The 55,179-nt window shown below is 41.6% G+C and overlaps 1 protein-coding gene across 1 annotated transcript; it reads right to left on the bottom strand.

Annotated features, from left to right (window-relative positions):
* Positions 1-1,413: 1,413 nt before the first annotated feature.
* On the bottom strand, positions 1,414-45,412 carry nras (NRAS proto-oncogene, GTPase). The gene is made up of 6 exons (XM_078546792.1): positions 45,392-45,412; positions 35,294-35,428; positions 33,016-33,194; positions 29,569-29,728; positions 15,550-15,673; positions 1,414-6,719 (listed from the first exon to the last, which is right to left on the bottom strand). The coding sequence occupies exons 2-5, from the start codon at positions 35,402-35,404 to the stop codon at positions 15,554-15,556; spliced, it is 570 nt and encodes a 189-aa protein (XP_078402918.1). The 5' UTR covers positions 35,405-35,428; positions 45,392-45,412; the 3' UTR covers positions 1,414-6,719; positions 15,550-15,553.
* Positions 45,413-55,179: the final 9,767 nt, after the last annotated feature.

Raw genomic sequence — 55,179 nt, forward strand, 5'->3', positions numbered from 1 at the left:
ATAGGATAAAAAAGGTACTTAAAAGGTAGTAGGGAGAACTCATGGTAGAACAGTCACCCAGTATGGAAGGATGCATCCCAATTTGTTGAAAGCAAGAGCAGATAGCGAGGTTCTGGCATGATCTTTCAATCCTCTACTGGAGCAGTGCCAGAACACTGACAAATTGAAATCATTGTAACCCTATTCAGGAAAAGGAAGCAGGATAAAACTTGTAACTACATTTCAGAATTACATATGTTATAGCATTTCAAAGTCCCAAGGGATCCCTAGCTTGGAGCAACTATTGTAGAGAGAAATACCTGTACACTTGGGTGTCTGGCTCTTGCAATGTTTCTTTGTTTTTATGCCTTTGAGTTCTGGTTGCAGGCACTTGGAAGCAGATATTGCATTGAATCTGATCTCCAACACTACCAAGGTAAGAAAGGACAATGATCTGTGGGAAACAGGTTCTTGTTTATATCATGACAAGTTGGTTTTATACAAAATGGCTGCTCACTTTGGCAATCATCAGTAATGGAATAAAATATGTACCTTGCTGGCCCTTTGTGTGCATGTGAGATCTAATTGGACAAATCAACTGAAGTAGAATACTACTGTCCACAATTATTTCAGAGAGATACAAACCTAAAGTTAATTTCAATAACAAAAGATGATTCTTTTATTTGCTCCACAATGTGGATGTTTATAATGAATTATCAGAAAACCTGCTGAAAATACAAATTACAGACTTGCATTTCTATAGCACCTTTTGTCCCAAAATGCTTTACGACCAATGGGGTACTTTTGAAATATAGTCACTTATTAGAGTAAGGAACGTAGCAGCTAGTTCCCACAATAGCTATGTGATGATGACAGATAACCTGCTTTTGTGATGTTGATTGACGGATAAATATTGGTGCAGATACTGGGGCCAACTACTCGCTGGCTCTTCTTCAAAATAGTGCCAGGATCTTTTATACCCAGCTGAGAGGGCAGACAAGATCCCAGATTAACATCTCATCTTTAAGGCAGCACCTCCAACATTGCAGCACATCCTCAATACTGCACTAGTGTCAGCTTTGACTTTTGTGGTCAAGTCCTGGAGTGGGACTTGAACCCACGACCTTCTGACTCAGAGGCAAAAGTGCTACCAACTGGTAGCACTGGCTAACTCAACAACTTAAGCTATGATTACCCATCTCCCTGCTCCCAATTAGATGTGTGTCTTGGTAAAGTTAGTAGTCCTAGAAGAGAAGCAAGCAGCTTGTAAATGGAATTGCATAACTAGGAATGATTCAGTAAGCTGAAAACAAATTACAAGTGGAGAAGTTGTCAGGAATTTACAAAGTATGTTGCCTTTTTATAATCTGGTTTCTCTTTGCCATTACTGAAATAAATCAACATATAGTGGCAAAAACCCAGACGATTGTCATCTACAGAATAAGTTCTCTTTTATTGTCTCACTGCATTGAATACACAAAATGGCTCATGGTGAATGTTCCTGCACGCAGGACAAACATGACCGTGGAAATCAAAGGTCACCAGTGCTTTGTATATTTTCTTTTCCTTTTGTCCCAGAGCTCAGTCAGAGAAATTCCTTTCATCCATAGAAAGTTTCCCAGTTTAAAAGACAATCTTATTTACAAAAAAGGTCAATGTCTTCATAGGGAAAAAAAGCAGTTGTATCATGCAAAAATATACTTTCAGCCAGCCATTTTCACAATCATAAATGCAAACCAGCACTTGAATTAACAAGACACACTTTGGAGTTACCAAAAAGGAAGAAATCGCAGTATGTACATAATTGAGGGAACACTCAAATATTTCCTTTCATCATTCAGAATATTGCCAAGTTTTAAAAACCACGATGTGTGAAACAACAACAACAAAATCGGGAAACATTTCAATTTGGCCCGGTTTATCAGAAACTCCAACTCTCAATTACTGTCGAAGTTTTTTTGCATGGTGTGGGGGTGGGCGGAGAAGAAAATGTCAAAATCTAGTGCACTATCTGTGCAGTTATTATAAAGACACAAATTAAATAACTCTGACTCCAATATAATGAGTGTACGATCTGGGTTATAAGCAATATGCTAGCTTAATACAATCCTGATTTTAATGGCATACATGCAGTGGACACTAAGAAAATTAATAAAAGGTCAATTCTGCAGTTTGCGAGATGTTTTCTAACATTACAATTAGAACTAGACTGAATCATCAATTAATTTTGTCCAGCCTAAATGACCACAGTCATTGCTGTTTTAGGTTAACTCCTATAGGAGAAGAAATAATCAGTGCAATATTAGTTCACGGTTTTACAAAACAAAAGAGAGTCTTATTAACCTGCATGTTATATGTATCCAAACATTACACAATGCTCTACTTTTAGTATTGGTTTGTTAATACAGGAAAATGGTACACCAACTACTGCGTATATCAGAACATAAATCTGCAGTAAAGGTTAAGAGTTTGGTCTGTTTGCAAGTTATACTCCAAATGCATTTGGAAAGTGTGTTAGATTCAAGCAATACACGTCTCCAGAATTACATTATGCACTCCACAACCTCACAGGTTCACAATTCAAAGATTTTTTAAAAGTTACAATATGTGCAATTTGAGTGTTCCCAAATAAGCAATGACTTTCTGCAAAAACCACAGAAACATTTTATGTTACAGTCTGTTTTCATCATTCAATTCGTTATACTAGCGTTTACCTGAATTTCTTCAATACACTGAGCATGCTCATTTGGTGCAGTGCATCACAGAAATGTATTCCCCCACAGAGAAAATCCTATGATAAACTGAGCCTTCTGGACATGCTCATCAGAACTGAGAAAAGTTCCATTCCACTATGTATTAGTCTGAGGGAGACAGCAGCTTTTTTGGGGGTGGGGGAGGGAGGGGTGGTTTCAAACAGATCCTATTTTACCTAAAAACTTAATACATTAACATAAAATAATGGCATCAAATTGCCTAGTACAACACCGCTAGATTATCAAAACATATTAAAATCTTAAGCCTAAAAAGGAATCAAGAGAATAGCACGACTCTGGCAGTATTGAACAACGATTGCAAATACAATATCAAAACAGGGTAAAACATACAACTTTTCAATGATACTAATTTACCGTACATTTTTAATACATAACATTTGTTATATGAACTTTGAATACAAAGAGATAGGTTTGTCAGAAATTCGACCATGCAAGGGACAGAAAACATTGCTTGCATCTGCAAAGAGCATTCAACACTGAAAATGTTAAATCTCAACTCCTGAAAACTGAGATGCAAAAAAGATGCTGTCTCTCAGAATCTTAATACAATTGTAATCAATGGTTATACATCAGTCTAAAACCATAGTGAATGCTTTAATAAATGCAAAAAACCCCTGCCATTGTACATACGCTAATACTTTAATTACATCAGAACATGTCAGCAGCCTCAACAGATCGATTTGGACAACTGAAAGCTGGAATCGCATGTCAACATTAAATAGAATCATTCTCACAACTGCATATATTACCAATACGTTTACACAGTGAAAAGTTCAGCATAACTTTCAAGTAAACCTATGGAGTTTAAAAAGGTAACATCTGATTCACTAGTGTCCTGGTGGAGAGGGTTACATCACATATAGCACTTTATGCGCACTACTATTTGTAGGACTTTATGGAACATACAATTTTGAACCTGACTGTAGGAGGTCTTGAGCAGACATATAGTTGTTTCAGTACTTCAGCATCTCGATTCTGCTAGAGTCTACCAGTGACATTGGGTGGGAATAATTCATGCCTGCCATGCAATAACAGTAGAGAAGCAAAACTAATCTGGAACTTCTGATCCATTGCGCTTGCAAACTGTTGTCAGCCTATTAACAATGATTTTGACACTGGCCACACATCTTGTGTTTACTGCTTCCAACTCCAGTGCTCTCTCAATCTATAATGTATAACTGAGGAGGCTGTGCTCTTCAACTTAACAGCTCTTTGGGCTAGGAAAGTCATCCTACTACAACTGGGCTTTCAGAGGAAGGGAGGAAAAAAACAGTTGGAAAAAATGCCCAATCTGTTAACAGAAAACTATAGTGATGAGCATTATGTGGAACAGTTCACCGAATTCCTGAATATCCTGGAAGAGGGCGCAGGCTGTGGCCAGAGTTCCTGGAGGTGGTGGGGGAGGGGGGTGGTGCTGGTGGTGGTCAGATTGAAGAGCAAATTAATACTGCACACATATATCTTGGAGGTGCCACATTTAAAGTATAAATGGATGGAAAGTAGTGATCAAATTCAAACTCCAAATCAGCAGAAACACAGCTAGAACTTTCAGTAAATCAAACATTTTCTTCTTAAGCCTGTGTTAAGACTTTGTATCATGTGGAGAAATTTTATGAAACAAAGAAAAAAAATTTAAGTCCCAGGTCAAGATGTGATCAACATGCAATCACACCTCAGCAAAACAAAATCTGAGTGAAGTCTTTTTCAGGTGAAAGGCTAACAGTGGTTATCAATATGTGCAAGAATGTCAGGTTCAATTTGTCAATATCTAATTACCAAAGTATGCCAGATCAGTCATGATCTAATTGACTGGCAGAACAGGCTTGAGGTGTAGAGTAGTTGACTCCCGTTCCTTTGCTGCAAGTTATGAAGTATTTAGGGGCAAATGAGCTCAATACTGAAAAACAAGGTACAGGTACCTGTACAGTATTTAAACTTCCCAATTCCTGGAGTTTCCAAAAGCTGAACAGCATAACCCTTCTGTAGGTCTTGCTGCCCCCAAAAAACACCTGCCACACTGAGTTGTGCTGACATGAGCTGGTAACATGGACACTACACTAAAGAAACAGAACAGGCTATAAACAAAACATCACAATGTCATGAATGACTTAAAATTTTTATTTTTAAAAATGAAAGGTTAATCATTTTAAATGTGGCAAATGTATTATAGGCTGCAAGTGCAGTGAAGACTGCACAGTATGACAGAACAGTAAGCCCAAGGATATTAAAAAATATGTTCTTATTGGCACGTCTTATGCTCGTCATTGCACAATATATTAGTTTGGGGTTTGCTCATTGCTATCAGCCTCTTGGGAGGGTCAATTTGATCTGACCTCACGCAGCAGTTTGAGCTGTTATGGAGTTAGTCAGTTAGATAAATCAGCAATTTTTAAAACTAATTTGCAACATCTTTCCCAAACCATCATATATTATAATGGTTTATTAAAAGATACAAACTCTGTCAACTGCTAAATCGGATTTTCAATTAAGCAAAGAAGAGTTTCCAACCAAATACTATTTTAAATATTGATTTTTTGACTGCAAAGCAGAGTTCAGGAAATGTGCTAAATCTAAAATATGGTTCATTGTTTACTTTTAAAAATAGCATTGAGGATCCTTCCTCCCAAGACTCATTCTTTAAAAAAGTTGCTGTAACGCTTCTGCATAAGGATAGTGATTGACTAGTGCTTCCGCTAAGTCTGTTTTAAGGTTTTCAATTGCTGTACATCGGACATCAAACCATACCACCAGAACAGTAATCTACATGCCCAAAATGTCCCATGTTCTTCTGCTTGGCAATGTAAGGAATTGCTTCACTGTAAACTGAAAACAACCACTCCCAGATCAGGTAAGGCACAAGGGAAAATAAAGCACATAGGTCCCCCTCCTTCCTTGCCTATTAATGTTCATAAGCAATCTTAGCCTTATGCCTTGTAGTGAAAATGGGCATTAAAACTGTATACCGAACTTATTTGAGCTAAAGGCTGGTCACAGTCACTACAGTTAGGAACCAGTCACAAAGATACTCTACAACAGTGATCAGATTGTTTTCTTTTTAAAACTCATATCCTAAAAACAACTCAAGAACCATGCTGCACTGATTGAGAGACTGCTAAGTTTCCTATTTATTCCGAATGAATAAAAATGTGTCCACTGTTATTTGCCCAATAGGTGACACTCATTGCTCATTGACAGCAGGAAAGTTTACAAGAAAAGAAACTCTGTAGAAACACTATCTAATTTAGCAAGGGAGGTAACACATTCAGAACATGCCCTTCATATCATGCATGGTGCAAACACTTTGTAACTTCCCAGCACAGGTTGATGTGTCATCTATCCATTGATCTGCTGCAGTAGGTAACCGTGGCTACATTTTGACAAGATTGCACTTGCTGGTTTCACAGCTGCATTCTTTCACTAATTTGGTATCCCTTCTTAATGCTTGGTGTGAATGCCCACATGAATTGTCACTATGAATTGCCATGCAGATCTCTACATGCCTACAATACTCTTAAGCTTCCAGGCTAAATAAAAGAATTTTTTTAAATTGTTTACACATTTGAAATCTGTTTGGCAGAAGTAGACAGTTCAAGTTAGCTCAAAGGTTCAAAGCAACTAGAATGTTTGTTGTTGCAGTAAACAGGCACTTTATATTTTAAAAAAAAGTTTTATCAGACTAGTACGTACTACCGTCTGATCGCTACTCCCAACATAATTTGGTTAGTGTACTATAAAAATGAAATCTAGTAAATTTAGTGTAATGTACAGAAAGAGAATGAGCAAGTGCATCTGTACCTAGTAAACCTATTCTATATCTCAACACATTTTTATAAAAAGAGAAAAGGGGCAGGTGTGGTCTGCAATTTCACACTGAAGGACATTTACTCTTTATTTTCCCATCTTTGCTCAGATTTTGTTTGCGTATTTTTCACAGACTGCTATGTGGAAGAAGGTATCCAATATATCCTGCAAGAAATAACAAAAGAGGCATTTTAAACAGTGATCCATACATTACAATAAGCTGATTGCAGCTTGACACCTCTTCAATTTTGCTGTCATGAGACACATTGAAAGAAATCCTTAGAATCAGAGTCATTTATGGCACAGAACGTGGCGGGGGAGGGGGGGGCATTCAGCCCATTGAGTCCATGCCAGTTCCTCATGGAGCAATCCAGTCAGCCCCACTCCCCTGCTCCGTCCCTGTAGCCCTGCAAATTTATTTTCTTCAAGTACCCATCCAATTTCCTTTTGAAATCGTTGTTTCCACATCGACCATCCCCAGTTCCAGGTCATTACCATTCAATGTGCAAAAAAAGTTCTTCCTCACGTTCCCCCTGCACCTCTTGCCCAAAATCTTAAATGTGCCCCTAGACCTTGTACAATCAGCCAACGCGAAGAGTTTTTCCTTGTTGATCTTATCCACACCTTTAATAATCTTGTACACCTCTCTCAAATCTCCCCTCAATCTCCTTTGCTCCAAGGAGAACCCCAACCAAATCTAACCTTGTAACAAAAACCCTCAACCCTGGAACCATGCTGGCAAATTGCCTCTGCACCCTCTCAAGGACCTTAAAATCTTTCCTAAAGTGTGACCACCAGAACTGGATGCAATACTTTAGTTAGGGCCTAACCAGAGCTTTATATAAATTCAGCACAACTTCCCTGCTTTTGTACTCAATGCCTATATTTGTGAAGCCTAGGATCCCACATGCTGACTATTGTCTCACCATGTTCTGTCACCCGCAAAGACTGATGCCCAAGCACCCACAGGTCCTTCAGTTCCTGCACATTTTATTTTTAAGAATTGTGCCATGAAATCTATGTTGCCTCTTTCCAAACTTCTGTCAAAATGCATCACTTTTCTGTCACACTTCTCCCTATTAAATTTCATCTGCCACTTGTATGCCCGTTCTGCTAGCCTACCCATATCCTGTTGCAGGCAATTTGCATCACCCTCATTGTTTGCCACTCTTCCAAGTTTGGTATCTTCAACAAATTTTGAAATTTTGCTCCGTATTCCAAGATTCAAGTCATTTATATATAGCAAAAAAAACAGTGGTCTGAGCATTGACCTTGGGGAACACCACTGTTGAGCACCTTGCAGTCCAAAAAACAATCATCTACCACAACTCGTTGCCTTCTGTCCTTAAGCCAATTTTTCATCGAATTGCCCACTCTCCCTCCTATTCCACAAGCCTCAAATTTTATTAACTAGCCTTTTATGCAGTACCTTGTCAAACTCTTTCTTAAAATTCATAGAGACAACATTTATGGCATTTACAAATTTACAAATCTGTTCTGGCCTTCCCTAATTAATTCAAACCTCTCCTTTACCTCGGCACCAGAAAAGCAACACAACATGTGGGACTCACGATGACTGTTACAGAAATGCCTGTCTGTCCCTCTATGGAATTTCCTATAACAAATGCATTTCTATGCTTTGCTGTTCCCTCCTGTACAGTCCCTTGTCCATTGGTTCCATGGTCTGGGCTGCATTACTTCAGGGTTTCATCGCTCCCAGCAATCTCTAATGTAGAGTACCTATTTCAGAGTGGCACAACCCTAAAGATTCCTGCACTTCCTGCCTCTTCCTACTCTTCTGGATGGCCATCCACCTAGAATACTGACCTCTCACTGCATGTGGGGTGACTATCACCTGGATCATACGATCCAGGAAATTCTCATCCTCCCCGATGCTACAGGAAACACTCATCCTCCCTGATGCTCTGCAGTGACACCAGCTGGCCGTCAAGCTCGGAAATCCTGAACTTGAGCAGCTGGAGACACTTCCCAAACATGGTCACCAAGACATGCAAAGTGCCCTGAAAGTCCCACATGTCTTGCTTACATATTGTTCACAAGTATTTCAAGTCCAATGCACATTCTGCACCTTCATGCAGGCATAACAAAAACAATTTAAGGGTATGAGCCTTTCCATTTTCTCACAGATTCATGACAAGCCCACAAGACTTTGCTCCACCATATCTTACAGGCTCACTTTGATTTCCTTTTTCCTTCATAAGGTGGCTTGTGGCCTGTATCCAGCGCCTCCCTAAAGTAATGAGACTGAATTCAGCCGAACCCAGTCACACTGAAAGGGCGCCCCAAACAACTACAGTCAGTAAAAACCCAATCGTGAATTCAAATAGCCTCTGCTCACTGCTTGCTTTCAAAATGGGCCCAACAGCTAGGAATTCAAACCTCAATTCAGCAATTTTTTTTTAACTGCAATCCACCTGGTGTGATATTTACCAGATTTAATGCTGTTACAGTGCACTAAAAATAATAAACTGTACAATGATCATCAACTTCAATATTGAAAATATACGTAAGCAAATGGGATTCCCCTATTTAAAAAGGGAGACAGAACAAGTCGGGGGAACTACAGACCAATTAGCTTAACATCAGTAGTAGGAAAGGTAAGAGAATCTATACTCTTAAGATGTCATACATGTTTCACAAGGGTTGGTGCTGGGATCACTATTGTTCACAATTTACACAAATGATTTGGACTCAGAAATCAGAGTACAATTTCAAATTTCGCAAATGACACCAACTTGGGGTATGATTAATACAGAGAAGGACTTATACAAAATTCAGGTAGACATTTAATAAACTTGCAGAATGGACATGTAATTGGTAAATTAACCTCTATATAATAAGTATGAAGTGATTTTGATAGAAAGAATATGGCAGCCACATACTCCCTGGAAAATGTGTCAAATGGAATAGATCAGCATGGGGGTCTGGGGATGCACTTAGACAAATCACAAAGCAACAAAATAATTAGGTCATCAGCAAATTGGCATGGGGTAAATAAGATTGGCAAGGCTCAAAAATTGGTGTGGAAGAAATGGGTTTCAATTCATGGGGCACTGGCACCAGCACTGGGAAAAGTGAGAGCTGCACCGTTGCTATGACCTTCACCTGAACTTCACTGGGACTAGGGCTATAGAGAGGGCTTTACACTAAATGGTGGGGTGGGGTGAAAAGTTCACGAGAGATTTGAAAATTGATTTGAGAAAGGACAAGGCGATAGCGCAGGATAATGATACAGGTAATAACAATCAGAGCGTGACAAGAAGGGACAGAGTGTACAGGCTTAAGAGTGGACCAGCAAACAAGGTCAGATTAGGGAAAAATGGTAATGACAGAATTCAAGGCTCTTCATCTGAATGCTCATGGCATTCATAACAAGATGGATGAATTGATGGTACAAATAGAAATAAAATGAGTATATATGATAATCATTACAGAGACATGGTTGCAAGGTGACTACGGTTGGGGCCTGAATATTCAAGGGTATTTGACATTTCAGAATAGGAAAAGGATGTGGGGTAGCTGTTAATAAAGGATGAGATCAATACAATAGTGAGAAATGATCTTGGTTCAGAAGATCGGGACATAGAATGATGCCACCACCAAACACATCTTCCCTTCACCCCCCCTGGTGGCATTCCGGAGGGATCGTTCCCTCAGTGACACCCTGGTCCACTCCTCCATCACCCCCTACTCCTCAACCCCTACCTACGGCACCTCCCCATGCATATGCAAAATATGCAACACCTGCCCCTTCACTTCCTCTCTCCTCACCGTCCAAGGGCCCAAACACTCCTTTCAAGTGAAGCAGCATTTCACTTGCATTTCCCCCAACTTAGTCTACTGCATTCGTTGCTCCCAATGCGGTTTCCTCTACATTGGAGAGACCAAACGCAGACTGGGCGACCGCTTTGCAGAACACCTTCGGTCTGTCCGCAAGAATGACCCAGACCTCCCTGTCGCTTGCCATTTTAACACTCCACCCTGCTCTCTTGCCCACATGTCTGTCCTTGGCTTGCTGCATTGTTCCAATGAAGCTCAACGCAAACTGGAGGAACAGCACCTCATCTTCCGACTAGGCACTTTACAGCCTTCCGGACTGAATATTGAGTTCAACAACTTTAAATCTTGAACTCCCTCCTCCATCCCCACCCCCTTTCCGTTTCTTCCCCCTCCCTTTTGTTTTTTTCCAATAATTTATAGATTTTTCTTTTCCTACCTACTTCCATTATTTTTAAATCTATACCTTTTATGCCCTTTTAGTCTTATTTCACCCCACCCCCACTAGAGCTATCTGTACCTTGCTATCCATTCTTAATTAGCACATTCTTTTAGATAATATCACCACCTTCAACACCTCTTTGTTCTTTCGTCTGTGACATCTTTTAGTTATCCGCTCCTATCACTGCTTGCTTGTCCCTACAACTACCACCCCCCCCAACTTCTCCCCCCACCTCCCCACCCCCACCTTAAACCAGCTTATATTTCACCCCTCTCCTATTTTTACTTAGTTTTGTTGAAGGGTCATGAGGACTTGAAACGTCAACTTTGTTCTTCTCCGCCGATGCTGCCAGACCTGCTGAGTTTTTCCAGGTATTTCTGTTTTTGTTTTTTATTATTATTATAGGGATATAGAATCAGTTTGGGTGGAGATAAGAAATAGCAAAGTAAAGAAGTAACTGATGAGGGTAGTTTACATGCATGCATACATACAATTTAGGAATAGTTGATTTGGCCCTTCGAGCCTGCTCCACCATTTGATAAGCTGATCTGATTGTGGCCTCTACTTTCCTGTCCACCCCCTATATTCTCTGACTCCCTTGTCAATGGAGAACCTATCTAACGCAGCCTTAAAAATATTCAATGACCCTGCCTTAACTGTTCTCTGGGAAAGAGTTTCACAGACTAACGGCACTCAAAAAAATTCCTCCTCATTTCCGTCTTTAACGGAAGACCCCTTATTTTGAAATCCTGCCCCCTAGTTCTATGCTCTCTCATAAGGGGAGATATCCTTTCAGCATCCGCCCTATCAAGTCCCCTCAGGACCTTATATGCTTCAACAAGATCACCTCTCATTGTTCTAAACTCCAGTGGATACAGGCCCAACTTGTCCAAACTTTCCTCACAAGACAACCCCTTAAGTGAATCTTCTTTGCACTGCTTCTAATGCAATATATCCTTTCGTAAATAAGGAGACCAAAACTCTACACAGTACTCTAGATGTGGTTTAATCAATGCTCTGTGCAATTTTGTAAAACTTCCCTGCTTTTATATTCTATTCCCTTTGCATTAAACAACATACCATTTGCCTTCCTAATCACTTGCTGTACGTTTTGCGGTTATGTACAAGGACACCCAGGTCCCTGTGTACCTCAGAATTGTGTGACTGCTTTCCATTTAAATAATATGCTGCTTTTCTTGTCTGCTTCCCAAAGTTCATAGGCCCCCTAGCAGCAGTTATATAGTAGGACAGAGTATACATCAAGAAATGATGGGAGTTTGTAAGAAAAGTGCTCCAATAATCATGGGTGACTTTAATCTTCACATCGATTGAACAATCAAATTGTCAAAGGAAGCCTGGAGGATGCGTTCGTAGAGTGCAGCAGGCAGTTTTTTTTTTAAGAACAAATCACTTTGGAACCTACCAGGGAACAGGCTATTTTTGACTTGGTAATGTGTAATGAGACAGGATTAAAGGCCTCTTAGTAAAGGATTCTCTAGGTAAGGCCAATATAACATGATAGAATTTTATGCTCCTTTTGACAGTAAATGTGGGTCCATTACTAGTGTCTGAAACCTAAACAAAGGCAATTACAAGGGTATGAAGTCAGTGTCGGCTAAAGGGGGCTGGGGATAAATAAGTTAAAAGGAAAGACAGTAGAGAAGCAGCGGCAAACATTTAAGGAGATATTTCATAACTGTCAACAAAGAAATATTCCATTGAAAAAGACAGACTCCAAATGCTGCAAAGCTTAGTGGTAGGTCAGATTAGGCAAGCTTCAGTAACTGGCAAAGCATGACTAAAAAATAAAGAGGGAGAAATTGAAGTATGAGGGAAAACTAGCAAAATACATATACAGTAAAAGCTTTTACAAGTATCTAAAAAGGATAAGAGTAGGAGCAGAGAGTATTGGTCCCTTAGAGGTTGAGACTGGGGAATTAATAATGGAAATATGGAAATGGCAGAGACTTCCAACAAGTATTTTGTATCTGTCTTCACAGCAGAAGACTCAGAGCATTTCAAGAATAGTAGAAAATCAAGAAACAAATGAGAGGAAGTAGCTTAAAACGATCACTATTACTAGAGAAAAAGTAATAGGAAAATTAATAAAATTTAAGGCTCATGAGTCCCCTGGACCTGATGACCTGCATCCTTGGCTCTTAAGTAGCTGCAGATATGACGGATGCCTTGGTTGTAATCTTCCAAAATTCCCTAGATTCTGGAAAGGTCCTAGCATATTGGAAAAGCACAAATGTAATTCAAGAAAGGAGGGAGACAGAAATCAGGAAACTTAGCCTAATGTCTGTCATTGGGAAAATGCTAGAATCCATTATTAAAGAGGTAGCAGCAGGGTATATGGAAAATCATAATACTATCAGGCAGTGTCAACATGCTTTAGTGAAAGGGAAATTGTGTTTGACAATTTATTAGAGTTCTTTGAGGATGTAACAAGCAGAGTGGATAAAGGGGAACTAGTAGATGTAGTGTATTTGGATTTCCAAAAGGCATTCAGTAAGGTGCCACATAAAAGGTTACTACACAAGGTAAGAGCTTATGGTGTTTGGGGTGATATATGAGCATGGAAAGATGATTGACTAATGAACAGGAGAGAGAGTCAGCATCAATGGGTCATTTTCAGGATGGCAAACTGTATCTAGTGGAGTACCACAGTTATGGGTCCTCAACTATTTCCGATCTATATTAACGACTTGGATGAAGGGACCGACTGTATTGTCTCCAAATTTGCTACAATACAAAGACAGGTGGGAAAGCAAGTCGAGAAGAGATACAAAGAGTCTGCAAAGGGATTTAGTGTGAGTGAACAAAGATTTGGCAGATGGAGTATAATGTGGGAAAGTGTGAGGTCCACTTTGGCAGGAAGAATAGAAAAGCAGATTATTATTTAAGTGGAGAGACTTCATTTTGCAGTACAGAGGGTTCTTGGGTGTCCTTGTACATGAATCACAAAAAGTCAGCATGCAGGTACAGCAAGTAATTAGGGAGGCAAATGGAATGTTGGTCTTTATTGAAAGGAGGACGGAAACAAAAGTAGGGAAGTCTTGCTACAACTGTACAGGGCATTGGTGAGACCACACCTAGAGTACTGTGTACAGTTTAGGTCACCTTACTTAAGGAGAGGCATACTTGCATAGGAAGCAGTTCAAAGAAAGTTCACAAGACAACTCCTTCATCCCAGCAATCAATCTAATGAGGAAAGGTTGAGCAAGTTGAGCCTATACCCACTGGAGCTTAAAAGAATGAGAGGTGATCTTATTGAAACATATAAAATCCTGAAGGGACGTGACAGAGCAGATGCTGAGAGATGTTTTTTCTTGTCGGGGAATCTAGATTCGGGGGGACAGTTTTAAAATAAGGGGTGTGCCATTTAAGGCAGAGATGAAAAGGAATTTCTTCTCTGAAAGTAATGATTGTTTAGAATTCTCTTCCCCAGTAAGTAATGGAGGCTGGGTCATTGAATATCTTCAAGGCTGAGTTAGACAGATTTTTAATTGGCAAGGGAGTCAAGGGTTATGGGGGAGCCAGACAGGAAAGTGGTGTTCAGGCCACAATCAAATCACCCATGATCTTATTGAATGTCTGGGCAGGCTCAGGGGAGCCGAAAGGCCTACTCCCACTCCTATTTCTTAAATTCTTAAGTAATAAAGGCAAACAATGCACTGGGTGTTATTACTACAGGGAGAATATTGAAAACTGGAGAAGTTAGGCTGGAACATTGGTTAGACCACACTTTGAGAATACTGTGAACAGTTCTAGTCTCCAGGAAAAGATTTAATGCAATGATGCCAGAACTGAAATGTTATACCCCCTCAGAAAATATTGAACAGGTTGGGGATCTTTTTTCTAGAAAAGAGAAGCCCGAGGGGTGACCTGATAGAGGTCGTTCATAGGGTAAACAGAGATGTTTCTACTTGTGCAGATATCAGAACTCTACTACATAAATAAGATAGTTACTAATAAATCCAACATGAAATTGAGGAGAAACTTGTTTACCCGGGGAGTAGTTAGAGCATGGAACCTGCTACCACAAACAGTACTTGAGACAATCACCATAGATGCAGTTAAGAGGAAGCTAGGTAAGCACGAAGGATAGAAGGATATGTTGCTGGAGTTAGACAAAGAAGTGCAGGAGGGAGCTCATGTGGAGCATAAACACCAGCATGGCCGAATGAGCTATTCCTGTGCTGTAAATACTATGTAACAGGGTCACAATGCATGATGCCTTTCTGTGGATGCCTATATACACCAAGTATCCCTCCCTTATGTTCTTTCTCTACCCTCCTTTTCCTTCGCTCTGCACTCACTTAAAAACTATTAATCTAACATCTCCTCAGTTCGGAAGAAAGTTCATCACTCTGAAATGTTACCCGTTTCTCTCTCTGCAAATGCTGCCTAACCTGGAAAATAGTCTACCTGGTAAGTTACAAAAGCAGTTAGCCAAACTGTTTTAGAAATGCATGCTAAGGTAAAAATTTAAGGCTATACTTTACTTGCATGAGTTTCAAGCTCAATCCGTGCCCTCAGTCAACTTACTATTGTCTCTACACACCTCTAAGACTGACAGCATTGTAATATAGCTCCTTTAGCTACAAATCAAATTACCTTTAGTTGGTGGATATCTCTTGACGGGGCTGTAGAAAAGGCTGCCCAACATGGGTAGTTCTTTGTTGTCCTGGCCGAAGGAAGGGTGTTTTTAGAACAAAATTCTTAAGCTAAAGAATGACAAATATTGCTTACCTAATTACATAATTATGCATTTTAACCCCAAGCAGCCTTGGTTTCTATCATCTTGACTGTTGAGTTTTATCATTCTGTACTGCCGAATCTCTCGTACCAGTGTGTAAAATGCATCCTCAACTCCCTATATTGCAAAAGAAAAACATTCCTTCAAGTATTTGATGAAAGACAACTAAAAGGAAAAGCATGTAAGTACATTTCTCAAATATCAACATTGTTAGTCAAATTTATTAACTTTTTTATTCCAATCTTCAATTAATACAAATATTCATTAAAAAAAGGTGCACACTGGTCAAACTCCTGATCGTTATCCAATTACAATATGTAAACAATGTGAACAATATATGAGAGCTTTTCTCACAGCAAGACCTGCCAGCTCAGCCAAACGAGCCCGCACGTTGTCAGTGTCGGCTGCCCCTCGATTCGAGCATGACATCTACTCACGGTCGCAACTTTCTGCCATTGGTCTTCATGTCACTAAACAGGCTACAGATCTTTGGGTACAAGGGGCAGGACACCTGAGGTAATGGAATCTGGAGTGCAGGATTTGCTTCCTTTTCTTTTCCGGCATTCTGCCTCATCTTAAGGCATTTGGACTCAAATGCAGCTTGACGGACAAGTTGTTGCCATTTTGAACAGCTGGTAGCAAGCCCCTCCCAGTCATTAATGTCAATGCTTCATGGAGAGCTTCAGTGTGTCCTCGTACCCTTTTCTTTGTCCTCCCCTGGAACACTGGCCATTTGAGAGTTGAGAAATCAGGACCTGGCAGGAGAGAAACTTTTCAGCTATCCGAACAACATCCAGTGCATCATAGTTAATTGTGCAGAAGTTTTTCCTGAATGCTTGTAGAGCTGGCTTCAAAACAAACACTATGGTTTGTTCAATAGTACTCCAATTGAACCTGGATAATGCGGTGGAGGCATTGCTGGTGGAATTTCTCTAGTGCTATGTGTCGCTGATACACAGTCCAGGTCTCAATGCATTTTACAGTACAGGAATGTGGTGATGATAACTGCTCTGTACACTGAGACTTTTGTTGACCTGTGAAGGTCTTTATTGTCATACGCTTGCTGCCTTAGTTTGCAGAAGGCTGAGCTGGCACAGCTGATCCATTGTTGGATCCTTTCAGTGGTGGCCTTCTGAGAGAGGTGGCTGCCAAGGTATGGTGAGTGCTCAACACTCTCTCCTTCAACATGTATGGAAGGAGGAATATTTGACTAACAGGTCTGAGTTGATAGGAGTTTTCTTTTGGCAACATTCAAGAACAGGCCAAGTCTCCTGTATGCAGAATTGAAAAGATCGAGAGGGACTTGCAAACCTGCTGCAGTATTGGCAATGATGCTGCAGTCATCTGCAAACTGTAGATCATGTATTTCTATGGTGGTCAGTTTTGTTTTTGCATTAAGGTAGCTGAGGTTAAAGTTTTCTATCTACACAGTGTGCAACACTCCACCAGAGGGCAGTCGATCTTTGATATGATGAATAGCCTTCATCAGGTCAATTGTAAATAGTATGAGGGCTATCACAGCCTTGCTTAACACTGGTCTGGATTTTGAATGGGACTGTTTCAGATCTCCCATCCAAGACAGTTGTAGTCATATCAACATGAAGCAGTTGCAGAATTGTGAAGAAGTTTCTTGGATATCCAAATCTCTGGAGTACAACCCATAGATCCTCGTGATTTACTGAGTCAAATGCTTTGATCAGGTTGATGAATGCAATGAAGAGTTCCTGGTGTGTTCCAACATTTTTCTTGGATTTGTCTGACAGCAAAGACCATGTCAGAGGTTCCTCTGCAAGGTCTAAAGCCACACTCTCTCTAGGAGGATTTCTTCAGCCACAGGAAGTAGGTGATTCAGGAGATTGTGTGTCAGGATCTTCCCTATGGACAAAAGGGAAATGCTGCGATAGATTTCACAGCATGAATTATCTCATACCTAGCACAAAGGAAGATGACTGTGGTTGTTGGAGATCAATCATCTCATTTCCAGGACATCACTGCAGGAGTTCCTCAGGGTAGTGTCCGAGGCCCAACCATCTTCAGCTGCTTCATCACTAACCTTCTTTCCATCATAAGGTCAGAAATGGGGGTATTCGCTGATGATTGCACAATGTTGTGCACCATTCGTGACTCCTCAGATACTAAAGCAGTCCATGTCCAAGTGCAGCAAGACCTGGACAATATCCAGGCTGCAGTGTACAAGTGGCAAGTAACATTCGCACCACATAAGTGCCAGGCAATGAACATCTCTAACAAAAGAGAATCTAACCATCTCCGCTTGGCATTCAATGGCATTACAATTGCTGAATCCCCCACCATCAACATCCTGGGGGTTGCCATCGATCTGAAACTGAACTGGATTAGCCACGTAAATACTGTGGCTACAAGAGCAGTTCAGAGGCTTGGAATCCTGCAAAGAGTAAATCACCTCCTGACTCCCCAAAGCCTATCCACCATCTACAAGGTACAAGTCAGGAGTATGATGAAATACTCTCCACTTGCCTGGATGAGTGCAGCTCCATCAACACAAGAAGCTTGACACCATCTAGGACAAAGCAGCCCACTTGATTGGCACCCCATCCACAAACATTCACTCCCACCAACACCGATGCACAGTAGCAGCAGTGTGTACCATCTACAAGATGCGCTGTAGGTACTCACCAAGCTTCCTTAGACAGCACCTTCCAAACCCACAACCTCTATCATATAGAACAGGGGTGGGGAACCCTTGGCTCGGGGGCCAGATCCGGCCCGTTGCACTTTTTCATCCAGCCCATGGTGAGATTTCAAAATCCAGCCGTGGCCCAACTCTGCCCCCACCGCCCTGCAGAAGTTCAAAAAGGCAGCTCACCACTACTTTCTCAAGGGCAATTAGGGGTGGGCAATAAATGGTGGCCTAGCCAGCAATACCCACATCTCATGATTTAAAAAAAGCTCCCTTCTTTAAAATAGTTACAATTGTTGCAGTCTGAATCTCAGGGAGGTGGGGTGGGGGGGGGGAGGGAGGATGGGGGGTAAGTTCTCTCAAGGCTGCAAGTTTTGATGCTTTTCATTCATTTGATTGCTTGATACAGTTCTCCCCTTATGATGGTTTATCCATGGAATCTCCCACAGAGTACATGTAAACATATGAATTAGGAACAGTAGGCCATTTGGCCCCTTAAGCCTGCTCCACCATTTGATAAGATCATGGCTGATCTGATTGTAGCCTCTACTTTCCTGTTCAAGCCCTATACCCTTTGACTCCTTTGTCAATTAAGAATCTATCTAACGTAGCCCCTACTGCTCTCTGGGAAAGAGAATTTCACAGACCAATGGTAGTCAGAAAAAATTATTTTCTTCGTCTTAAATAGGAGACCTCTTAGTTTAAAACTCTGACCCCTAGTTCTACTCTGTCCCATAAGGGGAAAAACATCCTTTCCGCATACACACCATCAAGTCCCCTCAGGACCTTATATGTTTCATTAAGATCACCTCTTATTCTTCTAAAGCCCAATGGATACAGGCCCAGCCTGTCCAAACTTTTCTCATAAGACAACCCCTTCAACCCAGGTATCAGTCAAGTGAACCTTCTCTGCACTGCTTCTAATGCATTATACACTTTCTTAAATAAAGAGACCAAAACTCTACTGTGCTCCAGATGTGGTCTCATCAATGCCCTGTACAAATGTAGCAATCCTTGCCTACTTTTATTCCAGTCCCCTTCTAATAAACGACAACATACCATTTACCTTTCTGCACGCTGACTTTTTGTAATTCATGTATGAGGGCACCCAGATCCCTGTGTGCCTTAGAGTTCTGTGATCTCTTTCCATTAAACTTTGCAAAGAAGAATAAAAAAGCAGCATATTTTATAGGCCCTCTAACAGTAGCAACATAATAGGATAGAGTATACATCAAGAAATAATGGGGGCTTGTAAGAAAGGTGCACCAATAATCATGGGTGATTTTAATATTCACAAATTGGACAAATCAAATTGGGAAAAGTAGCCTGGAGGATGAGTTCATAGAGTGTATGCAGGGCAGTTTTTATTTTTAAGAAAAAAAACATTCTGGAGCCAACAAGGGAACAGGCTATTTTTGACCTGGTAGTGTGCAAAGAGACAGGGTTAATTAAAGACCTCTTAGTAAAGGATTCTCTAGGTAAGATCGTCACATGATAGAATTTTATGTTCTGCTTGACAGTGAGAAATGTAGGTCCATAACTAGTGTCTGAAACTTAAATAAAGGCAACTACAAGGGTATGAAGTCAGAGTTGGTTAAAGAGGACTGGGTAAATAGCTTAAAAGGAAAGACAGTAGGGAAGCGGTGGCAAACATTTAAGGAGATATTTCGAACTGTCAACAAAGATATATTCCATTGAAAAAGAAAGACTCCACCAGGTGATGCACCATCCATGGCTTACTAAGGAAGTTAAGAGTGGTAAAAAAATTGAAAGAAAAGGCACACAATGCTGCAAAGCTTAGTGGTAGGCCAGATTGGGCAAGTTTTAGTAACCAGCAAAGCATGACTAAAAATAAAGAGGGAGAAAGAGTATGAGAGAAAACTAGCAAAAAAGACAGTAAAAGCTTTTACAAGTATATAAATAGAGTAGTGACAGTGGGCATCAGTCCCTTAGAGGCTGAGACTGGGGAATTAATAATGGGAAACTAGGAAATAGCAGAGGCATTCAAGAAGTATTTTGTGTTCGTCTTCACAGCGGAAGGCTTAAAGCATCCCAAAAATAGTAGAAAATCAAGAGACAAAAGGGAGGGAGGAAGTTAAAACAATCGCAGTGATAGAGAAAAAAAAACTGAAAAATTAATGAACTCAAGGCTCACGATGGCCTGCATCTAGGGTCTTAAAAAAGGTGGCTGTAGAAATAGTGGATGCATTGGTTGTAATCTTTGTAAAATTATCTAGATTCTGGAAAGGTCCGAGCATATTGGAAAACCACAGATGTAACACCTCTATTCAAGAAATGAGGAAGACAGAAATCAAGAAACTATAGGCCACTTAGCCAACATCTATCATTGGGAAAATGCTAGAATCCATTATTAAAGAGGCAGTAGCAGGACATTTAGAAAATCATAATACTATCAAACAGAGTTAACAAGTTTGTGAAAGAGAAATAGTGCCCAACAAATTTATTAGAACTCTTTGAGGATGTAACAAGCAGGGTGGATAAAGGGGAACCAGTAGATGTAGTGTATTTGGATTTCCAAATAATTAGATAAGGTGCCACATAAAAGCATCACAAAACTATCATATTTTTCATAAGATTGAGGGATATTGTAAAGTAAGCTTAAGTGCATGTGTACGTGTGGTTGTGTGTGGCTGATTTAATTAAATTAGAGGCGGATAGGCTGCAAGGTCGAAATGATCCAAAGAGTTAGATGTAAAAAGCCATTTGAAATGCTAATGAGTGAGCTAGGATAAAGCCAGTAGATAGTGTGTGAATGAAATTTGCATTTTTAGACAAGGGGAAAAGTTGCTGGATTTTCAAAGAGACATGATGAGGATTTTACAACTGACAAGATAAATAAAGCAGAGTATTATGTTGTTTTTTCCCCAAAAGTGCAGGCCATAATGACAACATAAAAGATTTTTACATTATGGGAAAAATAAATTCCAAAGACATGGGGGAACAATGGGATTTACAGATTAAAGAGAAAGAAATATATTTAAAGAAGGATGGAAGGCTGCGTGGTGTATGGCCGAGTGAGATCTGAAAAGTATAGTGTGAAACAGACTTAGGAAAAAGCCTCTAGCCACTTTGCAGAAGTCTGCTGTTCCAGTCACCAAAGTTGTGTTAAAAACCTTTGGAATTCCACTGTTGAGTAGGTGCTTGTGGTAACCCTGCTGGATTGTCTCCAGGTTTAAAATCTATTTTGGACTGTTGCCTTAAAAGGGGGTGTGCAGTTGGGGGGAGTCTGGTTAATTGGGAATTTTGGGAATGGTTATAATCTTAAGTAACTGTGTAACTGTAATCTTGTGTATGTGTTTTTCTTCTTTTCTTTTGTCAATAAATGTTTTAATTTTTAAAATCTCTAAAGGTGATAGTGGACTCATTACTTCTGAATTCAGTGCACAAACCTTCCCGTAATAAGTACAAATTGCAAAACCATCGTGATAGCACGGCCAAGTTTCCCTTGTGGATTTGGTTAATCTGGCAAATACCACCTGCCGTATCATAACAAAAGGTTACTACACAAGGTAAAAGCTTATGGTGTTGATAATTGGGGATAGCATATACAGCACATACTTTCTAAGCTAATACATTAAAAGGCCCAACTGGGAAATATACCAAATATTCCAGTGCCAGGAAGAAGTCAGCACCTTACACAGTGGGAGAAAACTGGAGATGAGAAAAAACATCTTGCTAAAAGTGAAGGAAACTCTAGGCTGCTGAAGTTCACAAACTACCAGAAAAGTATCACTTTGCACTGTTTACTCAAGTTTAATACAGTGAAATTCCAGGCATGTACAGACTGATCCAGTCTACAGAATTATTAAGGCGGCACAAGCAGGTTTGTATCACATTAAACGTGCTTGTCAAGTATCTAGTAAAGAACTTATAGATGAGAAACATGTTTTTATTTTGAAGTAGAAGATGTGTAGTTGAGAAGAATAGAGAAAGTGGTCAAAATGGTGGTTCTGTGATTTTCAACCTAGCTTTTAAAAAGCAGTAGGAGAAAAGACCAGACTGGGGGAGGCACAGAATTCCAGTTTTGAGGTCTTGAAAAAGGGAGCATATTAGAACAGGAGATAGCACACAAGTTTTAACTTCAATCGAGCCAGGGTGCAAGTGAGAGGAGGAGTGTGTGCTACAATATAGGGAATCTTTGATAACTTCAAACTTTAATAAGGAAATGTTACAATAGCTGAGAAAGAACAATCAATCTTTTGAAGAAATAATTTGATCTTAAGTATCGCTGCTGGGGTATATGAAGATGCTTGTGACGGCTTGTACCCTTGATCCCTGCCAAGCCGTGCTCACACATCAAAAGGTGTAGGTAGGGGAGGCCAGTGTCCCACAACTCTCCAACTCTCAATTATGACTCCAAGCAGCTGACTGTACACACCAATGGTCATAGTCCAGGATCTCGACTTGGCAGTCGTGCAAAACTTAAATGAAGGGCCCTTCAGCTTCAGCTGGTGTGGTGTATCACCCCTAATGTGCATGAAATCTGGGAACAGCTGAAAAGGCAGAAGATCCTAACAAGTTAGTAGGACAATGGCTCAGAAGTCAGTGACCAGCAAGGTATATGACACACCCAAGGGCACAGTCATGACACTTAGTAAGGCAATGTGGCCAGTCACCTGTGAAGAGTCTGGGACCTCACACAGTATAAGCCCCATAGTTAGTCCATGGAAAGCCATAGTCAAAGATTAGGAGATACGCAAGAGGTTGGGACCTCTGTAACCGATACAGTTGTAAATACTGACAGGGAAGGAGATGCCCTTGCCCAACGAAGTAAACAACAAATTTATAACAAAGTTGACCTAAATTCACAACAGAGGTCTGGCTTCTGAGCCCATTACACTTTACACAGGCAGCTTCATGACAATAGGAACATGGAATATAAGAACTTTATATCAGGCGGCAAAGCTTGATAACTGCACACTGTATTGGCTTACTAGGACTTGCAGAAGAAAAATGGGTAGAATCTGGTGAGATGAAAAAGAATCATGTGCTTTACTTCTAAGGAGGTGAGAAGCATAGTAATGGAGTAGGAATCCTAGTAAACATAAGATACAAGAGATCAGTTCAAAGTCACTGGCCAATCTCAGAGTGATTATGATTAAAATCTAAGAAAAGCCTTCTGATGTGGTTATCAGACAAGTTCACACCTGGCAAAATCAGTGAGCAGGAAATAAAGGCATTTTATGGTGACATCCTGAAGTCTTATGATCAAGTTAAATCAACTGATGTGGTAACTGTAGTGGGTGATTTAAATACTAAAATCGGTGAAGGAATATCTGAAACACATGTCCGTTGATATGGCCTCGGATGAAAGAAAGAGGAGAGACACTGATACAATTTTGTCAAAAAAGTCTAATTGTGGCAGACACTTTTAAGCAACCAAAAAGATGACTGTGCACTTGGAGAAGTCCAGGTGGTGTATAGAAATCAAATAGATTGTGATGGTGAAAATACATTTTAGAAACAGTATAAAGAACATTCATATGTATCCAGCGCAGATATAAATTCAGAGCATTATCTCTTTGTGGCAAAAATTAAGTTGAAACTGAAAAAGAAACAAAAAAAGAAAAAAGGTGTGCAACCATTTAGAGCTTGACATGCTGAAGGATGAGAACATCAGAGAGTTATGATTCAAAACTAGTATGAATGTCTAATGTTTGAGGAATCAAAACGAAGAGGTCTCAGAATAAGAACAAATAGAAAAACATAAAACAGTATACAACATGGTACAAAGAAAATATTGCTAAAATGGAAAACAGAAACAAGAAGTGGATAACAGATGAGATACTATCAATGATGATAGAAAGAGGAAAGAAAGGAAACACATCCGAGTATGCTGAAATTGAAAAGAAAATAAAGGAAGCAAGTAGACAGGCTAAAGAGGTATAATGAGATGTGAGATAAACTATTGTAGCTGGAAAGAAACCACAAAATGGGAGTTATGCACCAGAAGGTGAATTTTTTTGATAAATAGAAGGAAAAAGATAACTGATAGTGGGTGCGTAAAAGCCAAAAATAGTAAAATATTGTTTGAAAGGGATGCAGAAGCAAGAAGATGGACAGAATGTATTAGTGAGTTATACGATGATCCAAATCGAGGGAGCCCTCAAGATATAGAGGCAAATGAAGGAACAAACATGATATCAGAGGTAAAGAGGACATTGAAATTGATGAGTACAACTCATCATACAGCTCCAGGCACAAATAAAGTAACAGAACATCTAAAAACCATAGGGGAAACAGAATTAGAAGTGATAACAAAAACATAATCAAATACATACCAAAGGATACATTCTAAGTGACTTGAGACATTCATTATTCATTAATTACCTAAGAAACTTAAAGCAATGGAGTGCAATCATTTTAGAAAAGAGTCATCTCATTAAACTGATCTTGAAAATCATAATAGAAAGAAATAACAACACATTTGAAACAGAAACCTAACAACAATAAGTACCTAGACATATGCTTTGAGAAAAAGCATTCGTTCGTGTTTATCACCAAAAGATGTGTTGAAATGTGACAGAAATCACAGATTGGTTGCAGACGAGCTACAGTGGATGTGAGGATGGCACAAGACAGATGAGCAGATTGCGTGCAGCAGCAATACTTTTTTTTATATGTTCATGGGATGCGGGCATCACTGGCTCAGACAGCATTTAGTGCCCATCCTAAACTGCCCTTTTTTCCCCAGAAGGCATTTAAGAGTCAACCACATTGCTGTGGATCTGGAGTCACATGTAGGCCAGACCAGGTAAGGTAAGATTTCCTTCCCTAAAGGACATTAGTGAACCAGATGGGTTTTTACAACAATTGGCAATGGTTTCATGGTCATCATAAGGCTTTTAACTCCAGATTTTTATTGAATTTAAATTTCACCAACCATGGTGGGATTCGAACCCAGATCCCCAGAGCATTACCTGGGTCTCTGGAATACCAGTCCAGTGAAAATACCACAGCCTCCCCCAATGATGGAAACTGAGTAATACAAATGTAATCTTCCAAATTCTGTATACTGGATACAGGAACACTGCATTTTACACATTTTGCATTGTGACACTGGCATTTAGAACTACATTTTTTCTAATTCCGAATGCAAAAAAGCATAACTAGACTAGGATTTCAGCCAGAAGGAATGCTGCACCCAACCCCACATCTCTCCCGAAGCCACTGACTCTCACTGGGATAGAGTCACATGTGTACCGGAAGACAGTGCCTCACTCAAGTAGCTATTTTCCTTCTAACAGCAAAGAACCAGTGTCAGCAAAATAATTTAGAGAGCGTTACAGCAGAGCCAAACTTACTCTCTCAAGCTTTCCACCATGAGTCACTGAAGAGCAATCAGGAAAGGAAAGCTCAATGGCTTTCTGCTCACTAGCCCATGGGCACTGATGCCAATCACAGTGCCCCCAACTGTTGGCCTACTGTGATCAATTAACTCCAGGAATGGAACCTGGGTCTGCGAGCTCCTACTAAGCCATTTAGAGAGCACTTTTGGCCAATTTCAGAAGGCGACATGGGAAGAAAGAAGGAAAGAAAAATGCATGTGCACGAGTGCATGTTCAGCTGCTTAGTGAGAACATGGTTTGGTTCAGACATCAGAGTCAAATAAGCTCGTTCACACCCAGCTCAAGCTTGAAAGAAAAACTAAGTATAACCCGGATGCAATATGCAACTGCTTGTTTCTGTAAAGAATCTCGAGAAGGTGAAGAAAATGTCCAATCTGATTTTGTAACAGGCTCTAGGAAGTGCACTTCACAGAATCTTTACAGTACAGAAGGCAGTCATTCAGCCCATTGAGTCTGCAATGGCTCAGAGTCTTCTACCCAGTCCCACTCCCCAGCCTTATCCCCATAACCTTGCACATTCTCTTTTCAGATAGCAATCCAATTCCCTTGAATACCTCAATACACTTTGGTATGATGGGAAGTCTTATGAGCTTCTAGGATGCAAAGAGCTATGCTGGTGGGTGTACAACTCCTGGTAGGGCCACCCAAGCTAGACAGATTGAAAAGGTAGAAGCCAAACTAAAGGCACTCCACTGGTCATCCTGGTAGAGGTTGCAAGCCAAGTTAATGACCTGGCCACATAATAATGCATTTTGTTATGGGAATGACCCAGAAGCATAACGAGCCTTTTAGAAGCATGAAAATATGATCAATTGTAAAGGACCACAATTTGCTGGATTGAAGGCAAGATAATACTCCAACTGAAGTCAAAACTCTTGCTCTAGGCAGACAGCAGAGGAAAAAATGAATTCCTTCATATGGCACAGAATATAGGAGACTCGAATTAAGAAACCAGAATCACCTCCCGATAGTGGCATGAAACTCTTACAAAAGGGTTAGTACTAGTTAAAGTAATTGTGCTGCAAATTCTAGTAGGGCAGTAGTAAAAAGCAGGTTTGATATTACCACACCCTTCATATCAGGCACATCACTGTGGTGAACAAGCCAGGTATCTTTCTCACCGGTAGTAAACTATTTTTGCATGAACCTTCCATGTCTGAAGGTCCGAGAAGAGTTCACTCAACTCCTTAGTCCTTCTGCGAAGTTAAACAATATCAGTGAAGGACTGCTACAGGTGATGTATATAAACTAGCTTTAACGAAGATGGGAACCACATACAAAACAGACGGAATCTTATCTTTTTCCCCTCGGTCATTTATAATCTATAAACCACAGAAAGCAAAAATTTAGGGATGGGCTAACAATGATTTGATATGGACACATGGCTTGGTGAATGACATATCAAGAGGATCCCTTGAAAGTATTAGTAAAACAATGAAGGTCACACTATATTTTACCCGTTGAATCATAACCAGGTTATCTACATTTCCAGCATCTAGCCGACAACGTGGAAAATTGCCCAGGTATGTCCTGTCCACAAAAAGCAGGATAAATTCAATCCAGCCTATTAGCACCCCATCAGACTACTCTCAATCATTAGCAATGTGATGGAAGGTGTCATCAACAATGCCCTCAAGCAGCAATTACTCAGCAATAACCTGATCAATGGTCGGTTTTGGTTCTGCCAGGGGCGCTCTGCTCGAGACCTCATTGCAGGCTTGGTCCAAACAAGCACGAAAGGGCTGAATTCCAGAGCTAAGTGACTGCCCTTGATATCAAGGCAGCATTTGACCAAGTGTGGCACCAAGGAGCCTGAGCAAAACTGAAGCCAATGGAATCAGGGGAAAACTCTCCACTGGGTGAAGTCAAACCTAGCTCAAAGGAAGATGGTCGTGGTCGTTGGAGGCCAATCATCTCAGCACCAGGACATTACTGCAAGAGTTCCTCAGAGTAATGTCCTAGGCCCAATCTTCTTCAGCTGCTTCATCGATGACCTTCCCTCCATCATTAGGGGGTACACTGATGATTGCAGCATTCAGTGCCATTCACAACTCCTCACAAACTGCAGCAGTCCGTGCTTGCATGCAGCAAGACCTGGACAATATTCAGGCTGGGGCTGAGAGGTGACACTAACATTTGTGCCACGCACGTGTCAGGCAATGATCATTTCAAATGAGAGAATCCAACCATCTCCCCTTGGCATTCAACAGCATTACCATTACTGAATCTGCCAACACCAAGATCCTGGGGGTTACCAGAAACTTAACTGTACCAGCCATATAAATACTGTGACTACAACAGCAGGTCAGAAGCTAAGAATTCTGCAGTGAGTAACTGACTCCCCAATGCCTGTCCACCATTCACTAGGCAGAAGTCAGGAGTCACCTGCCTGGATGAGTGAAGCTCCAACGACACAAGCAGCTCAATGCCATCAAGGACAAAGCAGCCTGCTTGACTGGGATTCCTTCTGCCATGTTAAACATCCATTCCCTCTGCCACCAGCAAAGTGGTAGCCTTGAGCACCATCTTCAAGGCACACTGCAGTAATTCATCAAGTTTTTTTCAAGCAACACTTTCCAAGTGCAACCTCTACCACCTAGAAGGACAAGAGCAGCAGGCACAAAGGAACAGCACAACCTAAACGTTCCCCTGAAAGTCAAACACCATCCTGACTTGGAACTATAATTGCTGTTCTTTCACTGTCACTGGGTTAAAATCCTGGGATTCCCTTCCCAACAGAACCATGGGTGTGCTCGCAACACATGACCTGGAGCACTTTAAGAGGGCAGCTCACAGTACCTTCTCTGGGCAATAAATTGTGGCCTTGCCAGCAATGCTCACATCCCATGAATAAATTAAAACAACAAAATCCATCCCAGCATCATCTCCACTGGATTCCCCAAGGGTTCATATTTGGAAGGTTCCTCTGCCTCATCTATGTGCAAACCCTCAGTGATAGTATCCTCAGTGATGACCTCAGCTTACTACCAACTCATCCTTTGCCTCCATTTTGTCAGAGTACCTTTACCTCGGCATCCATTTCATCCTTCCACCCAAGAAGTGATTCTTGCTGCACATAGCATTCAGAGGCAGGTAAGGACAACAGGTTCGCCTCATCCAACAATACAAAAGCTACCTTATCACATTTATATGGGCGTTTTGGTTGAAACCATGATTCAAGTTCACAGTGACAGCTTAGGACGGTGTCTCTGGTTCACAAACGTCATCAGATCCAAGAGGGTGGACCTTCCATCAACAACTCCCCCGCAGTGCAGTGCCCTCCCACCACCCTCCAACTCCCATGTATCACCATGAGTGAAATCTGGGCAGGAGGTCAGATAGTATGGTGAGGAACAACAAAAAGTGGGGGGAAAATTCTCACGTGAAAAACTAATAGAGGTGTAACACTTGTGATTTTTCAATCTGCTGGGACCTTTCCGGAATCTAGGGAATTTGAGGATTACAACCAATGCACCACTATCCCTATAGCCATTTCTTTTAAGACCCTAGGATGCAGACTATCAGTTCCAGGGGGTTCATCAGCCTTTTGTCCCATTAATTTTCTAGTTATTTTAATTGATTGCTTTAAGTTTCTCCCTCCCTTTTACCCCTTGATTTTCTACTATTCCTGATATGTTCTGCGTCTTCTACTGTGAAGACAGATACAAAATACTTGTTCAAAGTCTCCACCATATCCTTGTTTCCCATTATTAATTCCCCATTCTCATCCTCTTCTATCAGGATTTGATTTATCCAGCCTACTTCATTCTAGCTGTCAAACATAACCTGACATTACCGGGACTGCTTTACAAAAGAGCCAGCAGGGGTTTGATGGGCTGAATGTCTTCCTTCCATGCTGTACTACTTGATTCCATCATTTCAACTCTAACTTCGCTATGGACCAAATGCTGAGAACCAAAATGATTTGGTTCACCTGTGACCTTAGCATCTGAGTTCTTCTAGCACTCTCCCACATATCTTACCTGTCTTGTTTTTGCTGAGGTTTCTATGAAAGGAATCCCATAACTCCTAGCTAGCTCCTGCGCTTGTTTTGTGTCCACTGTCCGGGTAGGTAAATCACATTTGTTTCCCACCAACACCATGGGAACATCTTCAGAATCCTTTACTCGTTTAATTTGTTCTCTGAAAGGAAAGCATGTTCATGTTGTGAAACTAAGCACAGGACATTTAAAAGTCTCAGCAAACAATTCTCATCCTTAGCCAGACACAGTAAAACACCACTGGTCCACCACAAAAGATGGTGGATTCTACTATGTTGAATTTGGCTGCTTATTGTTCAAATTCTGGACATAAACTAGGACAAAACCAATGTGATTACACAACTCAGTACAAATAATTTAGTGATGTGTTTAACTCAGTTGCATCACTGACTTAGTTCTGTCCATCTCCAATGCATCTTGACACATTAAACTGGGAACGGTTCCCAACAGGATAAATTACTTCAAAAGCACAAAGAGCGCAATCACACCCAGACATATTAATGCATACCAAGCTATGAACGAGTTCCATTTAAATGCCTGATCCAACCACTTTACCACTTCTCGCTCTGAAGATGAGTCATATGCACTCACAACGTTAACTCAGTTTCTCTCTCCAAAGATACTGTCAGACCTGAGTTTTTCCAGCATTTTCCGTTTTTATTTCAGGTTTCCAGTGTTCCCAGTATTTTGCTTTTATCTTTTTACTTTAGCACTTTCCGTGCACCCAGGATATACAGCACACACATACACACACACACGAATAATGACTGCAGTAGGTTGATACAAAAAAAACACACATGCAGCCATTACATAATCACAGCAGCCAAACTTTCTCCTCCCCAAAAAGCATGCCTTTTTCATGCAATCATTTAAACAAGTTAATATTACTTTCCACAGCAGACTGGTAGTTCTTGCTGAAGTGGTTGCAGCACAGTCATAAAAGAAAAAAAATAAAGCAAGGGATAGATTAGGAAATATGATAAAAGCTTAGTCAAAGAGATGGGGAGAAACTACATAGCAGAGAGGTACAAGAAGAGCATTTCAGTGCACTGGACCAAAACATCTGAAGGCTTTACAGTAAACATAGGCAAATATCAAGCAGCAAAATGTATGCAAGGGAAAGGCAGCAAAGGATGCAGCAGTGAAGAACGCCTGATGTGACCGCGCAAGAGGAGGGGAAGAAACTATTACAAGTGAACTGTGGGCCAACGGTCAGTCAAAGGTGACTTTGTCCAGACCAATGCCAGTACCGTGGGCAGACCGGAAACTAGGTTTAAGTGATTCAAAGAGTGTGATGGGAGAGATGAACTCAAAGCTGGTTACTGTGACAACTGAGTACTTGAGAAAGGGAAGGTTGGACATAAGGTAAAAGTTAGAGAAGGTAGAAGGGTCAGGAGAGCTTTTTAAAAAAAAATCAAGAGTGATAACAACAGTCTTGACAGTCAAGGGAAGAGTGTCTGAAAAGAGAGGACCCATAACAATATTATAGATTATTAAGCCAAGCAGAGTAGTTAAGGATTTGAGTTGGAAAAGATCAAGAATGCAGGAAGTGAGGCTCATGGAGCCAGAGCTAGATTAGGTGAAAGAAGCTATAAAATAATAAGGGGTCAGGTTAAGGGTATGGTGGTGGCAGGGTGGTTTGTGACTGCGTAGGAGATGAGGAGGAGGAGTGGCTGGGAGGGGAAGGAGGAGCGTTTTATGAAATTCAATCAGACTCTTTTCCTCGATGGACTGAGTTGCAATAATATTGAAGCTACAGTCTGAGGTGCAGCTCCATAGACATATCTTAAAATGCTTTTAATGAAATACATACAACAGGCCTGGCACAGTCAGCACCACATTTCATGTTTCACTGGTTTCAACTGACTACATGGTGAAATCACAAGGTTTGCGTTTCTCAGAACAAGTGAATACTATAAGTTCGTTGGTAGCGGTAAGTGGAAAGAAGTCAACCCTAGCCCTCTCATCTAAAGGAAGATGGGCAAGGTCTGGCTGTGGAAAAGGTATCGATCAAACATGCCAGAGCACTAATTTTTAATCAGATTCAGCTTTTGATTTCTTGTATTAAAGGGAAATGTTTAAATCTATACACAGGAACAAGAACATAGAAAATGCTATTCACTGTCCTGTGCCTGCATTTACTCTCTATACAACCAAACATTCCTAATTATATTTATCCATCCTGCATTTATCCGTCATCCACCTATCTAATTTTGCCTTGAATGCGGTCTTAGTTTCTGCCTCAACCACTAACCTTGAAAGTGAATTCCACCACCTCACAACACCCTGTAAATAAGTTCCTTTTCTCAGTTCTAAATCTCACATTTGATCTATAGACCTTCATTCCAAACCCCTCAGCCACTAAAATAGTCTGCTTCTATCTACCTTTAACATACTAATGAAAAAAGCCCCCTTTTTTCTCCCAAGTCTTTCTTAGTTGTACTTTCTCCAAAGCCTCATCAACCTTCCTATAGAGCCGAGCCTATTACAAAACACAGTATTCTGAGGACTCAAGGTATCAAACAGGCTTGTCATTATCTTTTGGCTTCTATATTCCATACCTCTTGTGAAAAGATAAGGATTTTTTATTTTTATAAACAGCTTTATAAACCTGAAGCACTGCATTTAATGTCCTGTGAACCTGTATTCTCAAATCCTTCTACCTCACTGAACTTAATTTCTACTACTTTACTTAACCAAATTGCATTGTCTCATTTACCGGCAATAAATTTTTCTGCCACTTTTAGTTCATTTCTTGACAGTATCCAATGAAGTTTATGTTGTTCTTCTAAAGCGTTAACTGTAGGTTACTGTTTTATCATATGCATCCAGGCCTACATCCAAATGTATACATAGCTAACAGAATGGTCCCAGAATTGAACCTTTTGCACTTTCACTAGCTACTCTGAACCAATGGAAAACCTCCCTTAACTCCTACTCTCTGCTTTTTCCTTCCAACTAAATTGTATTCCTGTTTCCCCTTAATTCCCCACCTGCTATTCTCTCTAATAATCTCCTTTGTGATACCTCAAAGGTTTTCTTAAAGTATACCACTTTCCACTGCACTTGCCCATCTACTACGTCTACTACTTTTATACATCTAAACTCAAGAGAATCCTGAAATACAAGTGGTAGGCACATTGAAATTTCCTAATCCTTTATGATCTTAGAATGTATCAAATTAGGCTCTGGGACCTCAACTTTCTTTAGCCTAATTAGCTTATCAAAAATGTTCATTCCTCCAAAATATTATTCCTCATATCACTCTAAAATCAAAGATGCAAGAGGAAGGTTTTCTGTGGCATCTGAGTGTGATAGGTCTTTGAGTTAGTAGTAATTTAAAACTGAAGCAAGTTCATGTGTTCCTGGCTAGCAATCTCTTAGAAAGAAACAAAAAAGGAGAAATGGAGGAAGTGACTCTACACCCACCTGTACAAGTGAACATCTGCAAACGACTTATTATTGTTTATGGCAAATACACAGAGGAAACCCTCTCCTGTCCTCATGTACTGATCCCTCATTGCACTATATTCTTCTTGACCTGCTGTGTCCAGGATGTCTAATAAACATGTTTCACCGTCAATCACTACCTGCTTCCTATAGGAGTCCTGAGAGGAGAAACAGAATATAAATTTACTTTAAAGAATTACATTTACTTTAACAGTCTACATTGACTATAAAAATTTAACTGTATAATTTGAGAACCAAAATTTATACATATCTAACACTGCCTTAGATTCCAGTGCTACATTTCTGAATTTGTGTGATGGAGTAGTTAGCAAAGACAACTGAACATGGAAGCACGCTGGAAGGACAGAATGATAGAGAAGGTAAACTACTGCTTTTACTGGGGAGAGTCCACCAACAAGAGAATAGTGAGTGAACTTCCCCAGTAGTATTTTGTGGAATTGAGGCTAAATGTTCAAGCGTAGCTGCTAGAATGCTCTTTTTGTGGCATTTCATGGAAATTTGACTTATTCTAACTGGTCCATGGAAGCATTGTGGACTCTTTTCGAAAATATTTCTTACATGTCTAACAAGGAAATATGCAATTCAACATCTTCAGACCTTGAATTCTCTCCTCCATCTTTACCACATTTTTAATCCATTTTTTATTTTTATTTATTTAGTTTTGTATCCTTTTTCCCCAACTACTCCCACAAGGCCATCCATCACGTGTTTCTATGTCGTGCTTTCACAGGGCACCGATCCTTGTTCTGCTATTAACACATTCCGCTATCTTACTTTTACGCCATTATCAGCACCTCCTTTGTTCTTTAACACTACCTTTGTTTGGTGTCCATGACACCATTGTCAATCTCTCCTTAGCTCCCACCTATCTCTGGCCTTCTATTTTGATCCATCTGCTCCAGCCCCTCTCAAACAGCATAATATCCATCACATTTCTACTTTCGCTCTGAAAAAAGAGAGTTGTATGGATTCAAAACATTAACTCTGTTTCTCTCTCCACAGATGCTGCCAGACCTGAGTTTTTCCAGCATTTTCTGTTTTAATTTCAGATTTCCAGCATCCACAGTATTTTGCTTTTATCTTAAGGAAATATGCAGTACTAGACCATGAAATGGGCCAAGTAAACCACTGGAAGGCAAGAGAACATTTAGGCGCCAACAATATCAGGGCTGGTTGTACAATCAGTCGAGTGAAAAATAATATTGGAGGGAAATGGCCAAATGAAAGAGGGTCTAGCTCATACTAACTATACAGAAAAAGTGGCAGACTTATATTCAGTAATAAAAACAGGAAACGCTGTGAATAATCAGGTCAGGCAGCACTTGTGGAGAAAGAAACAGAATTAATGTTTCAGGTCAATGATCTTTTATCAGAACTGGGAAAAGTTAGACTTTTTACAAGTTTTAAGCCAACACAGAGATGGTGAATGTCACATGTCTATTCAGAAAGAGGAAAGTGAAGAATCAGGAAATGACAGACTAATCAGCCTCAAGTCAGCAACAGGAAAGTGCCTGGATTAATCAGGGACAATGAATTTGCAAAAGACAGGCTATACTTTACTAATTTTATCAAATTCTTCAAAGAAATTATCAAACATACAGACAGGGGAACACAGTGAATGGGGTATGTTTATGTGAGAGTTAATACCCATAGTAGCAAAGGCGTCCACTGTGATTCAATGGTTAGACTGTTCACCTGAGTCAGAAGGTTGAATTCAAATCAGACTTCAGGCCACAAATTTAGGCTGGCACTCCCAGTACAAGCATTATAATGGCTGAGATGCTGTCTTCAAAACAGTGCCATGGGATCTTTTATATCCTTCCAAGAGGGAGAACTTAGTGTCTCAATGGAAAGACAACACCATTGAAAGTGCAGCACTACCTCAGTACTGTGAGCAATAGCCTAGATTTTTGTGCTGAAGTCTCTGGAGTCGGACTTAAACCTTCTGACAGAGACAAAAGTGCTACCATGGAGCTAGGGCTGGACCTAAAACAAGAAAATAAGATGTTAGGTTATCAATAAAGAGACTGAATGCAAAAGCAAGGTGGTGATAAAGAATTTGAACATTAAGTTTTCACAGCTGACAGAGTGGATGTTTTTGGTATCAGTAATAGGAAGAAATGAAAAACTAGGATTATTTTGACTAAAGCAAATAACAGCATCATTTACAACCTGCCTGAATTACTTTAAGCATTGCCCCCACACAACACATTCTTGCAGGACTGAGCCCTCTTACCTCAATTGTTGGATCGTATTCATCCACAAAGTGGTTCTGAATCAACTGGATAGTTAAGGCACTCTTTCCCACACCACCAGCTCCTACCACTACCAATTTGTATTCCGTCATTTCCTGCTTCCCTCAGCGGTCAATCTGAAAGCAGAAGAATGAAAGAAGAGTTGTAATAGGCAGAGTTATCAGTAGTAAAGTTTCAGTAAACTGTAAGGGCGGATTTGTCAAATTTTCCTAGAGGCCCATTGGAACTACAACACAGAGCAGAGCAATTATAAATTTGTCTTTCCAAATTGAGGTTGTGTCTGTACCTTGAGCTATAAGCTAGTATGAAGTTTTTGTGTTGACAGCCCTGTTACCACAGGTGATACTGCTGAGAGAAATTTGAGGAGAATGAATTCAAACTGAAATTACATAGCTATAATAATTTAAGCAGCATTTTTCCTGCAACACAATGATTAAATCAATGCAATTATATTTTACAAGGTCAGCCAATCGTGATTTCTACAACTGTTAAGCAGATTTTGTGTCACTTTTTAATATTAGACTGGGAAATATTGCGATGGGTTGATTATATCCTTAGACGCAGCCTTGTTTAATTCAATCCATCCAGAAGTATAATTAGCCATGCATGGTCAAACAGGTACAATGAAAATCATATATGAATACAGAAACTTTCAAAACAAGTTCCTTTTAAAAAAAGTCTCTCTTTTAAGTGCACAGATTTTAATGCCATTGTCATATCTTAGTGCATACTCTCAAAATTAAAAGAAAATTAATGCCAGGCAACTTAAGGACATAAAAATATAAGAAATGGGAACAAAATTAGACATGACCCCTCAAGATTGCTCCACCATTCAAAACAATTACGACTGATCTTCTACCTCAACTCCAACTTTACGTCCATTCCTCATTTGCCTTGATTTCCTGACATACCGAAAATCTGTCTAACTCAGCCTTAAATATATTCAACAATGGAACATTCACAATGTCCTGGGGTAGAGAATTCCAAAGGCAACAACCCTCTGAGTGAAGAAATTTCTCATCTCAATCCTAAATTATTAACCCCTTATCTTGAGACTGTGCCCGTGTTCTAGATTCCCCACCCATGGGAGACAAACTCTTAGTGTCTACCCTCCCACACCCCTTAAAAATCTTGAATGTTTCAATGATATCACCTCTCATTCTTCTAAGCTCCACTGAGTATAGGCTCAATATACTTAGCATCTCATTATAGGGCAACCCTTGGATCCCAGGAACTAACCTTCGCTGTACCGCCTCCGAGGCAAGTAAAACCATTCTTGGATATGGAAGCCATAACTGTGCACACTATTTAATGTGTGGTCTTATCAAAGCCCTATACAATTGTAGCAAGACTCCTTTATTGTACTCTAATCCCTTTGTAATAAAGGCCAACATGCCATTTGCCTTCCTAATTGCTCGATGTACTTGCAAGCTAACTTACCACATATTCCTTGCACGAGTACACCCAAGTTTCTCTAACATTAACACTTGAAAATTTCGCTCATGCTATATTTACCACAACACTGCATTCACATCTCACCAACACCATAGCCTAGAAATTGACCACCTTTAACATGGTAAGAATTCTCTGAATGAAAAGTTAAAGCTGTTCCACGCAAACAATAAGGCACTTCTCTAAACATTTCTTTTAGCAACATAGTGTTGAACAGAAAAACTGGCAGCAAGGAAAGTCCAATAGTGTTTTTTTAATTTAGAGCTACATGCATTTTACATTAGAGGCTATCTGGGGGCTGCATATGTGCATGAGCACTTGGTGGAATAGATACAAAAGGAGAATTTTCACCTGACCTACTGTTAAAATAAAAATCAAAGTTTAGTTTATTTCACAGAGCTCAGCAACTTCTAAGTAGTGTGATTACCAGACCAAAAATAATAGCAGTGGCTTCTGGGGAATTTTTATTTATTTATACTTTTATGGGATATCAGTGTTGCTGAGGCCTACATTGGTTGCTCATCCCGAATTGCCCTTGAACCAAGTGGCTTGCTAGGCCATTTCAGAGGGCAGTTAAGAGTCAACAACATTGCTGTGAGTCTGCAGTCACATGTAGGCCAGACCAGGTAAGGATGGCAGACTTCCTTCCCTAAAGGACATTAGTGAACCAGATAGGTTTTTACAACAATGATAGTTTCATGGTTACCATTACTATGACTAGCTTTATACCTCAGATTTATTGTTTGAATTTAAATTCTACCAGCTGCCATGGTGGGATTTGAACCCATGTCCCCAGGGCAGTAGCTTGGGCCTCTGGATTACTCATCCAGTGACATTATGTCACAGGATTGTTTTGGAGGTGGGGAGAAAGGAAAATGGGTTGGAATTGGCCAGGTATACCCTGCTCAAAGCAAATACAGCACATCCCAGATTAATGGGCGTTAAAAACCTCATCTGGTGACTAATTTTTAAATTAATGTAGGAACACTAATGACCAAAATGAGAATCGAGTAATTCAATAGTTGCTCGGTCTTTAAAAACTTAAATCTTTTGTCACAAGTTCACACCATCATAAATTTACTGTCATATCCCATGTAGCATTATTTTGAAAATAAAGTGCCAGACTGCATCACAGAAGTAAGAAAGATGACTTAAGGACACTTGTGATTTTCTGAAGTAACCTGAACTTCTCAACTGAATTACTGCTTTATAATTTACTTTTGAGGTTTTAGTTATCCTCCATGTGCATAGAGCAGCCAGAAAACCATTCGCTATTGAAATGAATGCGTGGATAGCACAAGTGTAACTAAAAGACAACCAAAGAGAGAACAGATCCTTTAACATTCAATACCCATAACCAAGTTCTTCATGTTGAATTGTACGTCACATTATTTGGTTTTCTGCACAGATCAGACAGAGTACTCAGTAGAAAATGCTAGTGCCAATTGGTGAATTTTAAAAACTGACTAAAAAAAGGAACATCTAATGTGACGTCAAAAATACTAATACGTGTTCATTTACCACTGGCAAAGAATCACCAGCCTGGCTCCTATTCTCTATACTAGATCGTCCTCATCAACTCCAGAGCACAGCGCTACAGAAAGAAAATACTGATACAAAAGGTCACCTCTTCAGGCATCACAAGAAGTGTGACTCACTCAGAGAAGATAATCTATCCTCTTGCATTCAACTCCAAAGAAATTCTCCTGAATAGCCTCCTTAGTTCTCTAAACTGACCTGCCATTAATGTAGGTTTCTGTAAATGTCAAAGAAACATTTCTTAAATAACTGCACCAATATGTAAACCAGCATGATCTTTTCTTTCAATTAAAAAGTAAACAAAACAGGGATATACAGTGGGCAGATTAGACCTTCCATCAACTAAGCCGATTTCCCAGATCATGATCATTGTTCAGAACAGTAAATGGCCATTAAAAACCACATCCTAAATCCAATCTCTGTCAAATGAAGTCTACTAAACTATAGCAGAAACAGGCACAACCTCCAAGCTACGTAACCCATGAATGAAAACTTCCCCAAAACACATTTCTTCTGTCTACATCCACCATGTCATCAAAAAGCACCGATGATCACAAGAGCAAATGAGGAACGTGTGAACGGGAATCCAACCCGCCAACTCTACTTGTGGTAGACCATGAACTCTACTTTTCCCTGACTGTATGGGGAATGAGGCTATGCAATTCAAGATGGCACACTTCTGTCCATTAACATCTGAAAGCACATCGCCTACTCCTGCCTCTCTCCCTACACTCCCCACCCTCAGCAAAACATGGAAAACCAAACAATGTGTATTTTATTGTAAGTAAATTGACTTAAAATACAAGGATGCTTAGCAACAAAATACATCTAACAGACACTTATTTATACCCTATCTTGTCTTTTTATATATATAGTTTTGAATTATCCCTTGCAGAATGATTGCTCCTGTCTACCATCATTTCTGACATAAGTGCTGAGACCTTGTTTCTCTCTCTCCCCCAGACACCAACTCCTGTTGAGAAAGTAGCACTGGTGTTATGAAAGTATAATAATTCTCAATATTTTTCTGGTTTATTGTGAAATAGGTTTATGGGTGTAAGTATAGTTGGTTCTGTCTACATGACTTAATTACATTTGGAGTCAAATAAACTGCAAGCTTGAATTCATCAAAAGAAGCTAGGCGTAGAAATTTGTTTGAAATGCTAATGAGTAAACATGGATGCTGGTTTAGCATGTAAGGTGTGAAGGGAATTTGCATTTTTAGATAATGGATTGTTTAGATTTCAAAGGGATGTTAGTCTGTTTACAACTTGCCAGATAAGCAAGGCTAAGGAGTGTGTTTATTTTTCCCAAAGCTTACTGACAATATCGGCAACATGAAAGAGAGGGCCATGTAAGATCTAACAGGAGTGTGTGAAACAGCCTTCAAGAATCCTCCAGCCATTTGTGCATAAATCTGTTATGTCCAGTAACTGAAGTTGGGGAAAACCATTTGGAATTCCACTATCAAGTGGGTACTGTGTTAACTTGGTGGTTTTGGTTAAATCCAAAATCTATTTTGGACTTTTGTTTTAAAGGGGGTGTGTAGCTGGGAGTCAGGTTAATTAGGAATTTTAGGAGTGTTATAGTAGTAATCGCAGTCTTATGTATGTGCTTGAAATCTTTTATTTTGTTAATAAATATTTTAATTTAATTTTTAAAATCTCTAAAGGTCTTCGTGGGCTCATTACTTCTGAATTCAGAGCACATATCTGCTCAACCATGTTCCCCTTGTGGACTTAGTCTGCCTGGCACACATCATCTGCCACATCATAACATTGGAGAGAAAATTTAGCAGTATCAAATAAAATCTGAAAGTCACATATGGAGATATTAGGACAGATGAGATCAGCAGCATTTTCCTGCCTTATTTTTCTCTCCTCCTGTCTTGACTAATGCATATGTCTCGCTCCAGAAGTTTTGGACACTTTCTCTCTTATAACCATCCATCTGGCTGTTCTTCACATGTGAGCACCAGTATGTTTTGGTAAGCTATTCAACTATAGAAACATCGACCCTGTCCCTAGCGCACAGTTATTAGCAAGGATTCATGGAAAGTGATCGGAGTTGAAGCAGTGGCCAAATTATCTCTTCTTGGCAAGGGTCCAAATGAGCTAACTGGGCACAGGCTGGAGCTGTGTCTGCAGCCTGCGGTCCCATCCTGTTCCAATACATGCTGCCTTTTATAGCTAAAGCAATGGAGCACTGCACTTGTGGTTAAAAAAACTAAAAAAAAATTAAATTAATTTCTTTAATATAAAAACAGGACTTCAGGCTTCAACTCTTAATTGTCTTTGCCAGCAGAGTACATGACCACAGCACCAACATCTTGGACACGACAACACCTCAAGTGGTCTTGATAGACAAATGGTGACATGCCCCCAACAGAACACCAAACCCTCCCTCTAATTCAATTAAGGAAATCAGCCACCCACCACAGAGGAAAAAAAATCATAAAGGGGACAACATCCCTTGAGAATGCTTTAGCACATTACAACCACAGAAGAATCCTCCATATGACCAATTTCTACTCCAAGCAATTTAAAAGGGTCTACCTATCCTGAGGCATCAGTTCATTTTATCCCTATAAATTTCCTGACAGATACTTCTGCAAAAGCTGTGATTGCAGAATGATAGCATAATGTATGTGGGAAACTTCTCAGAAGGATACATACAATCCTACAAGGCAAGTAGGTAAACCTTTTTTCTACAGGCCACATCCTATGTATACCATGGGAGACTGAGTAGAGAGGAGGACGGATAAAGACTCCAGTCATTCAGATAAATTTGCCAAATTAATCATCTTGCAGGTCCGCCAAATCAAAATATTTAGCGAGAGTATGAGAGCTACTGCATGCAACTGCCTCACAAAAGTAATCTATGGATATCTCTTTCAAGGATGCCCAAGAAGCAGCCACAGAATTGGTGAAACAGCCTCAGTTCAGTCCAGTGACTGAATATAAAATACAAATCAAACAAAGCACCTGAAAATTTGCAAATACAAAAGATAATCAGAAACAGCTAGTAAAGGAAAAACCTGTTTCACAATTTTACATTTTTTGAAACTGTTTGGATGAAGGAAATGCAGCAGATTTGGTACCTTTGTATTTTCAAATGGCATTTGATAAAATACTTCAATATTCAGGTGTATTCCATAAACAATGCAGTGTAGAATAGAAGAGGGAAAAACTTAATTGCCCTCATCATCACCCATCTACTTGCCCTAGAAGCATTTTGTCCATGACAGCATTCGTAGGACTGACCATCGCAAAGCCCTTATGGAGATGAAGTCCCATGTTTACACTGAGGGTACTGTCCATCGTCTCATGCGGTACCACCACCGTGCTAAACAACCAGATCCAGCAGCCCAAAACTGGGCATTTATGAGGTACTGTGGCCTTCATCAGCAGCACAATTGTATTCAACCACAATCTGTAATCACATGGGCCTTATTAACTCAGGCTCAATGAGGGGCACAAGAAAGCATGCCAGGAGCAGCACCAGGCATACCTAAAAACGAGGTGCCAAACTAAAGTACAACACAGGACTAAGCATGCCAAACAGTATAGCAGCATGCAATAGACAGAACGAACACATCCAATGGATCACATCAAAGCTCTGCAGTCCTGCCACATCCAGCCATGAATGGTGATGGACAATTAAATTTACCGGAGGAGGGAGTTCCACAAATATCCCCATCCTCAATGATGGGAGAGCCCAACACATCAGTGTAAACGACAAGGCTGAAGCATTTGCAACCATCTTCAGCCAGATGTGTCAAATGGATGATCCATCTCAGCCTCCTCCTGAGGTCCCCAGCATCAATAATGCCAGTCTTCAATTCGATTCACACCACATGATATCAAAAAACAGCTGTCACTGGATACAGCAAAAGCTATAGGCCCTGACAGCATCCGGCAGTAGTACTGAAGCCTTGTGCTCCAGAACTAGCCATGCCTCTAGCAAAGCTGTTCCAGCATAACTACAACACTGACATCTACCCGGGAATGTGGAAAATTGCCCAGGTATGCCCTAGTTACAAAAAGCAGGACAATTCCATTTGGCTAATTACCGCTCCATCATTCTACTCTCGATCATCGCAAGATGACGGAAGGTGTCATTAATAGTGCTATCAAGCAGCAATGATTTGCTCACCGATGCTTAATTTGGGTTCTGTCAGTGCCACTCAGTTCCTGACCTCATTAAAGCCTTGGCCCAAATGTGGACAAAAGAGCTGAATTGTAGTGGAGAGGTGAGAATGACAGCCCTTGATATCAAGGCAACATTTGACCGAGTGCGCCATCAAGGCACCTTAGCAAAACTGAAGTCAATGGGAATCAGGAGGAGGACCTTCCACTCGTTGGAGTCATACTTAGCACAGAACGACGGTTGAGGTTGTTGAAGGCACCAGAACATCACTGCAGGATTTCTTCAGGGTACTGTCATAGGCCCAGCCATCTCAGCAGCTTCATCAATAACCTTCCCTCCATTAGGAGGTCAAAAGTGGGCATGTTCATTCATGATTGCAGAGTGTACAGTACCATTCACAACTCCTCAGATACTTAAGCAATTTGTATCCATATGTAGCAAGGCCTGGGCAACATTCAGGCTTGAGCTTTAAAGTGGTAACATTCACGCCACACAAATGCTAGACAATGATTATCTCCTCTTGACATTCAACGGCATTACCATTGCCAAATACCTCAGCATCAACATCCTGGGGTCACCACAGACCAGAAACTGGATTGGACCAGCCATATAAATTCTGTGGCTACAAGAGGTCAGAGGCTGGGAATTTTGCGGCAAGTAATTCACCTCCTGACTCCCAAAAGTCTGTCCACCACCGACAAGGCACAAGTTAGGAGTGTGATGGAATACTCTCCACTTGCCTAGAAGAGTGCAGCTCCAACAACACTGAAGAAGTTGTACACAGTCCAGGACAAAAGCAGCCTTGATCAGTGCTTGGTCAACACTGCACCTACCACTTTTAAAACATTCAATCCCTCCACCACTGACACAAGTGGCAGCAGTGTGTACCATCTACAAGATGCGCTGTAACAACTTTCCTTCAACAGCACCTTTCAAACCTGTGACCTTTAGAACCTAGGAGAACAGAAGCAGACGCATGCAAACACCACCACCAAGTCCCCTCCAAGATACACACCATCCTGACTTGGAACTATATCGCCATTCCTTCACTATCACTCGATCAAAATCCTGGAACTCCCTTGCTAGCAGCATTGTGGGTGTACCTACACTAAATGGTTCAAGAAGGCACTGTGGTGTACCTACACTGCAGCAGTTCAAGGCAACAGCTCACCACCACCTTCTCAAAGAGAAATAGGGATGAGTAAAAAATGCTGGCCTTGCCAGCGACATACACACCCCATAAAATAATTAGAAGAATCTATGTAACGGGCAGGAAGCAAAAAAGTTCGGGTTATTGGGTGTCGCATTAGTTGGGGAAGGGTTAAAGTACCCAAAGGTCAGAACAAGAATATAGTTTGCTGACATACACAGAGGGTTTGGCAAATAATAAAGCATGTAAAAGATTTCAGAAACTGGACAAGTTAGTGTTGGTAGATGCAATTTAATGTGAAGGTGTGAGGTAATTCATTTTGGGAACAAACAAAGGAATGGCAGCATACACAATGGAAAGACACTTAAGGGTGTGAGTGAACTGAGAGAGCTGCAAGCATTAAATTCCCTAAAATTGAAAGTATTGGTAGTTCAAGCCATTTTTTTTAAAAAAAAGATCCAATAGCACTTTGGGATTTATAAATAGGAGCATGCAATACACGAACAAAGGGATAATGATATATTTGTACAATGTGATATCAGGTACTTACAGTGTTGAGGCAGCAGGAGAATATCAGGGAAGAAAAATGAAGATAGATTTGAGACACTAGGATTAAGTGCATTGGGTCAGCAAAGGCCATGAGGAGATATTTTTTTTTTTATTATGCAAGATTTGATTGGATAACAAACACAGACAATTTCCTTTGGTGGGGTAAACCAAAAGAGGGATGACAAGTTGAAATCGTCATTAAGAGTGAGGGAGTGGGGCGTAGAAATTTATTTCTGCCAAGAGTTATTGGGAGCACAGAATGTTTTCACAGGGAGTAGCTCAGGTCACTGCATCTTTTAAGGACAGCAGACAAATATTTGAAGCAAAGTTAAGTTACAGAACCAGAGTGAGATAAAAGTAGTGGGATTAATTCTGGATGGGTTGGGCAAAGAGGCAAAGGCAGGGCAGTCTGAATGTCATCCCTCTGTGGTGTAAACTTATATGTCAAGCTTACCAAAAAAAAGTTAAAAATGCAAAGAGATCTAGCCTACAGAATAAGCCCAATCCCTTTGGCATTTACTGAAATTTATAAAGGATAAAATGGAATCAGAATTTCTTGACAAAGGAAACCATTTTTTTCTAAATACCACGATTGTCATACTACTTTTCCAGAAACATAATAACTTGCTCTGTATTCAAGTTTGAAAATGTCACAGAGGCCATTTATTTTGAATGGGTTACTAACTTTGCAACAGGAATTTGACTTGCTTTAGCTCTAAATGAGATTTCTCAGCAGCAGCCAAGTTCGTGTAACATGGCAGGTACCTGCTCAATGGCTGCCTGAGCAGTCTATTTATAAGGAGTCTTCACAAACCTCAAGCATGGATATATGCATCACATCCTGGATAGGTTGTGCTGATGGATGGGAATTACATGAAAGCCATGGGGCTGAAGAAAGGCTGAATTGGACCACCCAACATCATCAGCTACAACCTTGAAAGCAAACCCAAGATAGCTTCAATGGCACTGCCAAATGCAGATGTGGAAAGAGACATCTTTACAAGTGGGCAGGCAGTCTCAATATCTGAATGTTTTACAGTAGTGTCACTATCTAAAACCATTATAAAAGGAATTTCTTCATAGATTTATCCTCAATCTCCAAGCAGTGTCCTGATTTTTTTAGGGTACAAGGAAATAGCTCAAATTTTAATAAGTCTCCTTTCTGCCCCCAATTAATCTAAACAGTCACTAAAGACTGCAGTAGATTCAGACAATGGTGGTTCAGTTGCTCAGACAACACCTAGAAGATGCAGGGGTTTAGCTCAAAAATCCTCTTCTCCACAGGTGCAAAGATTGTCAGCCGACCATCTATGTGCCTTCTGTAGTGGGTGAATAGAATTTCTGCGGAGGAAAAGAGGGGTATTGGTGAGACCTGAAGGGCATCCGGGGCAAGAACTGCATGATCCATGACCTAGTCTAAGCAACGGACCTCATCATGGCATGCTGCCCGATACTACAACCAAATCAGAAAAAAGCTGTTATCCCTGCCCATCTCTAGACCAGGCAGCTTAGTGCCAATGCAAACATTTGCCTACGGTTCTAAGGTTTTCAGTCTTACAGCATTTCCTCCAGTTGGCTGTCAAGGGTCCTTTGTAATCAGATATCGCAATGTAAAAGACTTTTAAAGCTAAGTTGTCCCTGTATATGAGTCCCCTGTCCCTCACCCCTATACACAAGGTCAGAGCACTTCAACAGCCATCTATAAAAACTCAATTTTTACTCTGCAAGTTTTAAGAGGTGGATGTTTTCCTTATTTTGATCAATTAAAACATCCTACTGAAAGCATAACAGAATTTTGTTTAAATAACTTGATCACAAACACTAATTTTTATGGTGTTAATGCTAATTTAAAGCTCATCACATCACAGCAATGCAAAAAAAGTGATATACTCAGAACAGGAAAAACATGTTACACTTACATATAAACTAAATCTATGCTGAGGTTGTAATACCAAATATTTTTAAACCAGAACCATTAATGTACTATTGGATCAGTGGGTCTCACATAAAACACCACCATACCAGCGGCCAGTTCAAAAAGGATGTAACTGACTCCAATCCCAGTATTCATTCAATTCAATGGCTTCTCTAACATCTTGATATGGTACAACCCAGCATGCCATGTAACAGAGCCCCATAATGTACACCAAGGGAACAATTAAATGCAAGTTAACTACTAGGATCCATGCTGTACTCCCATTATCAGTCACACAACTGTGCATAGATGCCAAGAGGCCAGAAGATTCCCCACATGGAGGGATCAAAAAAAGGCCAGCATTTATATAAGAAAGACTTGCATTTATGTAGTGCCGTTCACAGATACCTTACATCTCAAAACACTTTAGAGCCAATGAAGTACTTTTGAAGTGTAATCATTGCTGTAATGTAAGAAGCTACTCATCACCCAGCAAGCAATTCCAGATCAGGACTGCCAAAATTTTGAGGTTAGGAAGTCCAAGAAAGGCATATATGTAGAGACCTTGGTTTGGGAGAAAATACTTTTCAAAAGGGATTACCATTCCCAGATGCAATGCCAGTTGACTATGACAGGCTTGGTGCTTTACTGTGAAGATTTACAAGAATTACTAGTGCAAAGAAAACGTCCAGATTAAGTTTCCATTTAGCACAAAATGGCCATATAAGACACTTGTTCACACAGATTATTTTAGACAGTACTGCTGGGGCAGTGAAGCAAAAACCATAGTGACCAGCTGCCATCCTGCAACTCCAGCTAGAAATGCACATGTGTGGATATCGGATGAGGAGAGTATTGGGTGCAGCCTCAACACTTCCACCAACTAAATAGCAAATAAGATCCCCATCAAACCTCACAATAATGACCAGAGGAGGGCTAGAGGAGTGGTGAGAGCGACTGCCCTTGACATCGAGGAGGCCTAGCAACACTGAAGTCAGTGGAAATGGGACCAGGAACTTTCCATTAGTTGGAGTCAACCCAGCAAAAAGAAAGATGGTTGCGATCAACGAACCCTTTAATTTCTTTGGAGTATTCGACCCTTTGAATTTTTCTTGCACAGGTGCGCACTAGCAGTAATTTAATGAGGCCGGCTGGTGTGCAGCCTGCGCAAGAACTTTTGGGTTGCTGTGCGACTTAGAGAGAACATGGATTGCGGTTGTTGGAGGCCAATCATCTCAGCCCCAGGGGTTCCTCAGGGTAGCACCCTAGGCCAAACCATCTTCAGCCACTTCATCGATGACTTTCCCTCCATCATAGATCAGAAGTAGCGATTTTCACTGTGTTCAGTTCCATTCGCAACTTCTCAGATAATGAAGCAGGCCACAACCACATGCAGCTAGACCTGGACAATATTCAGGTTTGGGTTGCTAAGTGACAAATATTGTTCACACCACACAAGTGCCAGGCAATCATCTCCAACAAGGGAGAATCTAACCATCTCTCCTTGACATTCCATTGTACTACCATCACAGAATCCCAACCAACAACATCCTGGGGTCACTTTCTGCCATATAAATACTGTGACTATAAGAGCAAGCTAGAGGCTGCGAATTCTGCATTGAGTAATTCACCTCCTTGACTCACTGGAGTCTTTCCGCTGTCTACAATGCACAAGTCAGGTGCGTGATGGAATACTCTCCACTTGTCACTCCAACACGATGCACTGCAGTGACTCACCAAGGCTTCTTCAACAACATCTTCCAAACCCATGGACCCTTCTGAGAGAAGAACAAGATCAACAGACACATGGGAACACCACCACCTTCAAGCTCTCATCCATGATGCACCCCATCCTGACTTGAAAATATATGAGTCTTAGGCAGTGGGCTGCGAGCCTGGGGAGAAAGGTACTTGGAGAGATTTGCCGCAGTTCTGGGGAGAAGGGTATGTGGGGAGTTGGGCTACAAGCCTGGTTATAAGGGTATTCCTGGAGATGGACCGCAGTCCTGTGGAGAGGACTATCCCAGGAGTTGGACCATGGGCCTGTGGGGCAGGATATCCCAGGAGATAGGTGGAGGGCCTAAGGAGAGGACTATTTCAGCAGACGGGACAGCCTTTGCTGGGTCAAAGCCCTGGAATTCGATACGAAAAGCAAGCTGGGTATACCTACTCCAGATAGACTGCAGTGGTTCAAGGCGGTGTGGGTATGGAGGGATTTTCTTATATGAGAATTTGAGTAGGTTGGGTCTGTACTCATTGGAGTTTAGAAGAATGAGAGGCAACCTTATTGAAACATAAGATTCTTAGAGGGCTTGACAGGGTAGATGCTGAGAGGTTGTTTCCCCTTGTGGGAGAGCCTAGGACAAGTGGGCATAATCTGAATAAGGGGTCGCCCATTTAAGACAGAGATGAGGGGGAATTTCTTCTGAGGGTAATCAATCTGTGGAATTCTTTACCGCAGAGGGCTGTAGAAGCTGGGTCGTTAAGTATATTCAAGGCTGAGATAGACAGATTTTTAAACAGTAAGGGAATCAAGGGTTATGGGGAAAAGGCAGGAAATGGAGTCGAGGATTATCAGATCAGCCATGATCTCACTGAACGGCAGAGCAGACTCGATGGGCTGAATGGCCTACTTCTGTTCCTATGTCTTATGGACTGGTCCAAAGAGGAATTTTACTCCAGCCTCAAACAATCCTGGCCCGAGTCCCAGCGGGTGATAAGCTGATCCTCCTTGGCAACTTCAGTGCCAGAGCTGGGAAAGCCACAGACCTCTAGGAAGATGTAACCGGCAGAGAGGGAGTAGGGAACTCCAACACCAACGGTACCCTGCTCCTGACAAAATGCCTAGAACACGGCCTTGTCATAGCCAACGCCTTGTTCCATCAGAGGCAAGTAAAAGGCCTCATGTCAACACCCTTGCTCCAAGCACTGGCACCTACTCGACTATGTCATTGTCCAACCGAGGGACCATAAGGGCACGCGCATCACCCGCGCCATGACAGAAGCCGACGACTACTGGATGGACCAGCGCCTAATTCGCTGTCATCAATATCAATGTAGCCCCAAAGCAGTGATGGCAACAGAAACAATGCCACAGGAAAAATCACTCAGGCAACCAAGGGCCTTGAAAAGAGAGCCCTATTCAGCCAGCACCTCACTGCCAACTAGCGACGCAGAGTGTCTACAGCACCTAGTCTGCCCTCAAGGCCTCCATAATCAGCGCCTGCGAGGAGAGGCTTGGTCACTCGACCAGGAAACACCAAGACTGGTTCGATGAGAACGACCAGGAGGTCCAGGAGCTGATAAGCTGCAAGTGCAAGGCATTTCTGAACCTGAAACAGCAACCAAACTCAAGAGCAAGTAAGCAGCTCCACAGGCAGCTGTGGTCCAGCGACCTAAAGAACAGATGGTGGGTGGAGAAAGCGCAGGAGATCTAACAATTAGCCGACAACTATGACATGCGAGGTTTCTTTAGCGCAGTCAAGACCACCTATGGCTGAAGCATCCATGGCCCCACTCCACTGCTAACCAAGAACTGAGACGTGCTCATCAAAGGCAGAAAGAAAGTCAGCTGGAAGGAGCACTTCGAAAGTCTTCTTAACAGAGACTATGTCTTCAACGCAAGTGCCCTCGACTCCAACCCACAGCACGGTACCCGCCACTATCGCAGCACAATCCCAACTTGGCATGAGGTAGAAAAGGTCATTCGGCAGCTAAAGAGCAACAAGGCATAAGAAGTAGATGTAATCCCCGCCGAAGCACTAAAGCATGGTGGAGAAGCACTATTGGTGCAAATACATGGCCTCATCTGGAAGGAGGAGAGCATGCCAGGAGAGTTCAGAGACACCGCAATTGCGACCATCTTCAAGAAGGGTGACAAGTCTGACTGATACAGGAGTCTCTCTGCTGTCGGCTACAGGGAAGGTCATCACAAGAATCCTCCTCAATCACCTTCGCCCTATGGCTGAAGAGCTCCTCCCAGTGTCACAATGCAGATTCCACCCACTAAGGGGCACAACGGACATGATCTTCCCCGCGTGTCAACTGCAAGAGACATGCAAGGAACAGAACCAACCCTTGTATTCTATTACCTCAGAAAAGCCTCCGACACTGTCAACCATGAAGGATTACGGAGCATCCTCCTCCATTTCGGCTGCCCCCAAAAGGCTGTCACCATCCTCAGCCTGCTCCACGGTGACATTCAAGCAGTGATCTTGACCAATGGATCCAGCACAGATTCAATCCACGTTCGGACCGGGGTCAAGCAAGGATATGTCATCGCACCAACGTTCTTCTCGATCTTCCTTGCCGCAAGGCTCCATCTGACCTTCAGCAAGCCCCCTGCTGGAGTGGAGCTAAACACAGAACAAGCGGGAATCTGTTCAACCTCTACCGCCTGCAGGCCAGATCCAAGGTCGTCCCATCCTGTCATTCAAATACAGTATGCAGACGATGCTTGCATCTGTGCACACTCGGAGGCCGAGCTCCAAGCCATTGCCGACACCTTCCCCGAGGCATACAAGAGCATGGGCCTTACACTAAAAACCCGTAAGACATCGCGCTGCCCCCCAGGTATCCAAGATGAGACCTTGGACAACGTGGGCCATCTTCCATATCTTGGGAGCCTACTGTCAACAAGGGCAGACATTGACGAGGTTCAACACCACCGTCAGTGTGCCAATGCAGCCTTCAGCCGCCTGACAAAGAGTGCTTGAAGATCTGGACCCCAAACCTGGCACCAAGCTCATGGTCTACAGACCAGTAGTGATACCTGCCCTCCTATATGGCTCAGAGGCGTGGAATATGTACTGCAGGCACCTCAAAACTCCACAAGATCCTGCAAATCCATTGGCAGAATGGACACACCAACGTCATTGTTCTCGCTCAGGCCAATATCCCCAGCATCGAAGCATTGACCACACTTGATCAGCTACGCTGGGTGGACCACATCATCCACCTGCCTGACACGAGACTCCAGAAACAAGTGCCCTACTCGGAACTTTGACACAGCATGCAAGCCCCAGGAGGGCAGAGGGCATGCTTCAAGGGCACCCTCAAAACCTCCTTGAAAAAGTGTGACATCCCCACCGACATCTGGGAATCCCTGGCCCAAGACCACCCGAAGTGGAGAGAAAGCATCGAGGAAGAAGCTGAACACCGAGTCTCATCGCCAAGGGCATGCTGAAGCCAAGTGTTGGCAGCAAAAGGAGTGCGTGGCAACTCACCCACCCGTTTCCCCTATCACCATCTGCCCCACCTGTAACAGGGGCTGTAGGTTGAGCATTGAACTCTTCAGTCATATGAGAACTCATTTTTAGTGTGAAAGCAAGTCCTCCTCGGCCCCAAGGGACTGCCTAAGGGAGGGAGGTACCAATGACTTAGGCAGGAAAGGGGATGAGGTTCTGAAAGCAGACTTTGGGGAGCTAGGCAGGAGATTGAAAAGCAGAGCCTCTAAAGTAGTAATCTCAGGGTTACTCCCAGTCCCACGTGTAAAATTGGAAAATTGAGCAAATAAACACGTGGCTGGAAAACTCTTGTAGGAGGGAGGGCCTCAGGTTTCTGAGGCATTGGGACTGGTTCTGGGGAAGATGGGACCTGTACAAGCTGAACGGTCGACACCTGAACAAGGCTGGGACAAAAATCCTCGCAGGGAGATTGTTAGTGCTGTGTGGGCAGGGGGGTTAAATTAGATTGACACAGGGGTGGGAACCTGAGGGCAAACTCAGAGCAGAGAATAGAAGATGGAGAATTAGTGAGTGACTCTGAAAGATAGAAGCAGACCAGGTTAAAAAGTGTAAACCACAGGAATTTGGAAATGTTAAACAGTATATATGCAAATACAAGAATGCAAGGAGCATAATAAATAAAGCCGATGAGCTGAGGCATAGACAGACACATAGTGGCATGATATCATCACTATAACATAAACTTGGCTTAAAGAGGGGCAAAAATGGCAGCTCAACATCCCTGGATATAGAGTTTTCAGGCAGGATAGGGAGGGAGGTAAAAAAGGTGGGGGTGTAGCAAAGGGAGGATACGAAAAAATACTGGCAGGTAAAATCAAAGAAAATCCTAAGATATTTTACCAGTACATTAAGAGCAAGAGAATAACTAAGGAAATGGTAGGATCTAGCAGAGATGTACATGGTAAGTTGTGGGTTGATACAGAAGATGCGGGCAGGGTCCTCAATGAGTACTTTGTCTCTGTCTTCTCTAAGGAGAGGGATGATGCAGACATTCTAGTTAAAGAGGAGTGTGAAATATTAGATACAATAAGCATAGTGAGAGAGCAAGTACTGGAGGAACTGATATCCTTGAAGGTGGATATATCACCAGGGCCAAATGGATTGTATCCCAGGCTGTTGAAGAAAGCCAGGGAGGAAATAGCAGATGCTCTGAGGATCATTTTCTAATCCTCACTAGATACAGGTGAGGTCCCAGAGGATTGGAGGTCTGCAAACATTGTACCATTATTTAAAAAGGGTGCAAGGGATAGGCCAGAAAATTATTGGCCAGTCAGTCTAACTTCAGTAGTGGGCAAATTACTGGAAGCAATTCTGAGATTCAGGATAAACTGCCACTTAGATAGGCATTGATTGATCAGGTCAGCATGGTTTTGTTAGGGGAAGATTGTGTCTTACTAACTCAACTGAATTTTCTGATGAAGTAACAAGGAGGGTTAATGAGGCTAGTGCAGTGGATATTGTCTACATGGATTTCAATAAGGCATTTGACAAGATCCCACATGGCAGACTGGTCAGGAAAGTGAGATCTCACGGGATACAGGGAAAGATGGCAGGTTGGATCCAAAATTGGTTCAGTGAAAGGAAACAAAGGGTAATGGTCGATGGATGCTGGATATTCTGAGGTGAATGATTCACCTCCTGACTTCCCTAAAGCCTCATCTTCTAGAGATCATCTGCAAGGCACAAGTCAGGAGTGTGATGGAATATTCTCCACCTGCCCGGATGAGTGCAGATCCATCAACACTTCAAGAAACCTGACACTGTTAAGGACAAAGCAGCCTGCTTGATTGACATCCCATCCACCGCATTCTCTCTCTCCACCACCTGCACACAGTGGCAGCAGTGTACATCATCTATATGATGCACTGCAGCAACCCACAACGCCTCCTGTGATAGCATCTTCCAAATCCGTGACTTCCTTCACCTTGCAGGTGCTAGCTTGTCAGTCCCCTCCCAAGTCACACACCATCTTGTCACCTTGGAAATATATAGTTATTCCTATGTCACAATTGCAATTAACGTGCTGTTAACCTGTACACGTTTCATGAGCTGGCCAAAGGTGAGCTGTTTTCCTTATGCATGTAGCAAGTTCTGCATCACAAAATGTGTTGTCAATAACTGTGAACTAATTTTAGCAGAATTTGCTAATGACTTGCAGGAGAGGTGTTAGTGTGAGCAGGAGCAGAAATGTTACATCCTGTCCAATGACCACAGTTTTCTTGACGCTTATAGTAAGTTACATGCATAGAAAAGACAATCCATGAGTCTTTGTAGTTGAGTTTCTCTGTGGATGACTAGCGCAGCATCAGCAGCATTCCTTGATCAAGATACGGTTTTTTGTGTCTTCCCTTCTTGCCGTCTGATCTAGTATGAAGGTAAACGCTTTCCACATACACTGGAAAGACAAAGGTCAGGAGCATTGAGAACTGGGAGCTTGGACACAGCCCTCTTTCGCTCCATTCATCATCCTGAAGCTGTCAGAAGTGGCACTGTTAAATTGTACAGCAAATGAGACCTGGGCTTGTAGAGTCCTGTCTTGCTGAATGCTTTAGTGACATCTATGAAAGTAAGGTGAACAGGTACATCCTGTTCCCTGCACATCTCATGCAGATGGCGCATGGAGAAGATCACACCCACAGCAGACCTGCCAGTGCAGAAATGGCATTGCGCTTCTGGAGTCTTTTAAGCATGGCCCTAGCAAAGGAGTGAAATGTCCCTGTAGTTGTTGCAATTTCCTCTGTCACGTTTGGTTTTGTATAATGTGATGATTTTTGTGTCTCACATATCTTGTGGAACAGGTCCCACCTTCTGACAGAGAGAAGGTGCTCGAAAATGTCAGCTGGAATCCCATCCAGCTATCAAGAAAGGAAACTCAACAACTTTCATCTTCGCTGTTTGTAGTGCATTCTGGACATCTCATGAAAGGACAAAATGACAAATGGAGTGGTGGCAAAACAGAACCTTTAAGATCAGTTAGGTATGAGCAATAAATGCTGGCCTTGCCAGCAAAGATACCATAAACAAATAAAATAAAAAAATCTCTCCAAAGCCTTATATTCCACCCCTCCAGGTTATCCCTCTCCCTGGACTTGTGTCCCAATTGCATAAGTTCATCATCACATTTCTGAATGTGACACCTTTCGTATCTTGCAATGTATTTCTTGCCTCAGGTTTGAACACGCAAACACATGCTCCTTTCCACAACCATACCCTATCTCAGTGTATCCAAAACTTCAAGCCCCAGCCCACATGCCTTCACACCTCTCCACAAGCCCTAAAACCAATTCCCTCCTTCCCTACTACCTAGTCGTATTCTGCCCCCGGTCTCTCCCACGGCCCCTTGCCAAATCCCCTCTCCTCTGACCTTCAGCAAGTCAGCACATCAAAACTTACCCCTTTTCCTCTACCCACCCATGCCCTCCTATGCCCCTACCAAAGCCCCCATACCTCTTCACCAAATATACCTGTAGCTCCCAGTGCACCTCCGTCACACCCAAACCCCTCCAACTCCTCACCCCTACCCTCACTCCTAAGCCCTTCATCATCAAGCCTTAAGTAACCCAGTCCTCAGCTCCTGTACCCACCTCACTCCTCCTCTTCCCCCCAGCCCAACTACTCCAACTCTTCCCCCCCCCCCACCCCCGGCTGCCACCTCCACTCCCCCTCACCACTGCCCCTCCTCCCCATCCCACCACTACTCCCCCGCCTCCTCTTCTCCCCTTGTCCTCTCTGCGCCTCCTTCCACCTCCCCTCCCCTTTTCCACTCTCTCCCCCACTCGCTCACCCCCTCCACATCCCCTCTGCCACCCCTTCTTCCCCTCCTCCTCTCTCCACCCCAGTTCTTCCCCTTCCACTCCCTCCCACGCC

Source organism: Cetorhinus maximus, chromosome 8, assembly GCF_964194155.1.
Source record: "Cetorhinus maximus chromosome 8, sCetMax3.hap1.1, whole genome shotgun sequence".
In the NCBI taxonomy this organism is placed as follows: Eukaryota; Metazoa; Chordata; class Chondrichthyes; order Lamniformes; family Cetorhinidae; genus Cetorhinus; species Cetorhinus maximus.

Bases quoted from the DNA above. Each gene is read 5' to 3' on its own strand.
- nras (XM_078546792.1), bottom strand. From the start codon at position 35,404: ATGACGGAATACAAATTGGTAGTGGTAGGAGCTGGTGGTGTGGGAAAG. The intron at 29,729-33,015 runs GTGGGTGTAGAG...CTTTCCTTTCAG, and splicing joins GCAGATGTTCACTTGTACAG to AGAACAAATTAAACGAGTAA. The intron at 15,674-29,568 runs GTAAGATATGTG...TTTGCAATATAG, and splicing joins CCTCAGCAAAAACAAGACAG to GGAGTTGAGGATGCATTTTA.